The 65,667-nt window shown below is 39.8% G+C and overlaps 1 protein-coding gene across 1 annotated transcript; it reads right to left on the bottom strand.

Moving 5' to 3' along the window:
• Positions 1-8,840: 8,840 nt before the first annotated feature.
• On the bottom strand, positions 8,841-59,542 carry LOC131577067 (uncharacterized). Its single transcript, XM_058834415.1, has 11 exons — positions 59,504-59,542; positions 47,421-47,602; positions 46,812-47,071; positions 19,255-19,425; positions 16,270-16,331; positions 14,906-15,025; positions 14,345-14,432; positions 13,065-13,210; positions 12,214-12,308; positions 10,497-10,585; positions 8,841-9,815 (listed from the first exon to the last, which is right to left on the bottom strand). Exons 1-11 carry the CDS (start codon positions 59,540-59,542, stop codon positions 9,805-9,807), a joined length of 1,263 nt encoding a protein of 420 aa, XP_058690398.1. The 3' UTR covers positions 8,841-9,804.
• Between the last annotated feature and the right edge of the window lie 6,125 nt (positions 59,543-65,667).

Raw genomic sequence — 65,667 nt, 5'->3', positions numbered from 1 at the left:
GGGCTTAGAGAAACCTGGGGGGGTGGAAGGTGTCCCTGTTCATGGAAAGGGGTTGGAATGATCTTTCAGGCCCCTTCCAACCCAAACCATTCCTCTGATATTTTCACCAAACCACTGCCCCTGCTTAGAACATCTGGAGCTTCAGGGCTCTGAAAACTTCCTTGCAGAACGACAAAGCACAAAATGACCAATCTGGCCTTGAAATAATCACTGATGTAACCAAGACCTTTTGGTTTACCAGCAAGAAATTGGTATTTACATTTGATGAAAGCCCCTTATTTTTAGTGACTCTGTAGCTGGAACTGCTCAGTTTTCCACCAGAGGGCACTCCTATATTTTCAATGAAGACAAGTTTTGGAACAAGACTGGGCAGTTTGGTGTGTGCAGTGCAATTCCAGCTGTGACAGGGCAACGGGAGCAGAAGGACCTTGTTGCACATCTTCCAGTGCTGTCCATCATCTGGAACCCTCCACTGCCACCTGATGGGGCACAGTCAGGCTTCAGAACCCCGTGTGTGCCTGGCTGATGAACACAAAATAAATAACCAGCTCATACACACTGTATCTGATATGGCCCAGATTGATTAAGGGATTTGTGTCTTCCTCCTGAGGAGCAGCAAGGCCACCTGTGTCACCAGAGTTGGTACCAGATTTCAGTATTTTCCATGGAATTATCCCATCCCACACAAAGTCCTGTGGTTTATCTTTGTTCATAAAAATACACATTGTTATAAAAATTAATAACTTCCACTGTTGATGCAGCTTGGGTTGATTGTGTAGTTTTGGTACTCGGCAGTTTACATCAAAATAAAATGCAAAAACACTATCTGCAGCCAAGTCTGTAAAAACTGAAGAATCTGTTGGTTTAGCTGGACTGTGTCCCTGTCAGAGATATATATTATATGTATATCCCTATGTGTGTGTGCATATATATCCCTATCATATATTACAAGGCTTCTTTTACCCTTTTTTTAGCTTTTTTTACGTAGAATGATTTTCAGTAATTAAGGTAATATGAATGAAGAAAATCCAGGCACTTTGTTTATTGATGGCAGAAGAGAAAGCTTGATTTTGTGGAGATAAAAATTTAAAAAAGCGAAGGCTCTGAATAAAATGTTTCAGAAAATTAGAGGTTTGTTTTATTTATGCACACAAGGGTAAACCAAATTCCTGAATACGGTCTCTCAAGTCTGAATTGTTTCCTAAAGATGTATTAAATCAGGTTCATCCTTTAGTTACTGCAATAATTAGAAAGGACAGTTTAAGGAGGAAATAAAATATTTCTGGTGTTCTGACCAAAATATAAATGAACAGAGTAAGCAGAGATTGGAATTATGATGCACTGAGCAGTTTAGATGTTCTGGCACGATGTCAAAAGTGACAGATTCTCACAGCTACTCATAAATTGATCAGGTAAATACTTTGCCCTTTCTCTTAAGTCAGAGAGGAGGAACAGCCTGAAATCAGATTGTCACACTGAGCTCTGCTCCAAGGAAACATCTCTGTTAAACTGCACCCAGATGAGAAAACTCAGGGCAGAGCCAGGCTGAGCTAACACAGGTGTAAGCACTTGTCATTTTTTAATCCTTTCTTCTCGCTTGTATTTTTTCCTGTGGACACCTTTGGCACGGTTTCTGTCTGCCACAGTTTTATTTTCCCCCCAGCTGGTTTTAGCTCTGCATTCTATAGATGTATAAAGGTGACTTTGGCTGCCTGGCTATGTGGTGACTCCTCTCCCCGTGCTTCAGTGAATTCATCAGCCACTTTCTCTGCCCAAATCCATCATTCCTACTGTAATCAAAGGGACATCAAGAATATGGATCTCCTGTGAATGTGTGGTATAGCAGATGATCTCTGTGCCTTCAGGATTTGAATGTGGAGAAAGTGGTTCATCTAATGGGACCAGTCACTTCAGTTCTTGCAGTGTTTCATGACCACTTATATTGAAGTACTTCTAAAACTTCTTTTGACCCACTGCAGAAAATGTCTCAGTGTTTGACTGACAGCATCTCCACCATTCACTCCCTGGCTTTTGATCCAGAAACTTTATTCTCTGCAGACCTCTCACCTTCCAGCTCCACCCCAGCCAGGCCTGCTGTCATCAAAACCAACCTCACTACAGCTACAGTTCTCTTGAACCTGCAGATGGTGAGGAAAACCTGTCCCTGCCAGAGCATGATCCAGACTGCAAGAGTGGCATTCATCTCACCAGGGCTCTACTTCAAAGCCATGCTCCTTATGCTGCCTTTAGAGGTAAGGGAGGTACTTCAGGTCTGTATTTCACCTTTTCTTCTTACAGCAGATGCCTGAGGCAGGCTGGATGAGCAGGTAAAGTAAATGACTGCCTTGACATCACCAAGATTTTTTTTTAAAAAGGAATTATATGAGTCAAGTCAGTCACTATTCTATATCTCTTTCTGGGTAAGCTTGAGGAAAACAATTGTTTGGGGAAGAGATGTAAGAATATGGATGCTACAATTTGTCTATGATAACTTTTTGGGTCTTAAGGCCACTGGATTGGCTCTGGCCAGTAGAGCTGAGCTCTGCTTCTTGAACCAAGATACTGAAGGGCCCTTGGCATTATTAATCTGTCAAACATGCCAAGGCTTTTCTGGAAGGTAATGCTGTTTGGTCTAAGCCAAAATTGTGTCAAGGACTATGATTATAAAGGCACAGAAAATCTTTTCAGTGCTCAGACCTGTGTTCTGACTGTGTGTAACCTGTCACTACAGACAGATATGAAAAAAAAATAAAAATTGATGGAATGTTTTCAAAGGAAAATCTATAAAAAAAGGCCTGAAATTGAGAATAGATTCAGCTCATGCCATTGAGAAAGCATTTACTTGTCCTACTGTAGAATGCCATCAGTGGTGTAGCAACAGAGTGTAAGTATCCTCTGACGTACAGAGGGAAATTGTTAGACTACAATGGACACGTGATTCATCTTCTCATCAGTGAGTTACTTTAGGAGCCTGTTTGGTGGTGTCTCCACAGACTCTGTAGGAATGATTAAAATGGGCTGTGTTTCCTCTGTGAGAAGCAATGAAAAATCACATCTCTCCACTTCTTCAGCTGCTTAGCTACTCACAACTACCTCATGCACACGTGTGTACACACATCTCCCGTTCCTGCCTGGCTCTTGGGGCTGTTTTGGGCGTGCACTGCAGTTGTTGATGTGTTTCCTGGTCATGAGGAGGGACAGCAGTGCACACACCCTATGTATTCCATGTATGGGGAATATTCAGCCATGCTGCACCATTGCTATTTTGTCATTGAAACATGCCTGCTGCTTCCCAAGAACTGAGCTGATACACTCATTCATATTGATATTCCTGAGGTTTTCATGGGAAAACTCATTTGATTTGGTTGAACCCAGAAGCTGTGTGGTCCATCTTGGCTAAGCAGAGCCTTCAGTCCTAAACCTGTACAATTTTGTTTCATGTTAACTGGAAATGGGTGAGCCAGCTGGCAATTATATTTTAGTCTAAATGGCCTTGTTATTTGCTGTTATTTCCTAAAATTGAGCAGAAAGGCATCCTATGCATTGTGTATCACCTCCTGGCAGGTGATGAGCCTCTTGCTCCCATCCACTGCCGGCAAAGCAGGTCTGATGCTGCAGTTATGAAGTGAACAAAGACAGCAGGGGCTCAGGGAAGATGCTTTATGCAGAGGATAAGATCAGGCTCAGACACAGAGCTGCTTGGGGCGATGCATTATTAAATGCTATCTGCTGATGCACTCCTTCTGTAGAAGCCGATTAATGACATCCCACTTTATTATCCCTTATCTTTTATCTCCACCTTGTTTCACAGATGTAGCCAGCAGTACATGGCACCAACTCAGACCCGTGGCACTCATTAGATGGTGGCTGCTCCTCACAAGTGCCATCAGACCTGCAATTCCTGTCCCTGATTTTCCTAACGATGCTGGTTAACGTTGCTGTGTTGCTGTTCAGGCTACCATGGTGTTGTCAGTCTCAAACCAGCTTATCTTTTACTTATAATTTCCTTTGACACCTTCCTCTGATAAGCTGGGAGATAAACACATGACTCTGCAATGTAATCCCTTGGCACTAAAATCTTAGCAGTAGCTCTGTAGAGGGGTTTCATCTAACGAGTGCTTCTTTTGACCTGCTTTCTATTTCGTTTGAGCATTGCAGCTGCAGATCTTAAGGCATGTTTAAACCAGAATCACAATCTTGTTTAGCTGCTCCCCATACCTCAGGAAGTGTTGTGTCTTTGTGTGAATGTGGGTGTTTGATTCCAGCAGCTACACAGTACAGGAAAGTCAAGCACATCCAGTTGTTTACGGTCCTGCTTTTAGCTTTGATGCTGGGATTAGAGGAGAGCAGTTACCCCCTTTAAGAGAAAACTAATCAGAGGAATATTTTTCTGCCAGCTGAAAGAGAGCTTGAAAATATTTTCTTGAAGATATCTATCTTCTTGGTTATTTCTTATCACAACCAGATATGGATTTGCTGAGGAGGGAGAAAAGGCAGGATTAGGGAAAGGTGGCATCTTAGCACTGGTGGTAGTGGTGTGAGCTTTGTGTGACCAAAGACTCAAGGTCTGTCCCTAATCCCAAGGCTGCACCTAATTCTGGGAGCTCTATATTCACCACCAAGCCATGGTCCTAAGCACCACATCTTCACATTTTCTGTGATTCCATCATTTCCCTGGGCAGTCTGTTCCAATGCCTGACCACTCTTTCAGTCCAGAAATTTTTCCCAATATCTAATCTAAACCTACACTGGCAAAACTTGACAACATTTCCTTTTGTCCTGCCTTGTCCTGAATTATTTCTGTGGCTGGCTGTCTCAGTGCCAGCCAGGCTGTGCATCATTTTCTGCCAGGTTAGGAAGTGAGATCAATTCAGTAAGGAGGAAATGTAGTGGTGGCACTGGGGATGATCTTCCAACCTGTGTAACCCACCTCAGGTAACTTCACTTCCACAATGAGGTCAGAACAGCATTAACAGCAAAATTTATGGCAAAATTGACAGCAATTTTTTGATACTAAATTATAATCCCAGCAAACAATGGCCAAATGTATTATAGACAGATTAATAAACACTTTAAGCTGAGAAAGTAAGAGAGTTTTTATTAACATACTACAGCAAGTGCTGGTTTGTGGACAGGCTGAGACTGAGATTAAAGGCTCCCTACTGACAGCTCAGGGAGAAATACAGCTGCTTAAATACAAATGTGTGGTCCTAACTGCCTCTAATAGCACTCTGCCATGCCTAGGGAAATCTTTAACCCTTGTGTATACCCCAGCATGGAAGGAGGAAGAGGATTAAAACTTTGATTCTTATTAAATTGAAATAGGTCACTTTTTTACTCAGTCATTTGTTGCAATTAGCATCTAATTTGGAGACACTTCCCTCTCCTGTGAGTCACTCTGTGGGCAGCCTGGGTGCCAAACAGAGGATTGTGGGTGGCACACCTGGATTTCAGGGTGCAAAACATCAGGTTCTGGAGCATTTCTTGTATCAGCTAGGACACAGATGTTCTCAGGCCCCTCTATGATCTCAACATGCATCTCCTGAGTATAGACATGAAGTTTTCTTTTCCAGCTACAAAATGATAAAATGATAAACTACAAACACATCAAACTATCTATAGATTATTTCTGTTTTCTTTAATTTTTGTCTTTCTTACCTGTTCAGCAATCTGATACAGCAGAACAGATGGACAGTGACACAAAGACAGGAAATCCACCTGAAAATGGCCCAATTAGAATTAGTACAGTGTTCATTTCTTCACTGTATAACACTTGTCTAAAAAGCTTATCTATGGCTAAATGTTGTAGAGAAAATCAATAAGGATTATCTCCATACAAGTAGAAAAGGCAGCACCTTTCTGCCTATCTGACAATATTTCAAGTGCAACAGTCTTATTTTTTTAAGGTCATTGTAAAGGACATCAAATCTGGAGAAGGAACAAACTCGGCTCTGCCTGCCACAAGATTTTTCCAACTGCCATTAAGGGACATTCTCTTTGTAATGGCAAGGGACAGGACACTGCCTTGGCTGAACTGTCCACATCACCATGTTCCTGTTAAACCACTCCACAAGTGAGATGATTCTTGCACTTAGAGACGAACTTATTCCAAACAAATCTTTGGTCAGAATGTTGCACTAGATAGGTCCCCTCTCTAACTGAATTTATCCTATCCTATCCTATCCTATCCTATCCTATCCTATCCTATCCTATCCTATCCTATCCTATCCTATCCTATCCTATCCTATCTTGTGTATTTTCCCACAATGAACCAGGAGGTTCATGTGGGACATTGTTCAGGCCCTGTCCCAAAGCAGCCAGCTCTCTGCAAGGAGCTCCCTCAGGAGCAGGTGAGAAGGAGGAATGGGAACTAATCCCTTTGCACAGGCCTTCCCATGGCATCTCCTTGTTTGTTCTGGATCCTTGTTAAAGGCAGGCAGAGTATCAAGGGTTTCTCTTTGAAAGGTGGAAGGAAACAGGAGCAGGATGTGCTAGGAGGAAAGCCTGATTTCCAGTGATGACTGGAGCCATCAGGGACAAGGCAAACTGCCGTGCAACATGTTAGGAAGTGTATATTATAATGGCTTTTAAGTCTTTTACCAGCACTGCCTGATTGCAACATGGCCCTTTGGTATCATAGTCAGTCACTAAATATTTATCGTGCCCTAGAAACAATAGCTGGGCATGTGGTTTTAAAGCACATGGCACAAGATTGTGTTTCCAGACATTTCTGGAATACCCCCAGTGAGGAGACTCCATACCCACTCTGGACAATCTGCTCAGGGCTCGGTCACTGCACTGGGAAGTTCTTCCTCCTCTTCAGGTGGAACTTGCTGGGATCAATCCCTGCCCGTTCCTCTGGTGCCATTGCTGGATCCCCATGGAGCAGAGCCTGGGCCCTGCTCTGAGCCCTCCCTGCTCACAGGGACAGCCAGGGATGAGGTTCCCTCTCAGGATCTCTCTCCTCTCGAGGCTGAACAGCCCCAGCTCCCTCAGCCTTTCCTGGGCAGGGAGATGCTCCAGTCCCTCCATCATCTTTGTCACTGGGCACTGGACCCATTCCAGGAGCTCCAGGTCTCTCTTGTCCTGAGGAGCCCAGAACTGGACCCAGCACTCCAGATGTGCCTCACAGGTCTTCTTGCTCACAGGGCACACTCCTGGGTCAAGGACATCTTATCATCCACCAGGACCCCGAGGTGCCAGAGGTCTCTGTCTCCTCCTCCAGCTCAGGATCATCCGTGGATGTGTGTGCTCAGCTGTGTGGATGTGCCGTGTTTTAGTACTTTCATCTGAACCACATCTCCCGACTTTGTTACTGAAGGCATCACCACATCTTCATCATCACATCATCATCTGAGTGACTCACTGAAGAGAGCTTGTTTTGACAAGATCAGTTCATGAAGGATCCATGCTGATTTTTAATACTCTACTGGTTACAAAATGACAAGTAACATTTTTTTTCCGTTATCTTCCTGGAGATCTAAATTAAGCTTATTGACCTTTATGCCCTGAGTAAGATGTGTGATGATTGATTTTTACCTTATTACACTTTTTTCCTCTTATGAGTGACTGAGAAATGAGTTCTTTTGGTTCAGGTTGCAGTGGAAGGTAACAGAAATCACTACAGGAAGGACACTGAGGGGCTGGAGCACATCCAGAGAAGGGAAGAGACCTGGGAAAGGGTCTGGAGCACAGCTCTGATGAGGAGCAGATGAGGGAGCTGGGGGGGCTCAGATTGGAGAAAAGAAGGCTCAGGGGGGACCTTCTCACTCTTTACAACTCCCTATAAAGAGACTGTAGTCACATGGGGCCGGTCTCTGCTCCCAGGTAACAAACAAGAGGACAAGAGGAAATGGCTTCAAGCTGTGCCAAGGGAGGTTTAGATTGGATATTGGCAAAAAATTTCTTCATAGAAGGGTTGTCAAGCATTGGAACAGGCTGCCCAGGGAGGTGTTGGAATCAGCATCCCTGTAAGTGTTCAAGAAATATCCACCTCTGGTTCTTAGGGGCATGGTTTAGTGGTGGACCTGGTAATGATATGTAAATTTTTGGGCTCAATGATCTTAGAGGTCTTCTCCAGCCTTAATGATTCTATGATTTCTCAAACCACTTCTTGAGATAAAGGAGTTTTTCATGAGTGAGGGTAATGGTTCTGCCCACTTCCTTATTGATAACACTGATTAACAATTCCAATATAATAATTCTTACTTAGACCTGTGTTAATTATTTCAGGGCGTAGTAAGTCAAGTTCCAGCACTCACACCTATGCCCTGGCATTGTTTAATCTTCTTTTAGAGTTGTCTCCAGCTGAGAGGGCAGTGTGCCATGGAAAAGTGGTGGAGATGAGCAAGAAGAAAAAAACAACCTAAATAACTCACTTTGAGTTGTGAAATTGAACATTTAACTTAATACGTGTCTTTCACACTAGAAGAAATGCCACTGGAATGAAGGAGGCAGAAGTGTATGATGAAATTATTCTGTGCAAAGGACTCTGGGACTTGAAATCTTAATTATGACAGCAACTTCCTTACTGAAAGGGGACTGGAATGTGCAAACCTTTTAAGGTGAGTCTGAAAGAAAATTTAGCCCCATTGTTGACTGCACAGAAGAACACCTGTTTCCCAAAGGCCACAGAGTTGGGATTGCAGATTATTTATGCTATTTGTTATTTCTCTCTTAAATGGAGTCTGGAAGGGATGGAGGGCTGCTCATCTGACTTCTGTTTTTGCCTAGGAAATCTTCTCACAAGACCTGTTTCTGCTCATGCTGATAAATATTTAGGCTCCCTTCAACACTTAATGCTAATAAAGTCACAATGATGGTGAAGTTTAGAGAATTTTATTTCTTGGTAATAAGAAAGAATGAAAGTTATGATGAACTGGTCAGTGAAGAATGATTAATTTAGAGACTGATACAGCAAAAGAAGATACTAAAAAATTTTGGAACACGTGTCTACTTGTTATGAAAAACAAAGTTTCCAAATGCAGGGACCTTCCCCCTTTTGATTATCTGTTGTTGTGAATTAAGCCTTTTTCTCAGACACTCCTTTTTCTTTACAAGGCAGGTTTAGTTACCTGTATTTAAATGCAATCTTGCACTACAAACAGGAGTCTTAATTTAAATTAACTACATTTGGTTTGTTTCTTTGGGGTATTTTTTGTGTTTTTTCACAACTGAGCATTTTACAGTAGAACATATGTCAGCAACAGATTCTAAACCAGAATAGATCTAGAGGAAACTGTTCTGCCCTCCTAATTTCTTTTAAGAATTATATATTTCAAGCAGTCCTGTTTATCTTGTGGTCCTGTTAACAGTACAATAGTTTAAATTTTCAATCAAGTTAAAAGTAGTTACATGACCAAGCACTATCCACTATGCCAAGAACATAATAAACATATGGAACCACAGACCTTTAAAAAATGTTTATTAAATAACATTTTGGGAAAAGAAAGATGAGAAAAGCTAATAATTAAATATATCTGGCAATCAAACAACAAGTTTAAATTAAGATTTCTACCATATTCTGGACCACTATATAAATAGAATATATACATCATCCTACAGATTTTTCTTGTGTGAGTCACTGTACTCAAGTCAGTCCTTCTGCACATGTTAGAGAGGCAGGATGAAATCAATGTTTGTGGAAGAATTCATTAAGGAGATGGATGTCCAGGAAGGTAAAAATTGAGCCTGTTATTTTATTCCAGTTTTGAATTGACAAGAGCAGAGAAGTGGCCTTGACAAAGCTCTGGGTACATCCTGGACACTTTGCCAGGAGTCTTGGAAAAAAGCATCTTCAAGCTTTCAAGGGTTGGCTGAAAATGATTTGAAACACAAAATCAATCATGAGTGGGAAGTGAAAACCCACAACATCTTCTTTCAGAATAATTATTCATCAACATTATTTTCTCTCTAATGTTTTCCTCTCTGTTGCCATTTACTCCCCAGCAGCATCCGAACCACTAATTTAGACACACCTAGAAAATACATGGCTCTCTCAAGGAAACTTCTCACTTAACCATAAAGGAGTTCTAAATCTCTCTTTCTTTATGCTAAAGCTTGTGGTGAGAATTTGGTTAATTCCATAACAGAAGACAGGAAGTAATTCTTGCATTGTTGATGTCAGCCCATATGTTTCTATTTCCTATTGGAATTCTAAAAGCTCAGGTTTGCCACTTGCTCTTATCAAGTGTGTTTCTACTTCCATTTGATCTGCCACTATTGTTAAGAGGATGAAGAAGGAAAAAAAAGGTAAAGAAGTCCCCTCCTTCCCTAGAATTTCTTTGGTTCAAGGATGAGATTGATCTCTCCCGATCATGGAAAAGTGTTATCTCACACAGGTAAAGAAGAAATGAGATTTCGTGATAGTGATTCTGGCCTAGTATTTCAGCAAATATTTTTTAAAAAAAATCCATTTGCATAAATTAATTGTTGTTTAGGGTTTTTTTTTTAAATATCACTTTACCCAGGTCACAATTAAAATGCCTGGAACTTACTGCATAATCCATCCTCACAAGCATTGGGGCAATCCCCGCAGGGCTCTCCTTCCTTGTAGGGTGTCTTCATTGAACTTATTAGATTTCCCCTGAAACATCAATTTTGCCAACATCAGCTATGAAGTCACTACACCATATCTGAGAGGAAAACTAAGTTATAAAGATGTTTAGATTTACACTCAGTTACTTATGCAACTTACTGTTACATTTACACTCTGGTTATATGCCAATCAATTTTCACCTGTGTGCTGGGTTTATTTGGAAATGCTTTGGCAGTGGGCAGGGAGGGGGAGGAATTTGGAGGGGGAGGAATTTGGAGGGCTGGCTTTTCTCAGAAGACACCAGAGGCTGTCTCTATTCCACACAGGGCCAATGTTGGCCAGCTCCAGGTTGGACCCATGTGATGGTGAGAGTGGTTCTGTAATAACACATTCAAGGGAGGGTAAATTCTGCATGCAACAACAGCCAGAAGAAAGGAGTGAGAACATATGAGAGAAACCACTCTGCAGACACCCAGATCAGTGCAGAAGGAGAGGCAGGAGGTCCCCCAGGCACTGGAGCTGAGATTCCCTGGTGCAGCCCATGGAGAGGCAGCTGTGCCCCTGCAGCCCATGGATGTCCATGGGGATGGAAAGATCCACCTGCAACCTGTGGCGGAGCCACACTGGAGCAGGAGGATGCCTGAAGGAGGCTGTGATCCCATGGGAAGCCCTCACTGGATCAGGCTCCTGACTGCACTTGTGACCCTGTGGAGGACACGTGTTGCAGCTGTCCGATCCTGAAGGAATGGAAGCACGGAGGGAATCCATGCTGGAGGAGTTTAGGAAGAACTGCACCCTGTGGGAAGGACCAAACTGAACTTCATGGAGAACTGTCCTCTGTGAGCAGGACCCCACAAGGGAGCGGGGGAAGAGCATGGGGAGGAAGGACTGGCAGAAATGGCATGAGATGAACTGACCAGAGCCCCAGTTCCATCCCATTGTGCTGCTGAGTGGGAGGAGGTAGAGAAAATTGGGAGTCAAGCTGAGCTTGGAAAGAAGGCAGGGGCTACTAGAAGGTGCTTTAGATTTGGTTTTACTTCTTATTATCCTAGTCTGATTTGGTTAGTGATAAATAAAGTTAATCTTCCCAGTCTGAACCTTTTTTTTCCATGACAGTAACTGGTGACTGAACTCCCCTGACCTCATCCTGACTCATGAACTTTTTGCTATATTTTTTAATTACTCTGTGCTGTTGAGGAGGACTCAGAGAGTCTGGGTGAGCTACTGATGGTCAGCCAAGGTCAACTCACAACAAGATACTGTGAATGTGGAAATTAATTTTAAGCACTATTTGAAATCATCACTTTACCTTAACATTCCTGTTAAAGTTTTTTGGTATTAATTATAGTCTTCACTGTACTGTACATATTGGTATGCCTTTCTGAACTGAGATTTCAAGTAGAAAGTGCAAAATATTTATTTCTAATTAACTGTTATGAAAATTAGGATTTTTAGGCAAGTGACATTTAATCTAAAAATCAGTGTCCCTTTTGTGTGTTTTATGCATTTTTTTGTGTGACAACTCTTTTCATGAGTAAGTTTCTGTCTTTTCATATTCCTAATACAGGCTTCAAACCTCTTTCTCAGATATTGGTGATGTGCCCTGTTACAAATATCACCAAGTCCTGACTAATTTTGATAATGTAAGAAGAACCAAAATCAGAATCAATACGTACGCAGGGCAGTACTGGCAGACGTAAAAGTAACTGTACGTAGTGTTGCTGCAGAAAGAAAAACCACATCCAATTTTATAGGAATTGTGCCAAACCATCTGTAGGCATAAGAATAAAAATCATGTGAGTATGAAAAACATATATTTGAAAATAATTTAAGTACAATATGCATCACAGAAATGTTTGCAATGACGTTAAGTCACTTTATTTACCTTTTATAGTAAAAATATGAGCGCCATTTTACCGAAAATCTGTTTTCACCCCTATTCAACCAAAGAATATTGGGGCTATAACAATATTAATTCAAGACATATGTTTATAAAACCTTTGATTTTATATTTATCTCTTCATTCAATTGAAACTGTTAATGTAGGAATGATGATGTAAAATTTTGTATCCTGTGCTTTGTGCAGGTACCGTAGAAGTTTAGGACAAGTCATTGTCCAACTCCTCTGAGTCAAAAGAACTCTGTTGACTGCAACAAAACTACTTTTATTTCCTTGCTGATACTTTAATAACCCTGTTTTTTCAGCGTCTGGGCAATTTTCAGATGTTAAACAAATTAGTTTAACAAATAAAAAATAGGTTGTTACTTCCTGAAGTCTTGAAATATCAGTATCTTTACTCATTACTCCTACATACACTTAGACTATTATTTTCATTTTAATATTGTTACTTTACCTATTATTTTCATTCTAATTCTGTTCCTTTGAAAGTTTTCATAAATGTTTTATTGGAATAACTCTCATGTCTCCATTTTATTTATTTCTATTAAAGTTGAGAGGGTAAAACTTGCTTAGCTAACATTTATTCCTTCAGCCTGAAATATATATATATATCTAAAATACATCTACCTGAGTGTAATGGCCAATCATAGCACCTTTTGTTTTTGCCCCAATTCCATATTCAAAATTTTTCTTCTCATTGTACCAGGCCTGAAGAACATCTTCCCATGAGAACGGGGCAGAGGACATGAAGAGATTTTCACCACAAAGTACATCTGAAAAAAGAATGGTGCTGAGAAGTGCATGGAGAAATACACACAGAGAGAAAAACTCCAACAAAACAAACCAGCAGAAGGTGGGATGATTTCCACAGAAATTCTCATCCTAAATGGGGAATCAAGATGTTTGTTTTTTTATTCCAGCTGGGTGACATCACCCTTTATAAATACTGAAGGTGTCACTTGACCAGGTTGCAGCATGGCTGGTTTGGCTGGTGGCTGGTTCTTGGCAGACATTCTGTATGACTGAAGGAACACCTGCACTGCTGCATCCCAGATTCATGACTGTAATTTTGCTATTTGGAAGTTGTCAACTTCCAAATAATCATATGTCCAAATAATAAGTAATAATCATTACCCAGGTCATGGCCCAGTAATCTTGGGAAAAGCCCAATAATCCAAATTTTACTCCTGGAACACAAGAAGTTTATACTGCCCTTATCTACTGCCTTTATTCAGGTCTAACCCCACTGCTTTGGTCCTCAAATGGGATTCACCCTGGAAAAAAACATAGAATTTGGATTTTAGGAGAAAACATTGACAGGTCTGTCCACATCTTAGGCATGGTGTGGGCAAAAGTCAGTCAACAGCACATTGGGCTGTTAACATGGTACAGATGTAAATTCAATATCCAGTGACTGACTGAAGTTAATCTGAACCTCAAAGACAGTTTTAGATTGCAATTTTCCAGATGATTTGAAAACTCTAAGTCTGGTCTGAGATGCTGTGCTTAGCACCACCAGCCAGTTTTACACTTTTGCCCCTTTCTTCCCAGACATTTCAAACCAGCACATGTAAACTGGTTTCTGCACTAAACTGGCTCTAGATCTCTGGATTTGCTTTCTTCTGGTGGGTGTTTTAGGAGAATATTTATCATTGTGATATAGTATTTTTATCTGCTATGGATAATGGGATATAGCTATGTAAAACTGGGATGAAAATAGGATTGAACTTTTCTCACTCACTGGGCAAATTTCTGCCTAGAAATTTCCCTTTGTAATATGACAAAAAAAAAAAAAAAAATCAATATGGAATTAAAATTGCATCTTATTTCCCCCCAGAAAGCAAAACCTCAAACTGGTCACATCAATAATGTGTGATACTGCTCAGTTCCACTCATGCTTCACTTACTGGTTCTCCTCAGATTAGGGGGACTGTGCCTTAAAGTACATTGATTGGCCCAATTTTGGGCATTCTCTGCAGCTGGAGGACACCATTCCTTAATGGAAGAAGAAAATATCTGTCACATACCTATGAATAACCCCTCATGAAGGAATAACATTTAGAAATTACATTTAAATAGGAAAAAAGTGAAATGCAAAATCCTTTTCATCTTATTTTTTTCAGGGGAGAGGTAGGTAGGAGCAAAATTACTGTGCACCAAGGGAATAGAAACTGTGAAGCCTGATGAAGAATGCATCAGAAAGAAATTAATTATGCTATGGATCTTTCTTCTCCTTCTAATTTTACTTCCAAAGAGACATTGCTGTTGATATACCACCAAATTTTCAGAATTTGTTTCTTCCACCTGCCCAGCCTTATGTTTCTCTTGGTGCTGATTGTGCTCAGTCCTTAGGAAAGGTCTGGAGAAGGAATCTGTGGCTAAATAAAATAATCTGACCCTGCATACAGTCTTGTCTCTCTCACAGAGCCCACTACTCATTAAAAATAGATTTACAGCACACAACTTACCATCTTCATCATGTTGCTGGCAGTTGGTTTTACTCCTCTCCTGAGGGCATTATGTCTGTCAACAATCAGCTTTTGCTGCTCTGCTCTGCTGCTTGACAGAGCACTGAGAGCTTCAGCTTCCTAAATTGAAAAAAAAAACACAAAAGAAGATGTATTTCTGTTTTATTTGAATGTAACTAAATCCTGCATCCTGTGTAGGAAATATTAAAATACCAAAATTTTATTATCAGCTAAGGAGATAATACATGGGGGGGAAGGAGGACTGTGGTCTGCTTTGTCTCCTGTCTCCAGGGGTGTGTCCATGTGGAGCAGCATTTCAGTGGTTCCAGGGTGTAGAGTTTAGCAGTTAGGCAACACAACCAGACTTATTTACCAATATTATAATTTCCTAATGAGGTTTTGTGGAAAGAGGATCTAAAAATCATCTGCAGGTATGACTTGTGTTTATGATGTGTTTCTTTTCTAGTTTTGAACATCCCTATCCATGTTTTTCTACTGAAGAAATCTGTTTAATAACAGGATCACCTCAGGCCTCTTGTGGTACTTCATCAGGATATCTCATTGAGCAGAAATGTTTATATCTTTCATGCCATATATTTTTTCCAATTCTGTCATAACTGATAAAATTTCTCATGCTTTTCATATATTCTCTAATTAAAAAATAGCCATGTGAGGAACTCAGCCTGCTCTTTATATCCATTCCCAACTAGTCTAGACTGTAGCACTGAGAGAATAAATTGAAGAATTGGGGGGAAATGCAGGCAAGGCATTGGTCACATCCAGTGTTTCTGATGCAGAAGTAGCAAACTACAGATTTCAGGCTAAGTTTGGGTTGGGAGGAACCACTCTGTGTGTGCATTTGGGGTGTTAATTTAGCTGTTTGAGGGAAATCAGGGATATGGGCGGAGCAGATGGGACTCTGAGCAAAGGGATAGGCAATACCTCAGGACCTGTAAGGAGAGAAAGGGAGAGAGGTAAGAAAATTATATCTGTAAACCTGTATGGAATTAAAGGGAAAAGTGTTGGATGTTTAGGAGGTTCTGATTACTGGATTTGTGTATGGAAACTTCTGGAAAATACATTTATCTCTGACCCAACTTATGAGTAATGCTGAAACTTTTAGATGTTTATTTTGTGCAAATGTGGAACTAGACAACTGCTTTGAAATTAAGCAGACTTCAAGGATAAATGCTTTCCAGATCCTAAATATCTAATACTTCAAGGGTAAACGCTTTCCAGATCCGAAATACCTCATCAGACTCTTCCTGCATGTGTTTGGTGTGCAGAGGAAAAACCATATTCTGTGGGTCTACAGGTGCCTCAGGACCCACCCAAATTTTACAAACAAGAGAAATGTATTCTACCTGTCCAGTGGAGGGAGGCAGCACAGCTGTGAAACACAGGAACACCACTGCCAGAATCATCTCTGAAAAGGTGAGAATGAGGAATTAATTTATTTTTACAGAGTTTTCTTTTCTCTGAATACAAAATACATTTTTCTTCTATGTGTTTGCTGGCTTTTGCTCAACTTCCTTCCTTCCTTCCTTCCTTCCCATCCACTTTTAGCACTAGAATAATGAAATTAATTTCTCCTCTTAATTTCCAAATTTCTATGAACCAACTGCTTTTAACATCTCATACTTCCTGATGTAGCTGATGGAATATCTCCACAGGTATTCACAGGTATTTTTGCTGCCCTTCCCACAGGAAGACTATTGCTCATTTTCAAACTGCAGGGTGGGATGGGATGCTGCTCTTAGCTTGTTCCTGTGTCTGGGTAAGTCTGAAAATTCCCCTGCTCCCCTTTGTCTGCTCTGACTGGAGTGCTTTGGTTGAAAGGGGCATCAGACACTGAGTCCATGTGATCTCTACAGTTGGGTGTAGGAATCAGGATTCAGAACCCACTGAAAGATTAATGACCAGCACTGTGAAATCTTGCATGTGAGCTGGGGCAGAACTGGGAAAGACCTGTTTCAGGAAGCTTTTTTTGGTATTATCTGTTTCAAGACAAGTCTTGGTTATATTACAAGTAATAAGAAATGACAACAGAAATTAGTTTTCTCTAACACTGTGATTCTTGGTATTTCCTCTGCAGGGCCAGGAGTGGGACTTTGATGCTCCTGGTGGGTCCCATCCAACTCAGGTGATTCTACAAATATCTGATTCCAATTGAAGGAGCATCCACCAGGCCCTGGACTCCAAGACTCCACTTGCCTGGGAGGCTCAAAGCACCACTCCAGTGACCCAGGAGGTCACTGCAAAGTTCAGGTATCTTCAATCTACCACACGAGTTGCATTCAGCTTGTTTCTGCTCACCTACCCCTGGCAGGCAAGCAGGTGACTAGAGTGGAATTTACTTGCTCTGGCAATTTTCCCAGCCTCCCACTCCAAGGGAATTTATGAGCATGTTACCACAGAGGTGTATTATTAGCTTAACTTGTTTGGTTTTGAGGGGCTGCTGATTTTAGTTTTAAATTATTCTTGGGGAGAGGCCAGTAGGGTTTGCTGATCCTTTCATATCCTCTTTGCCTCGAGGCAACCAGTTTATATAAAACACAGTGTGCTCTGGAGAACACTGGTACTTGTGGAGAACACGTGATTAAGGAAAACTATTCTTTACCAGGTGTTACAGCAAGGCCCCAGTTCTTCATCAGCCTCTTACCTTGCTCTGGGGGTGACCCACAGTGCCCAGCCTTAGGCAGGCACGCTGCTCCAGCTCTGCTAAACAACAGAGCCCGTGGACTGTGACTATGGACAGCTGGAGGTCAGAGGCCAAAAAACTGGAAAGACTGGTCACATCTGTCCAATTAAACTCTCACAGCATTCAAAATAGGATGGCTTACTCCAGGCACTTGTGTTTGAGGGAAGATCTAGTTGATCCAGGGGAAAATAACCAGAATAAGTCACTCATCTCCTGTTCTGAGTATTGCTTTATGTCCCTTACTTTTAATTTTGACATCACCTGTGCATCCTTGAAGTGCTTTAGAATCACAGAATATTTTTTTCTTATTAACTTCTCTGACATGTATTTCTCAGAGCCATTACAGAACTTTGCACTTTATCTGACTTAGGTGTTTAACAACAAAAGGTTATACTCCCAATATCATGAAAAAATATGTTTTTTCCCTAAATTTCTAACTAGATAGTAAATAGAATTTGGGTTATTTTTAGCTGTACTCAAGTTACAAGCAAAAATATGTCTTTTGAGTACAAAATATGATGAGATGCAAATAGAAAACAACCCTTTTTGCACGTAAAGCACATTTTGAAGGAAAAATAACTCTTCACTTAAATTGTGAAGCTTTCTATTTTGCAAACCAAGCTGAAGAAGATAACTTAGAGGCATGGGAAAAGTATCCATTCACTATAATATTTTCTATGAATTAACTTACAATTAAATATAATTGGTAATTTAATACATGATACAAGTTTCAAAATGCCATTGGAATGCTTTTTAAGACCCAGTGGGTTTCCCACTCCAAGATATTAACATACTTTTGGCAATCCCACTGATTTCAACCAAATGCTTACAGTTTATGAGATGTAAATTTAATTGCTCTGCATTAATTTCTAGGCACCGGTCCTAAAATCAGTCTCTCTCTCCCCCTCCTCTGTTCCCCCTCAATCAAACATAAATCAGGACATGTGCCAAGTCTTACTGACTTTCCTGCAAATCCATCTGTATACCGGGATCTGCCACTGAAAGATGGTGCTTTAGCATCCCTAGTTCATATGAGTTTGGCAAACTCATGTGTTTTTCCCATCTCTCCTTCTAAAATAAAAAATTAAAAGGTGTATCCTAAATTATTAATTTAATTGAATAACCACTACAAACAAAAAAAAATCCCAATTAATTTTTTTTTTATCCTTGAAAAAGACCTGAAATAGAATAAAGTTTCTGTCATTGCACTTGTACAGCATTATTGCACAAAGGCTACTTAGCAGCCACTTTGCAGAAAAGAGTCAATTAAACAAGGTGGTAATTTCCTCACTCTGAAAATAGGTGGTGATAGAAACATGAACCAATAGAACTTACTGAGCTGAATATATACCCCACTCAATGTGTTTTGCTCTCTCTCTGTCCCTTTCTCTGTGTACATATAATTTCCTGAGACACTGCTTTCTTGATACAGGTGGCTTTTCCTGTATTTTTGATTGTTCATCTGTTTTCTCTACCTTTTTGTTTTAGCTTGTGTTATACTATTGCCTACACAATCCTTATTTTTCACTGAATAAGATCCTCTTCTGTGGCTGTCCTAAATTTTTCAGTAAGTCTTCTAATGATAGGCTGTATTTCAATACAAGAAAAAAAATCACAATAATTTAAGCTGAATCAAGATGAATCCTACCTGTTGTTTCCCCCAAGATCAGAAGTTTTTTCTGTTCTTCACCAGGTAGTTGTGGAATTGGCTGGAATTCTTCACTGGAGGGTGATTTATAGCTCTCCTGTTTCCTGATAGGACAAGGTGATTCAACGTCACAGGTATTACCAAATTCACGTAATAACCAGATAGAAATGTGTATTTTTCAAGAGTATATTCATCCAAAAAGGATATTGTTTGCTTGTGCTCCATTTTAATTTCCTCTTACTTCTGGTACTGGAAGAGATGGAATACTCTGAAATAATTTTTGGATGTATTACATCTTAAATGTGAAATTTGCAGTCAATGGGGATGCCAGGTACAACGATCTGCTTAATGATTGGCACATCCAGCTGTAGTAACATTTGATCCTAATCTCCAGCAATGCAAATAAATTCAGCTGTCTACTGACTTGTTTTTTAAAATTATTATTATTATTATTATTATTATTATTATTATTAAGTAATAGTAATAGTAATAGTAATAGTAATAGTAATAGTAATAGTAATAGTAATAGTAATAGTAATAGTAATAATTAACAATGCCTTGAGACTGATATTTTTGTAACTGAGATGGAATCTTGCCCATTGATTTTTCCATGGGAGTTTAAAAAGTCTTGGGCCAAGTTCCTGTCCATGCTGTGGCTTCTTCACACGGGTCCTATAGTGTAAAAGCCAAAGAAAGCTACAAAGGTGTTTCTGTAATGTATATTTTTAGTCAATATTGGATAAAGATTAAAATATTATCATGTTCTCTAACATTAAAACACATATTTATTTTGGTATTGGTATGTGGGGTGAGATGGGATGGGAACACTGCCAGATCAGAAGGGTTTTTGCCTGTGCACTGACTGCTTCTGTCCACGTTCAGTCTCCAGCAACTGCTGACCAGAGAAGCTGTCACTGTCTGCTTTTATATCAAATGTTGCTGCCTTTCTGTTTGAATTCAGATCTCCCCTCCTCCTGGTCCCTCAGCTGCTCCCTGAGTGCCCATGTTGTGCCTTCAGAACAAACCTTTTCCTTTCCACACCTGGGAAAGCAACACCCTGCTGCTGGCTCTGCCAGATGAAAGGGCAGTGGGGTGGTTTGATGGTTTGTAATTACATGGAGAGGAACACACCGCCAGCAAGTTTGGGGTTGACACCAAACTGCAGGGAGCAGTCCAGATGCTGGATAAAAAGGCTATCATTCACATGAATCTCAAAAAGCTGGAGCCATGATTTGACAGAAAAGATCTGAAGGCAAACGACTGAGAGACACCAATTGTCGAGGGAACAGCTCTAAAAAAATTCATTAGGGGTTGGACTTGATCATTGAATGGTTTGGGTTGGAAGCCTTAGAGATCACTTATTTCCAACCCTGCCCCCAGGGGCAGGGATGATCTGAGAGGTCTTTTCCAATGTAAATGATTCTATGAGAAGTTGCACAAGAGTCATCACGAAGGACAAACTGCACTGGATTAGCCACTGCATTGTGCACAAGCTGAAAATAATGATTAAGCCCACTTTTCAGCAATTCTGAAGTGGTTTTGGGACTGCTATGCCCAGTTTTAGAGCTCCCAGTAGAATGCCTCAAGAAAGGCATTAACAGAGTAAGCCCAGCAAGGGGCTACTGTGTTGGAAAGGGAAAAGACAGGGATTGACTCTTTTACAACACAGACTTGAGGCTGAACATGGTGTTGGACCGGGTGAGCTTCAGAGATGCTGTGCAACCAAACCTGTTCTAAGGTTGTGTGATTTTCATGTTGTTTACACTGGAGAGGAACAAAGTGACACTTGTCTTATTTTATTTGTTGACAGATATGACAGTCCAGCACATTACAGTGGGAACCTCTAATTGCTGTACAAGAAAACAAGTGTTATTAGCATAATCATTATAACCATTCCAAATGAAAAGGTTCAATGTAGGTGATCATAAGGTAAAGACTGCACCTTGTTGTGTGTGTCAGTCATCTCTCTGCCTCATATACACCGAGACCTTGTGAATCACCTCCCCACTCAAGCGTAAGAGCTGCCTATAAACCCGGGAGAATGACTCAGAACAGCAGCCTATCCCCGTTAACATTTCTGTCAATATTCTGTCATGACACCTCATAAACTGCTCCTATGGTTTATGTTCACAGAATCACAGAACATCTCAGATTGGAAGGGACCTCAAGAGATCATTTCCTCAGCCTGTTGAGGTCCCTCTGAACAGCAGCTCGACCACCTGGTGTAGGATCCCCCCCTTTCAGGTTTGCATCACCTGCAAAATGGCTGATTACGTAAACCTCGCTTCTCCAGCAAATCCCATTAAGTCTCAGGCATTTATAGTGACTCTTTATGCCTGGCATTGCTACTAAGAATAAAATTCCTTGTCTAAATTCTCATGCCAGCTCCATCTGATCAGTCAGAAGCTACTGATTTTTTCCATTTTTCAGGTATGTAGAGCCCCTCTTTGTGTCCTGACATTCATCTTTCACCCACTCTTCAGATCTTGACCATGACTCTTTCAGCACCTGGTGATGAGTTTGACCTGTTAATTGGTATATTTTCAACATTTTGGTTTTGTTATGGGAAAGTGATCAATAAACATTTGCAGTTTCTTCTGGATTTTCTCAATTTTGATGACTAAAACATTTTGCAGCGCAGTAAGCTAGATTTTAGATATTTAGCTAAATATCTAAATATAAGATATTGTCTTATATAGATATAAAACCTGTTTTGTTTTATTTTCTTCATTTTTTATCCATATTTATCTGTACCCCTCTTTTATTTTGTATCCAGCCATCCAATACCTAGGAAGAAAAGCATCTGCTCATTCTTATTTCTACAGCATCTTCCAGAGTTCCCAAAACAGGGTCTCAGAGCCTATCACAGCAAGAACAAAAAGCACTAATAACTGATATAAAGAATTTAGATTCCTCTCAGCTATCTTTACATATTCAAATGATACATATCTAACACAATGTGGGTGTCCAGATTCTCTCAATATTCAATAGACAGAGACACCTTTCCATTTTCCTATCTTAGATTCTCATCTTAGTAAATTAGTAAATTAACTTCTGAAAGTATTCTTCTGCTCTTGTTGGCCACACAGTGACCCTGACTTAGAATAAATGCCACAAAAGCCTCTGAAACTCCACTCTGCCAAGTTATTTTTGTATGTGGGAGGCAATCCCCAGATATCTAAATACTCCTGGTATTTTTCTACTTTGTGGTTGAAGAGAGAGAATTAGAGGTAGAAAAAAGCTTTTCTCCAGTGGAGGAAAAAAATAATTGTTATCACAGGTTAGGATTAAGCTAAACTAAATTTATCATTCTAAAAATTAATTTTAAGTTTTTGAAGTGGTGGATAACCTCCAGGTTCATCTTAGAGACCAACCTTAGGTGACATCCTGTCCACTGGATAAAGCAGAGACCTGAATTAAAATGTCCAAATATTTTCCCTTCACAAAATTGTGACCTTCACAACCCTATAGTTCCTTTCTGTTCCTCAGCCCTGCATTATAAATGGGTGGAGTTTTCTCATTTTCTGTCCAGCACAAACTGAAAACCCAGATGCTCAGCTGGAGTTCCATTCCTGTTACACAAATGGAATGGTCAATAAATGTATTGCTCTTAAAGACTTTCTTGGCAGTTTTCCCGCTGGAATTTGAGATATAATCAGCCACATTCTTTTCTCATATTCCATATGATAAAAATTTCTCAATTATTAGAGCATATCCTTTTTTATTAGCCTGAACAGAAGTGTGGGTTTTTTCTGTGTATCATCTGCATTTATCTCAGGGAGGTAATTCAGTGCAGCCTCAGATTACATGGCTTGATAAATATTTTGAGTCCGTTATGAAGATTCCAAACTATATTAATAAATCTTAAAGAAACTTAATGCCTTGGCTTTTACTTCTACCTCAGTTTTGTGTTTCCCAGGGCTTTAATTCTCAAAGTAAATGGATGAAAACACTTTGGAAAACAGCAGGTGGAGGCTCCAATGTGTATCTTTAGGAACAGACAGATTGCAAAGTCAGTCACTGAGGTTTGGTACTTCCATCCTAAAAATGATACTGACTCTTTTAAGAGTTAAGGCTCTTTGAACCCTAACTTCGATTGAGGGCACAAAAAACCCCAACTCTTCTCTAGTTCTTCCCAGAACCAGTAACTCTGAGCCAGCAGGACTCTGAAGAGGATTAATTTTTTAATATTTTCAAATTTCTGCCATAGCAAATGCATTTAGCAACAGTGCATTTATTTAGAAGGATTCTGCTTAAAGGATCTACTCGACCAGGCAATCACAAGAGAAAAGCAGCTAAAAATGAAATTAAATTTGCATAATTTATCTGAAAGAAGTGTCTCTGTGTTTAGGGTGAGATGTTGTTTGCCACTATCTTAGCGGTATAGCAAGGCTGTGTAACATCTTTATAACATACCACACTTTTCTATAATGTCTCCTTTAGATCTTTGGTACAGTAAATTCCCAGCATGCCTGCTATTACCAATTCTGATTTTAAAATGTCAAGAAGAAAATGTTAGATGTCATGGAAGGCAAGGTTTATGATAAGCATTTTGTGCCTGAAAAAAAAAAAAAAAATATGATAGAGCAGAAGCATTCTGTGGATTTTTATAAATATCTGATATATATTTCATACCCTTTTTTGAGCATGGATCATTGAAGTACATCCATGGAAAAGTTCAGAAATTCAGTTTCATCGATTACTGCACTGGATTAATGGAGTCCTTGTTTCTCTTCTTTCCAATGTGATTTTTCAGGTCTTTAGCCTGACCAAACCCCAAGATAACCTAAAACAAGAGTCCTTACAGGAGCAACATTGTCTTGTGTTTAAGAGTAGCAATGTACTTTATAAAGAAAATAGACTTAGATTTAAAAAAATTTACTCTGTTAAGGTCTCTAAGTAGAATAAAATTTTGTTGCCAAACTGTATTTCTGTTTTTCTTTATCCCTCTGTGTGTTTAATTAATTCTCCTTGACTTAGACAAGAAAATGCACGGGACTAGGAGAATTTTGTTCACAGTGCAAATCTGGTTTTCCCCTAGCACTTGTAGTTCTTCAAGCACTGAATACATTTAGGTCCTCCTTAATGGCAGTGCAGAATTATACCTTGTGGCCTGTCACAGGAAGGGAAACCCCCAAAATCTTTTTGATCTGCCTCCCACAAAAAGACCTTAACACCATGCACAGGAAATGTTCAAACACAAATTTTCCACTCTTGGGGAGCTTAATAATTATTCCTATGAATAATGTGCCTCCAGTTTTATTGAGAAATCCCACAATATTTGGGACTAATTCCCTTTTCTTCTACAGTTTGAAGTAATATTGTGCTATCAAGTACCTGGACATAATTCCAAATGACTTTGAAGTAATATTGTCTCCATCATCATGCGAAATATAAAGATAATAAAAGATGAACCCTTTTTGTCAGGTGTTCTATGTTAACAGATAGACAAAGTGCAATAAACTTTATCTATCAACCTATAGCTCTAAAGAACTTCTGTGTCAAAATTCAGTTGTGATAACAGTGTAAGGAAGAATTAGAGATAATTCTACCAAATTGTGCATTTTGGGATTTTTAAGAAGTAAGTATACAGTCTATACATTATATCTATGACCATATCCTGCATTGATAGTTTATATAGTCACATCCCCGTTGAATCCACCTAAAAACAAATTTTACCAAGAAAGATGGCAAGACATTCTGATGAAAAGAATATTGCAAAGAACATCAAGATCACTTTCTACAGGTCATTTATGCACTTAAAATGGATGTAACTTAAATAACCATGGGCATCCACATTTGAGGAAGACTCCTTTCACAGACTGGAAATTAACAGGTATTTTTGGGATGTTTCCTTTGATCCCAAAGTAAACATCTAGAAAAAAACCATATATTGTCCTAGAAGTACCTGTAATCATACTGTTATGAGTATTGAATGGCCTTATTAAAGTTACATATATTTTTAATTTTCTTTTTATTTTAATTATTTTTATTTAAGTTATTAATGAAAAGGATACTAAAATCTCACCTTGCTGGGATAAATGTGCAGCAAAAGGTGAGGAAATTTTGGTGGAGGAAGGGAATAACTCATGAACATCCCTGAAGAATTCATCTTCTCTGTTCCTCTCTTCACATAGAAATTCTGTAGCTCCTCTCTGGTTTGTGTGCTTTCTCATGCTGGGGAAAGACACACTTTTGAAGACAGACTGAGAAAAATTAGAATTCGGTCAGAGTCAGAGAAAGGAGAAGAGAATACTAAATGCTAAATTGTGGAAGAGAAAGTAAACTCTGTCATTACATGAAGGCTGAATTTGTCAAGATGAACTGGGTCTTCTTGGTGTTTATCCTGAAGAAAAATAAGGAGCAGAGAGGTGGAAAGAAGTGAAAAACTTCAGCATTGTCAGGAGGAAACTGTGATTGTTATCTCTCTGTCAAGAACCCTGAAGGATTCTAAAAATTTCAGTGGGAAAGATATTTCTGGACATATTTGATAAGCATCAACGGATGTACCCACCCAAGTAATCTCAGAAAAGGGGAAGTAATGTTGATTACAGGATGAGGTAGAAGGAAACAAGAGGAAAAAAGTTGCTTGTCACATCGTGGAAGGTTGTGGCTCAGTCACAGATGGAACTCAACTTCTTCACACAAAGCCAGGTTGTCCTTTCACCTTCTCTTGAAAAAAATGTCGTTATGGGGAACTGCATGATGCAGATCTCAACCCGTATGCTGAACATGCAACAGAAGGGTCTGAGCATCCCATCTGGATATGTCCTCAGCATTAAGTGTAGAGAACACTGAACAAGATTGGATTATTTGTAAGAATCATAGGATCACAGAATTGATGTGATGTAAGTCGGAAAAGACCTCTCCAATCGACAGCCAGCACTGTCATGGCTATCACCAAACTGTGCCTGCACATCTTTAAAATACCTCAGGCCTGGTGACCCCACAACTTCTCTGGACAGCCTGTTCCAATGCCTGACCACCCTTCCAATGAAGAATTTTTTTCCTAACACCCAATCTTAACCTCTCCTGGTACAGTTTGAAGCCGTGTGCTGTTGTCCTGCTGCTGGTTACTTGGGAGAAGGAACCGACCCCCTCATGGCTGGAAAGGAAGGAGCAAACTTCTCCATTCATGGAGCCATGTGCTCCCACTGCCTGGGAATGAGGGTATCTTGGATTGCACACCAGACTGCACTGCTCTGTGCCATCACTGGCTGACACTGCTCCGTGCTATTTGGGTGACAACTTGCAAGGTGGGATCTCCAAATGCTCAAGGAAGTTGGAAGTGCAGGCGTGTAAGAGAGGATTTTGTTGTTGAAACATGGACGTCTGTTGCCAATTTTGCTGTAGCATATTTGAGACATATGCACGGTACTAACAGGTATTACACAGCACTTATGGGAGACTCCCCTTCTGGAGTGTCAGATGGAGGCAAGGTAGGACATTCTGCAGCACTTAAAATAACCTTAAATGTCTACATGGAGGCAAATGAATCACACTCCCATTATTTCATGTGTGATAAGTCAAATTGCCTGGCCTCAGCTATGCTTCCAGCTCTGGGGATTTACCAGGCAGTGTCTGTCAATTGCTTCCTTTTTCTGTTTGAGCATATCCAGGAGCTAGTTGTTCTGGCGTTTTTGAATGCCTTCCTCTTTTTGGGGGGTAGATGATACTAAACACCAAAGTTTGGGTAGCTGAGTATAGCCCACTGTCTAATTCAGTCACTTTCCTTCAAATTTGATTTCATTTGTCTCCACTTCAGTGTCTGGTACTGTCTTGAGATGCTGTAAAATATTCTGCCTCAACATTAGCTACTGGTTTAGAAAGTTTGAGCTTCCCATTGATGTTTTGTAATATCTGACAGCCCTGGGTGGCTGTCTCAGATTTGAGAGGGCATCTCAGACAGCAAAGAGTAACTCTCAGGGAGAGGAATGGACACTCAGCTGTCTAAATGGTAGCCATTTAGTCCACTTTAGGGCTCAATGAAGATAAATTTTAGACATTTCTATTGAATTTATATTTGACACGTTTTTTTCGCAACCTTAAGAAAGGGTGAACCACCCAATACAGGTGCCTGTATCTCTGCAGTGACAGGGAGTGAGCCCATGGCAGGATTCAAATTCACATACCTAATTGAAGATGTCGACACTTGAGGAACACGTCCTGACTCCAGTGATCCCTGGCAGTAAAATTCAGTTTTTTACAGACATCCAGAGACTTTAGGAATACCATTGAAAATGAGACATACTCATGGGGGCCATGTTTTTTGTTTAGTATTATAAATTACACTGAAAGAGTTCTACAGCCTAGGGGATCTAAAATCTCTCTCACAATTAAAAAGAAATTGAAGAGTTTGTGTCATTTGTGTACTCCATCCCAGATGTTTGGTGAGATTTTGAACAAAGAAGGCTTTTCAGGATCTGATCTCAGAGTGGATCCACCTGGGATGTTTTCTTTGGTTTCCCTGAGTACTGTATTGTGTTTGCAGGGTGCTGTAGGAGAAGACAACATTCTTTTGTTATGGTACAGGGCCCAGAGAGGATATTTCACTTGGAGCACAAACTAAAAAGTGATCTTGAATGACCCTGCTTGATCAGGGAGATTGCAGCAGGTGACCCATTGTGCTCCTTTTCAACCTGACCCATTTTGTCTGTGATTCTGTGAAAACCATAAAATATGCCTTCTTTGTTTGCAAGATCTCAGACTTATATAGAAGCACTCTCTCCTTTGGGTTTCTGTGGGGGGGTTGGTGTGTTTTGTTGTTTTTTCCATGCTTGGACATGAGCAGTAGCCAGTGATGGCTGTTTCTCTCTCTCCCTATGTGTGTGTGTGTGTATTTGTGAGCCCAATGCCATATTTGAAGTCTTTCACCTCATGCTTGTCTGACAGCTGACCAAGTACTGAAAGTGTCTGTCACAGACAGATTTTCAGTGCAGTTCACAGCTCACATAACAGAGGGAGAGGGGAGGGGAAAGACAGTTCACAAAATGTATGAGGAAACGTGTCGGGAAGATGCAGGATCTCTGCGCAGACAGAGTGTCTTTTGTCTCTCGGGCAGAATGACTCCCTGGCTCAAAGCCCACCGTGAAGCAAATAACAGAGCACATTCACTATGCCCTAATGTTGCTACATAACGGTATATTTGGGAATTAAATTACAAAGAAAGGTGTACTCTTTTACTATTAATTTTTTTGCAATCTCACTTGCCGTTGTCTCACCATTCAAAGGGTTCTTTATGCTCACCAGATCTGCACATGCAGCCCAAAATTAACTTACTCGAAGTAAGTTACAGTTGCACTGGAAATGTTTCTTCATATTAGTGTTCACTCCATTTAGAAAAGAACAAGGGTTTATTACTGATCAGAGTAATGCAAAACAGATGGTATTTTTCTTTTTTATATCAAAGGATAACATAACCATATTTAGGTATGAATGGTGAGATAATTTTTCAACCAAGTTTTCATATTTTAAAGCCTGATGTCTGGTCTAAGATAATGGTATAGATACCCTGTAGTGATTAGACTGAAAAAGACATCATTGGAGCAGGATTTAACCCACTTGGACAGCTAAAGACCAGACCTATTGGTTTTGGAAATGCTTGCACTGCTACACTGATGGCAGAGCTCTTGGACACAGATGTCTGTCTTCAAAATCACTGAAGTAAAAAAACATAATTTCTTCTGAACTCTCAAAATTTTGACTTTTGAATTAATTTTATTCCTTCTACTTAAGTTTGGAGAGGGTTTGTTTGTTTGTTTGTAGTTTTTTTGTTTTTGTTAAAACCAGACTAAACTCCTTTTAATAAAATTTTTTCCTGAGTAATTAATTAAAAATTTGAACAAGGTTATGAAAGACTCTGTAAACAGAGAAACAAGGAAAAATCATGTTCATATTAAATAGTAATGTCAACAATTTTTATAGTTATTTACAGGTGGAATGAAACACTTCCACCATTTATCTAATCACTGTTTGTACCATTTCCATGCCAGCCCTGATAAATGTCCTATTTTCTTCTGAGGTCCTCGACACTTTCTGCACTTAAGTAGTTGCACAACCTTGTGTCATTCAGCTGCAATGTAACAGTGAATTATTTTAGGAAGCAGTGGGTCTGCTCAGAAATAGTTCAGAGTTTCAGTAAGATAAATCTCCATGAGATTTCATATGTCAAGGGGAACTCGGTGTTACAACTCTTCCAGATGACAGATTTCTTAAATACCCAGTAAAATCTCAGAATTGCTATTGCTTCTGCATTGATTACCACAATACCTCAGACTCTTGCACATATGCAGCTATACAGGAAAAAATACACAAGGAAAAAGTGCTGTAAATTGAGGTGGGACAAAGAGATGTGGAAAAAAAAAGGTCCCATGTCATGGTTTATGTATTGTGTGAAGCTTATGAGGAAGGAAAATGAGATCATCAGCATTAATATTATATATTATATATATTAATATAGGAAGAGAATAATTCCCTATATAATCTCCCTGATAACTGAAAGCTTCAGTAAAAACAGAGACACATTGGTCATATATTGGTTTTCCTGAACTAGAGCACCATGACAATCAGAGATCACAGGGAATGATATGAAGGATTTGGGTCATTCTGTCTGTTTTTCCATCCCTCTCTTTCACCCAGATATCTTGAGATAAAGATAAAGGAGAGATTGATTAACTTGCTTCCCTTGCTGTCTAGAGATGTTCACAGAGGATGAGATCTTCAGCTGTTGTTTGTTGTTTTACTTTTTTTAAAACTTTATCTGCTTGAATAACTCCTGCATTTCTTATCAACATTTTCTACTTTTCATTTTTCTGACTTTCTTACTGCCAGTCTGAAACAGCTTTAGTTACCCAGGATAACCTATTTGGCAGTGCCTGTTGGGGGCACACATATGGTCCATGATGGAAACCTCAGGTTTACGTTCTTGAAAATTTCCATACTCTGCTAACTTTTCAAGCTGTCCCCACCTCTATTCTATGTAAATGCATGTCCTAAATCTTGTCATTTCCAGATCAATGGAGCAACTGTCTTAGTGAAAATACTCTTCTGCCAGTTGTTAAAGTGTGCAGCTGACTTAAAACAGAGAAGCTGATTTTCTGGGGACTGCTCAAATCATAATGTTAAATATTCCTTGCTGAGTAGGTTCACTTTGACTATGACTGTAGGCAATTAATATGAGTTTCCCAAATGACAGCCATTTTCTCCTGGTAGTTTCTTTTGTTGTTGTTGTTGCTGCTGTTTGTTTTTGTCTCAGAAACAATTTCACATGGGCAAACTAAGACAGGTTGCTATTGTGAATCTGCTGCAATGCTTCCAGGTATTCATAACATTGTTTGCATTGCTAAGTGCTGGGAGGGGAAAGTATCAAAGCTAAGGGATTATGCTCTTCTAAAGCTGATTAAACAGTTCCTCCAGTTTGAAGAGTTATGACAAATGAAAACCTCTTACAAACTCAAGTTATCCAGGTTGTCTGTTAATGAAACATATGTCAGTTTGCTTAAATACCAGGCTCCCTTTTTTTCCTGTTCAAGTCCTTGAATTTCTGCCTGAGCAAAAGTTAAGAGTGTGCTCTTGTGCAACATTTGTCTATATGGCACAAAAATTACTTAATTTGACCCGTTCAGAATTAAAAAGAAGATATTATGTATCTATATCTATATCTATATCTATATCTATATCTATATCTATATCTTCTCACATTAAATGTCCAATTTAACAGGTTCTGTGGGCTCCCCATGTAGTAGATATGAAGAGATATGGACAACTGCAAGAGGGCTCTACATCACCTCTTTGCAGATGTCTGAAAAATAGGATAAAACATTCTCTACAGAAGATTATTTTTATCCAGGGAAAATGAAAAGGCTGCACTGGATCATCTCCTTAAAGTTTAGAAATCTGCAGTTAGGCAAGATAACTTGAAATTTCTTTAGATATTCAAAAACCTGGAAAACAAGACACTACAGATTCTCTGAGAATTCAATGGTGATTAAAAGCTGGAAGCAACTTTGTAGTAGTAGCATCTTTCTTGAGTTGTCTCAAGTGGTGTCAAGGCAAATAACATCGAGGGGAAAAAAAAGATTATGAGGGTATAGCTATTTCAGTAAGGAATTAGATTGGCAAGGAGATTTGAAGGGGACATATTTCTAGTTAAGAGGCAGCAAGACTTAGAAAAGAAAGGCCAGCTGGAAGATTATAATACGGTCATAGTGTAACTATAAAGCAGAAAGTGTTTTTAGGTTTGGAAATGAGTTTTGATACAGATAATTTGCATTGCACCACAATAACCTCCTTTATGTCAATTGCATAGTGCTCTTAATGCAAGTGGTGTTCTAGCAGCGATGCTCTTACAGGAACCAGTGCAGTGTTTTCAGACATGCATGTGGCTTTACTTCACAAAATTCTTTTCTGACAGCACAACTGGCAAAATATCTGCACCTGCTCCAGGGAAATGGTCTCATTTAACAATGCTTTTGTAACAGTTTGACACTACTTTTGTACCAGGGGTGTAAGTCCATAGGAGCCATCACATCTGGGCAGTGGAAAGCCATTGCACTCCCAGACATAGAATTTACCACTTACCACTTTCATTCCTTAAAGAGATATAAACTCACACATCCTCTGGACTTAAAAGGCTGTAAGAGTACATCCCATCTCTGTTGATGTGTCAGATAGTTCTTTATTCACTGAATGTAGAGAAATTTGGTAATACAAAGAAGACAAATCCCCTTCCTTGGACCTGTAATGGATTCTCCAGCTCAACACTGCTAAAGCCACACCAAATATCCACAAAAATTTCTTTCAACTCTTTACTTATTGCTTAGTCCATTGTTGTAAACGTGAGGACAGTTTCTGCAGGGGGTTCTTTTGGGGCAAGGTGTGTAAACCTTGTTCATTAGTTATCCTTTGAAATTTTGAAGTGATGTAAAATGGAACAAAATACTTTCTTCATAGCTGTTCCAAAGAGAACAAGGAATCTTTTCTCTGGTACTGCAGCTGTAACCCAAAGAGAGAAACTAATATCTAGTACTTACCTAACTTTCAGACAGCTGAATTCTAACTTCCATAAAGTGTTGGGACTGGAAGAGAAATGCTGGTCTCACTCATTTCCATGCCTTGGAGAGCTTGACTAGAGCATAATTCACCAAGTTCTGAAGCCAAGTGTAGGTACTGATAGTACTTAGCAGCACACAGCTGTTGCAAAGTCAAAAAACGTTTGGCATTTTTTGTGAAGGGTTTTTCCTCCTAATGCAGGATAATTTTTATAGTTCAAACAATACCTAGGATTGATTTCTCACTGCTGTCCTGGATGTTGTTGGTCCATTAAACATGAAGGTTTGAGTTTCACCAAACCAGTCCTGGATTAAAGATGATTATGGGGTGTGTTCACTTGCAGCTATGGATTTTTAGCCATATAAAAAATACAGATTATATATATTATGTGAGTTTTCTTGCTTTTGAAAAGGAAAATTTCTGAAACCATTGAGATCACCCCAGAATTAAAGAGCATAGCATACAAATGAGAACTTGTGTTTCAAAGTACCATTTTGGACACATCTCAATGATTCTTATCAGCATTAAACTGCTTGTTCTTGTGTGCCTATATGTACCTTATACACTTTGACTCTGCTCCAGCACAGCAATTCAGAATTCTTGTATTTTTGGAAATAATGTTCTACTTCTGCTCTTCATTTCCCTACATGCAAAAGAATGTCAAGAATCTGAGACAAGTTAGAGAGTACTTGAGGAAAACAAACAAACAAACAAACAAAAAACAGACAAACATATTTGTACTGTCTTGCATATTTAAAAACTACAATATAAAGTGTACTTCACTGCCTAAAGTTTAACATTCTTTGCAGCAGCATCATTTCATACATCAAGAAAATAAAGGATAACAAGTACTATTAATTCAAACAATGAAAGAAACCACTGAAGGGATTTTGTCTCATTTGGTGGCTTTACCTAAATTTGAATATAGAAGCTGCTATTTTTGATACCTACTGAGAACTGAATTTAAATCCTTATAACCTGTTGAATTTCTTATCCCAGACAGTTCTTGTCTGCAGCACACGTGCTTACAGTTCCTTATATCCCTCATGGAAACTGGGTTTCTCTGGATCTATAAAACTGGCCACGTAATCCAGTTTCTCTCTAAGGAATTAGATCCCCAAACACAGATATCTAATCTTTGAAAAGAAACATGTTCTCTGTCACTTAGTGTACCAAATGTCACAGGAGATATAATGATAAACTTTTACCTTTAGCTAGCTGATTGAATTTTTAGTTAATATATACTGACCTAAAGCCACATTCCTCGGTTCCTTGTCAAACTGGTTGTTGTTTTCAATTCAGTACTATTTAGGGAACCGCTTATTGAATAAAGAAAACTTCCATAGAAGCACAAATTTCCAGCATTATTGGCTAATTAAGGCTTTGTCTACGCTGGCAGCTGGGGACTTTAGGCAATCTCATGCCCATATGCACTAACCATTTTACATTGTAAATCTCTTGGCTGGGTCTTAAGTGACAGTCTTGCCTGATGCTGCAAAAAATGTTGGCACGAGGCTGATCTGACCCCTTCATACCATGTGCTTTGAAATTATCTGGGCATGCAATCTGTAAGCACTATAAATCGATCTGCTGCAGTCCCACAAGTCCTTGTTTCTGACTTCTTGCAGTTCCTGCATATCCTTTCTTTTCTTTTTGTCACCCATCAGCACAGACAATCTCAGAGAAAAACCAGAAAATTCACAATTGGCTGCTAAAAAAGGTCATTTTCACATGCTATAAAGGAAACTGATTGACCTAAACATTTAGTCAAGTAATATGAAGCAGCAGATCCATGGTTTATAATCCTTGGGAATGCGGGGGAAGCAGTCAGATTCAGTGTGGATAATTCAAAATTGGTCATAAATATCAGATAAGATTTCCCTTGTGCAGCATGAGGACAGTGCTTCAAGGCAGCTCACAGCAGAGGCAAAACATTTAACAGGATAAAATAAAATTTACCTTAGAAACTTTTTTTTATGCACAGAATTTTCCAAGGATTTTTGCAAGGAGCTTTTATTACATGAGCACCTAAGAGCAAACTGAGCCTTGTGTGCATGTGAAATATGCATTGAAGAAAAATATCTTCAATCTAATAGTCTTGAAAACTCAAGCAATGCTGGAATTCCTCAGACCACTGAGAAAGCAGACTGATTTTATTCAGTCTAAAACAAGGCGTTTTGTTTTGGGATTTTTTGCCATTCTTGGCATTTTGTTCAGTGGTTAACAGTAGTTTCAGCCCTTAATTTCTGCAGTTCCTCTCTTTTCTTTTTTTTTTTTCTCCAGATTTTCTGCATTTCTCATTATCATCACTACTATTTATTCCTCTGATGAAAAGGATCAGTAATGATTTATAAGTTCTGCCTCCCTGACCTCTTTCAGCTCTACAGTATTGTGCATACCTAAATAGTACAGCCAGCCTAAATCCTGCTTAAATTGTAGCTATATCTTAGATTTTTTTCAGGAAGTCTTCCTCTTCCTAGGCAGAAATAGAGGTGCTCACATGGGAGGAAGTAGATATTTATAGTAAGAGAACAGCATCCTTTCAGGAGGGACTGAATTTCCAGCTGGAAAAGGGAAGCAGTGGGGTAATCAGACTGGATCTTCTCTGCAGAGGTTTCAATGTGAGCACTGAAGGGGCCTGGTTAGAAAGGGAAAATTACTGAGCAGAAGAAAATGTGTGCTGGAAAATACTGGCAGAGATAATTCCAGCCAGCCCGGCAGCTGTGAGCCTGGGAACTAAACTTTCTTGCTACAAACATCCCTGACAACTGCATCTGGCCTCCTTAAAGTACAGCTGGGGTTCCCAGAAGCCAGAGACATCCTGAGATACCACAGATAAGCACTAGAAATTGTAGCAGTCATTTATCAGCTGAAAAAGTGGACACAGTCATGGGAAATAAACAGGGTCTGAAAGAACAAAACTTATCATCATCTGTTGTCTTGTTCAGGTGAAAAATTGAAATTAAAAACATCCATTGGCTTCTTGGTGATGTCCTGTGCCTTCTTATGTCTCTATGATACAAAAAAACTTAATTTTTATCCAAATGGGAGCCTCTGTTTTTGAGAACTTTTTGTTCTTTGCCTTTCCTTTCCTTTCCTTTCCTTTCCTTTCCTTTCCTTTCCTTTCCTTTCCTTTCCTTTCCTTTCCTTTCCTTTCCTTTCCTTTCCTTTCCTTTCCTTTCCTTTCCTTTCCTTTCCTTTCCTTTCCTTTCCTTTCCTTTCCTTTCCTTCCCTTCCCTTCCCTTCCCTTCCTTCCCTTCCCTTCCCTTCCCTTCCCTTCCCTTCCCTTCCCTTCCCTTCCCTTCCCTTCCCTTCCCTTCCCTTCCCTTCCCTTCCCTTCCCTTCCCTTCCCTTCCCTTCCCTTCCCTCTCCCTCTCCTCTCCCTCTCCCTCTCCCTCTCCCTCTCCCTCTCCCTCTCCCTCTCCCTCTCCCTCTCCCTCTCCCTCTCCCTCTCCCTCTCCCTCTCCCTCTCCCTCTCCCTCTCCCTCTCCCTCTCCCTCTCCCTCTCCCTCTCCCTCTCCCTCTCCCTTCACTTTCTGTCAGAGCCTGGATTCTCAGCAGGGATATCTCAAGAATTCCAGACTCCATGAGACTCAGTCCATTGTCATATTGATCCCTCTTTGGTTCCCCTTTTGAGATCAGTTTTAGGAATTGTTTTATAATTCAACAGGTGTTATAATAGTATAAATATTATACATGAAGACAAGGAAAATGAGCAGCCATGTAGTTTGGTGGTCTGGAAGACACCGAATCTTAGAACTGTTGGAGTTGGAAAGGACCTCTGGAGGTCCCTTTGTCCATCCTCCCTATCCAAAGCCCATTTCCCAGATGGCCAGGTGGCTTTTGAATATCGGCAGGTCAAGGTGGGAGAGAGGTTTGCCAGCAACACTTGACATTTTCCATGTCTGCTACAAGTGTTTCTCGTGGTCACATGCTGGGTCTCCTCAAAAGACTTCTAAGGAAGTCTTAGCTGTCAGAGGGGTACCTCAAATTTGAATTTTATACCTGTGTGAGGTAGGAGAGATCCAGAAACTGGCTAGATGAACACAGGTGGTTGAATCTCCTCTGAAAAGGAAAAAAAAAAAATTAATTCCCTGAAGTGTTGCAAGTTGAATCACCTGAAGAGCTTCCATTAAACCCTCTGTCAAAGGCATATAATTAATGTATCAAAGAGTGTGATTTTATTGAATGACTGATAACAAAACGTATGCAAATGAAGAAGGGGTTACCTAAATCTTGGCAATAATTTTTGACTGTGGATGCTCATCCAGTCAAATGTTACAGTTGGGTTTTTTGGGCAGCCAGCAGAGTGGTGGAAATCTCCTGTTCTTCCTTCAGGATGAACAAGGAGGTGAAGGGAAAATGACAATATTTGACCTCAACCATATCAAATGAGTCTTCAGATATTCCATATTTTCTAATATTTTTTATATAGTCTTGTCTCTGTTTTAAATTAATATAAAATTCAAACCCTAAATTGATATATATGACTTTTCCAACAGAGTGTATGATAACATAATTTACCAGATAACCAGAGCAAATCTTTCCTATTGCTTAATGCTCCATTCTTAGAGATGATACCAGACGTGGCTATTTAAATCATGAAATCTCTGACAATATTCCAGAAAACTACTGACTACTCACAGTATTAAAATATTGCTCCAGTGATATTGGCTACTGAAACCATTAATTTCCTTTAGTTGGCACTGAATGCACGAAATGATGATAATACAATATGTGACCTCTCCAATGCTTATAAATATTATAGATGCTTCTGCAGAAGTTTCAACACTGTGTCAAAATATTTACTTACTTATTGTGGAATTGGGCTTATAATCAGCTAAAGGATCCTGCCTCATTCATCCAAAATAATTGAAGAGATAATTGAGTGAAAGCAATTTCTCCCAGCCACCTGCATGAGGAGCATTTGTTGAAATTGCCTTTTCTCTGTAACCAATTATCATGTTGGTTACTGACAGTATCACATGGAACTTCATTAACCAACAGCTCCTGGATCCTGCAGAACTGAACATGCTTAATTATAATCCCAGTCTACTGTGCTTGTTATTGCAAACACATCCTAACTATAAAAATTAGATTGATCAATTGCAGCTTTAATGCTGAACGAAGCAATAGCACAACTAGATTTCTGCAGCTTGTGTTTGGCATGGAGCTTGTGTGGTTGGGCAGGGCAACACTATATTGACATTTTAGGGTGTTTTTGTCACCTTTGTAATGTCTCTCAAAACTGAGAGTGATATTGCTAGTTGACAACTTTGTCTTGCAGTACTTTCACTACTAAACAACAATTTTGGGAGCAGTGGAAATGAAGCAGTGGGTGGGATTTAGCTGGCAGATGAAGACACCTATACATAAGTGGCTATGTCATTTTAGAATAGAATAATAGAATAGTTTGAGTTGGAAGAAACCTTAAAGGTCATCTAGACCATCCCTTGTGCCATGAGCAGGGGCACCTTCCATGATCCCAGGTTGTTCCAAGCCCCATCCAATCTGGCCTTGAACCCTTCCAGGGATGGGGCAGCCACAGCTTCTCTGGGCACCCTGTGCCAACCTTACCCATTCTGCAATTTTGGGATTTATCAGTGTAAATGCTGTGGACTTCAGCAAAAACATCGACATCATCACAAATAAAAGGAGTGGGGTAAAATCACTTGAAGTGGAGCAGGACACAGCAACAGAACTCACAACTGAAGTATTGTTATGGCATTCCTGTAAATACAGATGCCTGCATCACAGTTGCTTGATTTTCTTAGAAGTGAATGGGAAAAAGGTTTTATTTTAGTATTTCCTGAAGGATAAGATGAACTGAAATCTAGAAATACCAGTTTCCTCTTTTGACCACAATAAGAAGACCAGTAGGCTTCCAAAGGGATTTTCATATTGCTGTTTCCCAAAACTGCAGGAACTGCACCTTCAGTGGGCTGCTGTGCAAGCAAATTACTTAAAGAGCAATATCTAAGTAGAGAATAATTATTCTCTTGTGCTTCCCTCTGAATCACAGAGCAAAAGGACAGAAGTTTAAAGAATGAGCTGTTCTTTTTATCTATGTGAGAAATTTCATTGAATCAGCCTACTAACTATAAATTGAATTTAGTCACTAGTATGTGTGTATATATATATATCTATATATACTCAAGTATTTATACATACATAGAGTTTACAGTTTCCTCTTTACTGACATTTTAAGGGGAGTTTTTGTCCTTTTAATCTCAAATCTTTTAGTCTAATCATTACTTTTCTTATAAAACATAACCACAGAAGTTTAAAGCCCTCCATACCTCCCCCCAAAAAACCCCACAAACCCCTCAAACCACATTTTCAAGATCATTTTTGGTAGGGACCTTCTTTCCTTCCAGATTCACCATCAGTCTTCATTGCCTTAATGTGACAATATGTCTCTTTATTTTTATTTTTGTTTTGTTTTATTTTGTTTTGATTTTGAATTGGGATGCAATCACTGCAATGACACACATAGCAAAAGGCCATTCACCCTTTTACCCTCATGGCAAGAAACTTTCCTGATGTGGTAAATTTCTGGATGAACAAGCACCATGATTTAGACTCTTGATTTTATTTTTTTTTTTTCAAATTCTGCTGCTAAGAAGAAAGAAAAAAAACATTAAAACTGCCACTAAATTGGTATATTATAGAACTACCAGTGCCTCTCCTTATAAAAAAAAATCCAAGGAAACAGAACTTAAAAGGAGATACCATCATCTGTGTCAGCAACGTGGAGCTCCTACGAGATAGGAACAAGCATGAGGTAGGAGCAGTGACTAAATTACTGGGGTGGAAAAGGAACATCAGATATCCTGGCTGACGTCTTGCTTGTTTGAATGAATGTTCTCTGCAGGTATTCACACAAAGAAAGAATTCTGGGGTCATAATCCAACCTCCTGCTCATTGTGGAATTGAGCTGGAAGTTTCTTCAATGAGAAAAATTAGCCTCTGACCCAATTCTTGGAGTTCTTGACTCTAATAAGGCTTTAAAAAAAACTTTGATAATGAGCTATTTTTGTTTAAAAAGTGATTTATTTAGTAAGATATTATTACTCTTTTCCTGTTTCTATGTACACAGAAATATCATCCACATATTTGATATCTGAAGATCCTGAAGATATTATGATGTTATTTTATGTAGGAAACGAAATATGGTTCAAATCAAGGTTTGATAACCAGAACAGTAATGTTGGGGGCTAAACCAAATTACTTTTAAAGGTTCCTTTTCTGCCCAAACCATCCTATTATTCTATGTTGAAAACAAACAGCTTTTACTGTCTGGATAAGTGTGTTCAAATTGTCAAGGAAATAATAAAAATAGCCAAACTCTTGTTATCCTGGTTATTAAATTTAGCTCACCTCAGTGTTGAGCATGCTTTCAACTTTGACCAGTCAATGACTTTGAGACAGCAAAACATAAATTTTATCTATTTTTAAGTATCAATCTGGTTTCTACAAAGTCAATGCAAGGAAAACAGAGTCTCTCCTTGCTTAATCAAATAAAAACGTTTTGGCTGAACCTCTCCAGCTGCAGACTTATGCGATTTTTCATATTAGGATTTTCTTCACTGAAAGAGTGGTTAGGGATGGGAACAGGCTGGCCAGGGAAGTGGTGGAGTCACCATTCCTGGGAATGTTCAGAAAATGAGCAGATGTGATATGGTTCATGGTGATACTCAGTCAAAGGTTGGACTTCATGATCTTGGAGGTTTTTTCCAGCCTTAATGATTCTGTGATTCTCTTCTATAATCAGAACTAGGAGGTGTTTTAAGGGATTGGTCCATTATAACATCTTGGTCCACAGATAAGAAAATCTCATTTGTGTTTTAAACAAAGCCAGTGGGTGCTGGCATACATTTTGTTTAACTGAGAAAATATTTTGTATACATAAATTGGAACTACAAAGAATCAGTGGTCATATTTTAAAAATTCTGTTTTCTGTTTTCCAGTTCATCTGGTTAACCCCAAAGTAATTTCAGAGCTGCAGATGTCTCTGTTTTGTAACAATAAGATTCCCCAGAGGTTGGTACACCATATATTTCTACAAATAAGCAGATAAATAGGATAGAGTAGAATCACAGAAGAGTTAGCATTGGAATTCCTGAATAGGTTGAGGTTTGACTCACAAACATGCCATTCCCTTGCCCTGTCATTTGAGGAAGCAGGCCTTGTCATCATCCTCTGAAACATGCTTTATGTGTAACACAGAGACTGCGCTCCACAGGGAATCCTGGGTGCTATTTTAATGAAATAAAGTGTAATTAATGTAATAAATACCAGCAACAGAAGCTCCTGGATGCAGCTGGCAGTGTTCCATTTCCCCATGGCGCTTCAGTGACTAAAATACATTGAAAAGAAATGTGTAGGGAAAGAGCTGTGTTTCTCTTCCTAAATGGAAGGTCAAACGTTTGGTGTTTTCAACCCCAGCACAAACAACTTCTGCTTTTGACTCCTGATTTTATTTTCATCCTGGTGTCCCTGTAGAAATCCCTGCTTGCTTGGTGCCTAACTCAAGTGAAAGGGTTTCAGTACTGCAGTGAGGATGAACAAATTAACAGCAGTAAGGAGCTCAGCTGAGTGGGTGGATGTTAGGAAAGAGAGGGAAATATGGATCATTGACCAGGGCTTCCCATTTAATTGTAAAGTTTGGTTAATCTGTAACGACCTTCTCCTTTCTGGAAGAGCTGCTCTATTTTAATGTCATTTTACTTCCATTTAGCCATACTGTACTCTGTGCCTATATCTCTCTATGTAGCAACAAACTACTGTGTATACTTAAATATATATATATCTATACACAGGAAGAGGGAGAGCAAAGGAGGGGGAGTTTTTGACAACTACTAGAATTAACTCAAATATTTCTTCAGTACAATGAAGTCTGGATGAATGGTTCTTCTTCTTTTAGAACACCTGAGCCTCTAAAAAAAGTAAGCAATATGTTTTATTGTAATAAAAACAGAATAATAGCTGTTCAATCATTATTAAATTTAAATAAAATAGTCAATGAAAGTTGTCATATCCTATGACTTTTGTGATATTTTTCCTCTCTCCCATTTTTCTCTCATTTTAACTTATTTATGCTGTAGCTAAATTTCAACTCATATTTTTTTAAGCATATATCCCTGGTATAGAGACTGAGTACAGAACATCTGGAGAGTCACTAAAGGCAAGATACATTTCCTCTACTTTAGACATGAACTGTAAGGTTCTTTAAAGTTCTTCATCTAGGCTCTTTTTACAGTTAGGGAGAGTGAGCTCCTGGTTGCAATTAATCTCATTCTAACTGGATGGTTAATAAAGTTTATGTACATCAATTTAAATTTTCTCTCAGTTTTAGTTCAGTCAGTGTTCAGAGAAGAGCTCCTGTAGACTGGCTGCAGTATCACTGTGAAAGAAATATTTCCTGGAGCACATCTGATTTTGTTTCCTGTATTTCTCTGTCCAGCTGCAGAAAATACATCTGGAAAACTGAAAACAAAGAGAATGAAAAAAATTATTTTACCAACCATATTTTCCTCCAAACTAAGACCAGTCCCTTTTTCAGTGAACCCACATGCATTGATCTGGGTTTTGTCATAAAGAGGAAAGTCAAACAGGTGCAGAAACCATAGTAATTTAATTCTTTTACTACTCAATACTTAATTAGCAAGGTAAGACAAGTCTTGGAGCAGTATCAGTCTCTACCACATAGGCTGTACAATGCACCCCACTGTGCGTGCACACATACAAATACAGATGTTCAGGAGCACTTGTACTCACTTGAAATCCTGTGTTTGCAACTGTTAGTGATTTCTCCAAGGCTGTTGTGGCATCTTAAATCTTTTTCCTATGCCTTGTACACAGGTGATTTGACATAGGCAAAAAATCGCATTTTGCGGCGGTGACAGAAGTGTGAAGGTTTTTATGGAGATCGATGTGATGCTGGGTGACAAGAAGGATCAGTGGGGTTCTGAATGAAGATGAGAGTTTGCAGGAAGTTTCAGGGATGTGAAGGGGGGCTTAGGGGTGAGACCAAGAAGTTGCAATGAAGATTTGAAGAGTGGTGAATGACTTCAGGAAGCTATTTCACGGATCAAACTGCCTTTCTCCTTTCCTTTCCTTAACTTCCCCTTGTCAGCTGATCACAATGTGAGGTTGCAGTGGGACCATAGAACACTCAGGAGACTGGCAGTCAGTCCCTTTGTCTCCAAAAAACACCTTCTATCTCTAACATTCCTTTATAGGAATGTAGAACCATAGAATGATTTAGACTGGAAAGGACCTTAAAGATCATCAAGTGACAACCCCTGTGCCATGGGCAGGGACACCTTCCACTACCCCAGATTGCTCCAATCCCTGTCCAACCTGGCCTTGAACACTTTCAGGGATGGGGCAACCACAGCTTCTCTGGGCACCCTGTGCCTCAAGACTCTCATTTTTAAAAATGTCTTTTTCATATTTCACCTAACACTTTCCTCTTTCAGTTTAAAACAATTGCTCCTTTTCCCTGTTTCTTTCCCTTGTGAAAAGACACTCTCTGCCTCATAAGAAAAGGACCTCTGGACCCACTCCAACAGGCCCATGCTTTTCCTGTACTAGGGAACCCAGATCTGGGTGCAGTGCTCCAGGTGTGGCTCTCACAAGAGTGGAATAGAGGGGGAGCATCCCCTCCCTTGACCCTCTGGCCACACTTCTTGTAGCCCAGAAGGCAATTGGCCAGGACTGACTCCCTGGGACTCCTGAGCTTCCATCATTCCAGGGAAGACTGGGAAAGGATCTGCCTGTCCTACCTTAGGACAGTGGAATGGGGAGAAGGGGGAGAAGGGTTGTAGGCAAAGCCTGGAACAGCCCTGGAAAACTGGGCTCAGGGCAGGAAAAGGCATGGCAAAGAAAATGGCACTGTGAGAAGGACATAGAAATGTCTCTACACACTTGTTCTGTTCTAAGGCAGCAAAAAGAGACATTTGTCTTAGAGTTCAAATTCTGTTTTTTTTTCCTCTATAATCTCTACCTCCAAACGGTTCAGGAGACTGAAAACCTGCTTGGACCTGATGAACTCGAAAATGTTCTGCAGTTTGTCTGTTATTCCCTGGAATTTGATAAATTGCATAATAAGAAAATAATCACCCCCAAAAGTTTCATTGCATTCAGGGTCACAGCCTGAAAATGACAACAAACATAGCTCAGGCACCTGGTGCAATAGATGATCTCAGCCCTAACACTGTCCTCTGATGTGAATCTTGACAAAAGTAAAAATTTGTTCAAAGGGGGAAGATGGTTGTGTTAAGCTTTTCCCATTGTGCCTTCCGCTGAAAGACACGGAAAACTTACATTGAATAACAGGAGACAAGGGACGTCTTCTACAGAAGATCAGTCCTGTAACTCAGAGAAAGTTAAAGTTAAAAAAAGCAAAGAACCAAACAAAAAACACAAAAAACAAAACAAAACAAACAAAAAACCCAAACAAAAATCAGCATCTGGAACTATTTAATGTCTGACCCTTAAATGGGGGAAGTCAAGCTCCAAGGCCCAGTAATTCACATACCAAAGCATTCACGTGTCCAGCTTTGCATCATGGCATCAGAACATGGATGTGCAGCCAGATCCCCAGACTATTTGGCAGTGGTAGTTTCAGCAGCTTCACTGGTTCATTTGCTTTCACAAGAGCCAGATTAACCAGCAGTTCTCACCCAGCACAAATCCATGGCAGATTAGGTGATGTCCTCATCCACTACTGCTCAGGAGCCACAGAATGACAGATCAGACAGCTGATGGGTTTATCTTAAAAAGGTCTCAGAAGATTTGTTTCAATATCCATATTTCAAGTTCCATCTATCCACTGATGTCTTCCAGCCTTGGTTCATCTTCTTGCCTGCTTCCATAGCCCCTGGAAATGAGAACACATCTACTTAACACTGAAAACTTGATGTAGAAAGTTATGGAAGCAGAATGGAACAGAACAGCTTAAATAACAGACACAAGCAAACAAAGGGAGAAGATGTGGTGTGAAATCACAAAACCACAGGATGGGTAAGGTTGGAAGAGACCATTGGTGATTTATCTGACCCAACCTCCTTGCTCAAGCTGGGTCATCCCAGGGCACAATGCCCTATTCATTATAGTCCACTTCACAGTAATGGGTGCCATTTTTTATTTGAATCACATTTTGATTCAAATTCTGCCAAAGGCATCAATGAAGATATGTGCCACCAAGGCCAAGACCTCTGATACACAGACACCCTGGATGAAAGTCTCATGTAACCTTACATGAAGCTTTTAAATTCTCTTAAGTCACTTTCAGGACAACAAAATTAATGCCCAAGAAAGCTCTGAGATTAACTCATTCTTAGTTATCCATTACTCAAGGAATGCTGGGCTAAGTGCAGTGGTGTGGAATAAGAAAATCTGTATTCAAAGCCTACACACACGTTGTTTTATGCCACACCATTGTGCTTAATCCTCTGTTCAGTAAATCATGCTGCAAAAAATAAATTGGCATAAAACAAAATATATTCTGAAAAGAAGTAGGAAGTTCCTCCTGACTGACAGCGGCTTGCAATGCCAGGGCTTGTTCTATATTCATACTTACAAAATGCAGATTATATTTCTCTCATGCTGGCAAGCCAATAACTAAGCTTCACTGCTTTTGGCATTCGCTAGATTTTTGTCATACCTCCCTAATATGCCTTAAGGGTACTTGTTGATACCAAGAATTGAAACAAAGCTTATGCTTTTGGTTGCCAAGTCACTTCAGCCAGATGGAAACATAAATCTGGAGCCAGAAAATATTATTACTGTTATTTGAATTTGGAATGTAAATGGTGGCTTTGTCTTTACCATGTAAATGTTTCTTCTGTTGTAGAAAAGTCTAACATGAGAAAATATCTATCTCCTTCAGGCTTCCTTTGTCGCTGTCCTAGCAAGTTGGCTTGAATATGTTGTGAGGACTATAACCCAGTTTTAAAATAAATAAATAATAAATTAATGTTCCATGGTTCTTTATGGAATTTATTTTCTCTTCAGCTGAGGAAGGAATAACAATGAATAGAGGGTGCATGACAAAGCCAGACAAATCTCAGCAGAGCACTGCACATGTGTTTAACACAGAAGGATGAACATCCCTAACAGTTCATCTTGGTACCTTTAAATCAGGTTGTCTTCATGGAATATCTATTCTCATGCAACTTCAGGGGGGTTTAGGATAATACAGTGATATATTGATATTAAGATATTATTACTGTATTGCACAAAAGATGTCAGAAATTGTAGCCATCCCTTTATAAACTTATAAAATTCCAAAGTCAACAGTAAAGGTCCTAATTTGTTTGGATTGTGTCCAGGACATCTGTAAAATAGGAGTACTTTCTGATTGTTTGTGACCTTCTTATGTAAATGTTATTTTTCTCCATAGTTTTTCTGGGAAGGTTTTATGAAAGGAGAAAAGTGATGTGAAATAGAGAGCAAGGTATCACTGCAACAACTGAACTGCTTCGATAAAAGGAGTGGTTTCCTCTGAAATAAAAGACACTGGCATACTGTTCTGAACATCAAGAGGTTTTTTGTATTTACTCCTGAGATAGGAAATGAAAATTATTTTCAAAATATAGTAACTTAATTAGCCAATGTGTACCATCATGGAATCATTGAATCTCAAAATCACAGAAATTGAGAATGGGTTGGAAGGGACATTAAGGATCATTTATTTCCAAACCTCTTGCCATGGGTAGGGATACCTTTCACTAGACCAAGTTACTCCAAGCCTCATCCAGCCTGGCCTTGGACACTTCCAGGCATGGAGCAGACACAACTTCCAGTGCAATGCTGTGTATTATTTATCAGAATCCACCTGGGTTTAACAGAGGTAATCTGATATGAGACGGTGTCAGCTGAAAGGACGAACCCTTTAAGCAGCTATTCTTACATCAGTGTAGTGAGTGCAGCCCATCCTGTTACAGCAGAAGCTCCTTATTCTCTCCAGGAGACATTAATCAGATTGAGATGACAGTTCCAGCCATTCTGACTGCAGTATCTGCTTTCCCTGTTTTACAACAAGCAGCAGTGAAATAACCAGGTTCATTGAACTTTCCCCCATGTGGGATGAGTCCAGCTTCTTCTCTGCAGAGAGATGGCTCTCAAGAAAGGTGCTATGTTTTCTTCAGGTGTGGAACTACCCATGGAAATAAAAACTAGTGGGCCCACACCATAGGAAACACCAGCCTCAGGATCTAAACTTTGCAATTTTGTCTTCTGTCCAGCCCAGTGACGCTGGAGAGAAGCAGCATCAGCCAGGCCACAACGCAACCTAAGAGAAGTGAGAGCTGAGGATAAATCAGTGATGCTTTTATGTATTCCTTGCCCACTAGCAAATAAACAACAGGAGCACTGGAGACTCTTCCTAACACCCGTGCATCCCCAGGGATGGCTGTGCTGCTGGGAGACCTGGGCCCAGTGGTTCTGTGGCCTGCTGGGTCCCCAGAGCTGCAGGACTCAGGGCCCAGCCCTCTCACCAGGCTGCCCAAGCCCCTCATCCCACTGGCTGCTGTCCGAGCCGGAGCCAGATGGTCTGGGAGCCTGGAAAAACACGAGGGCAATCTGCATTCGTGCAGCCTTTCCAGGGCTGATCCAAGCCTTCCAGCCTGAGCAGCCCCGGTGGAGCCCGGCCAGTGCCAGGGGCAAAAGGCGCTGCTGTGACAGACCAGATTGTCCCTCGCCCTCAGGGTCCCCGGGGAGCTCCTTTCGCTTTGGGATCACGCGTGCACCAATATTGCTGAAAGAATCCAGTGCAGAGCCCTTTTCCCCCCTTTTTTCCCCCTTTTTTTTGCCCCTTTTTTCCCCTATAGGTATATCTGCGTTTCTGGCTGTCTGTCCTCACGCGGGATAAGTTTTCTGTTCTGTAAAAATCCCTGTTCCCCAGAGCTCTGGAGCTCCTGTGTGATGATGATAAATCCGTGTCTGCGAGCACTGCGGTTTTAGCAGCGGCTAAAAGCACCATCTAGTGGCGTCGGGGAGCCTAGGGGAAACGGGACAATTCGGGTTTGTTTGGAAATATAAAATCGTCAGAGTTTGAAAAGACCTCTAAGATCATCGAGTGCCACATCTACATGTTTTTTCGATACCTCCGGAAATGGTGACTCCGACACTTCCCTTGGCAGCCAGTTCCACCATGCTTAACCATCCATTCAATGAGGAAATTGTGTCCAATATCCAACCGAAATATTCCTGGCACAATCAGAGGCCGTTTGCTCTTGTCCTGTCTCCTGTTCCTTGGGAGCAGCCCCCGACCCCGACCTGGCTCCTCCTGTCAGGGAGCTGAGAAGAGCAAGAAGATCCCCCCAAGTCTTCTGTGCTCACAGCTGAACAGCCCAAGCTCCCTCAGCTGCTCCTCATCAGAGCTGTGCTCCAGACCCTTCCCCAGCTCCGTTCCCTTCTCTGGACACGCTCCAGCCCCTCAATGTCCTTCCTGGACTGAGGGGTCCAGAACTGAACCCAGGATTTGAGGTGTGGCCTCAGCCATGCCCAGCACAGGGGGACAATCACTGTCCCGGCCCTGCTGCCACACCATGGCTGGTACAGCCCAGGGGCCACTGCTCACCTTGGCCACCTGGGCACACCTGGGTCATATTCAGACACTGCCACCAGCACCCCCAGAACCTTTTCCAGCTTTCCAGGCACTCTGGCCCAGCCTGTAGTACTTCAGGGGTTGTTGTGACCCAAAAGCAGAACCTGGCTCTTCTCCCCACTGGACCTCATGCAATTTGCAGTCAATAAACTGAAGTCAGGCACAGTAGAAGTCTCATCACCTTTCTCTCGTGTTTCTCTCCATAGCTGCTGTTGAAAGATGTTTCCTTCATGAAATACAAGCTTGCAGGATGCACAGAAGAGCAAACCCTACTTCATTGCAGGTTCTACACCTTGCTGTCCCCCATGCCACTCTCTTGCCTCCTCACAAATAGTATAGTGACAGTTCATACTTTTCTCCCAGAAAATGCCAGTAAGTCCTTCAGTCAGGATTTAGATACTGCAGACAGGAAAGGTTTCAAGCCAAAGGAATTTTCCTGCTCTTTCCTGCCTAATCATCACTGCCCTATCCCTCCTCCTCCTATCCCCCAAGACTTCACTCAGTCATGGGATCATAAAACCTAAAATTAAAGTAATTCAGGTCAAAAAAGGCTTCCAAAATCATAAAGTCCAACCTTTATATTGGGCTTCACAACAGGATATGTTATTATTGGTGGCAAGACATCTTCAGACACAGAACTCAGCTTTGGTCTGCAGCTTTCCCCAGCAGGCAGCCTGAAGGACCAAACTCCTTTACTTCTACCCCAACAGATTTATGGATTCACACATCTTACAGGAGAATCACTCTCTAGAAACACATATGGAATGGTTTGGGTTGGAAGGGACCTTAAATAAAGTTGTTCATCCAGTTCCAAATGCCCTGCCATGGGCAGGGACAGTTTCCACTAGACCATGTTGCTCCAAGTCCCATCCAACCTGCCCTTGAGCCCTTCCAGAGATGAGGCAGCCACAGCTTCTCTTAGCAACCTGTGACAGGCCCTCATGACCCTCACTGGGAAGAATTTGTTCCGAATATCTAATATAAATCTCTCCTTCTTCAGTTTAAAGCCATCCCCCCTCGTCCTATTGCTATTATCTGTCCTGTCTCACTTCACATGGTGACTCACTTCTATTGTGTAGGGTTTCCCACCCCATCCCTGCCTCTGAAATGATGCAGGCCTAAGGCACCTAGAGATTAATACTGGAATGATGAAACTAAACAATTGGGTAGAAGATTAATGATAGAAAAGAAGGGCAGGAAACACAGGCCAGGCCTTCAGCACCTGAGTTCAGGCACAGTGCTTTGTCAGACTTGAAGGTGCATTAAAATTTCCATCAAGCAGGCATCCCTATCCACATAACTGAGCCATCTCCCTGCCTTTATCCACTTCCCTATATATTGTATCATGCATTGCCCCTATCACCTTTTATACAGCAGCTGTGCTTCCTGCTGACTGGAAACATCAAGGGTCAGTTTTAAATGTTGAGATCATTTGCAAACCTGCAATTTGTATCATTATTTAACTTGTGAGGTCTCAGAAATAATTTCCGCCTCCCTCCAGTTCTCTGATGCATTTTCAAGTACTGTGTTTTGTGTAGGAGAAGTGCAAAAGGACTTCTGCTTGATGCTGGAATTCTGAGAGTGGTGAAGTCCTTCTTCTAACAAAAGTGTTGGCTATGGGGTAATTCCAGTTTTTCTCCTGGTCATTTTCAGTCTCAGTAAGAGATCCAGCACATTCATCACCTAATCACACAGAGCAGTTTGGAGTCAGCCTCATTTCAATGGCTTGAGCTTTATTTCTTCAGCAAAAGATGCCAAAATCTCTGGTAAATCTTTGGTCTCACCAGTCCAGAAAACTTCTACTGCAAAACCATCTCCTTTTCTGTAATCCATGTCCAGCTACTGGACTAAGAGTTAAGAAGGGTAGTGATGATTTTCAGGCCTGACTATCCATGAAGTTTGATTTTTGCCTGTTGGCTACCTCAGTGGTAGGCCAGTTCCTTTATGGAGATGTGATTTGAAATTGTGATAATGAATTTTAATAAAAGACAAAGGCTAAGAGCGTAAACAGACCTCATTTTTCATATAAAATGCAGGAGGAATATACTTTGCTTGCCTGCTAATTACAGAAAAATATTTAGGGGTTTCTTAAATCTAAAAATATTTAAATAAAATATTTCTGTCCATATGACTGTTATATGATTGCAACAGCACACAGTTAACACTTTGACAGATTAACTTAATTAAGCAACTCCTGGTTATATATTTTTAAAAGGTTGCATTTACCCTAACTTAGAGAAAATTATTTCCTTCTTTTTCTGTGACACTCCATATCTGGTAGGTGGGTTAGGTTTTTGGACAGCTAAATCTACTCAGCAGTGCAAAATTCAGGCAAAAAAGCAGTCAAGGTACCTTTAATATTCTGAGATACACACACTCCTTGGTGATATAAGCTTGGCCAAGTGGCATCTTTTAAGCTTCTTGTAACTCTTTTTGGGGTGAAAAAGCAGGTCTTGGAGCATAAACAACAACATGAGTAACAGTAATTAATGACTGTGGTCTCTAAGCCCAGCTGGAAGTGTGAACCGAGGCGACATTTGTGTGAAACAGCAGCTCCTGCCTTCTGCTGAGCTACAGAATCCACTTGAGCCAGGGAATAAAAGGAGCTTGAAGGGGTAAGGATGGGGTGATGAGAGGGGAGTAAGGGGGAGCAGGAGACGCAGGAAAGCATTTTGGTGAAAGGGTATTCCAGAATCAGTAAGGGCAGTAATGTTCCTGATACAATATATTTCCCTGTCTTTTCACTGGGAAAGACTGAATGTGTCCCAGCTGAACTGCTCTCACTTGTGCAGGAGAGCAGTACCCTGGATCCCCAACATGTTTTATTGGGGAGGTACACACATCCTTAGAAGCACACATAGATCTTAGATTTTGCTTGAATTTTTCCTGAATCCAAGTTTTTGGTTTTATTAGTACTGTTACAATAGCATGTATGAGGTAGCTTTACAAAGCAGAGATGAACCCAACACAGAGAGAATGGAGAGGCAGAAAAATCAGAGAAAAACACGAAGATCATCAGTTCATGCCGAAGAATTCACCTGCAGAATTTTACTTAACACTTAAATTAAATTAATCCTCATTCTGGGGTATCTTAATTCTTGTGATCTTTACCTTAGCAACCCTTTCTTTCCTTTTTCATTCTGCTTTCCCACTATAGTGACACATGCAAAATCTGATTCAGAACAACCTGATTTCTTTGAAACCCTAAACTCTGCTGACAAGGCAGGTTAATGATGATTTTTCAATAGTTCATATCTGAGGCATAGAGAAAATGCAGATAGGAGATAAAATGTGATGGCTTAAGAGAAAGAATGAACTTAATCTATTCTGTCTGGCTGTACAGACATGTGAAGTTTCAAATTTCTCACTGAAAATCATTTCTCCAGACAGCACATAATCTTTAGAGGTGTTAAAATCAAGGTAAATATCGGGAAATTAAAAGGGAAATGGATTTAATATAGCTCAACCAGATGCCACAGAATAGTGTGAAGTGAGGTGGGATCCTTCTACAGGAAACCTCACTTCAGGTGAGTGTGGATCCTCTCTGGAATGTGCTAAAAGCAGGGATATTTAAAGTATGCTCAAAAAATTCTATTACATACAGACTGGCTAACCATGCAGGCTGGAGTAGAAAAGATCCTTTGAATCCTGAAAAAGCAAAATGCAGAATTAGCAGAGAAAAAAAATGCTTCATCTGCTCCTCCCATCATCACTGCCCAGCATCACGTGTATTCCTACATCACATCACACACTGGTCATGAAAACACAGAAGCTTTCCCTATGCCAGCCCTCTCCCATGTTGTCTACCCATGGGCTCTGTGGACAAAGAATTGACTCACTAAAATTTGTTTAATATTACAGTAAAAATTGCAAAATAAATTTTTTCTTTGGAAAGGTGAAGAGTGTGTGGACATAACTGCGCCAGGTTTTACAACCAAAGGCCACGGACCAGGGAGTTCTTTCTCAAAAAGATGTCCTGAAAACCTGTGGTCTGACAGATAAATTGACTGATTGCTCAATTATTCATTTTTATGTGCAGCTTTGTTAAGAAAAGAACAGCAAATGCTTTGTCCTGTCAGCACTCAAAGCAGGATTTTGACTCTTAGAGGGTTTAGGCACTTGACTCCTCTACAGCTGTTGGAAAACAGGAGCTGGAAACAAACCTGAGTGCTAAATACCTGCAATTTGGTACTTGCATAGTTCAGGGGAGGAATCTGGGCAGAAAAGCCCAGTTTCAAAAAGGAGCCACCACAGAAGTTGAATACTATTTTATGGGGAAGGAGATATCTGACTTGGCTTCATTACAGATTCACACATTCAATCACACCAACATCACTTTTCAAATACCATCTCTTACAAATGGATGTTGTTAACTTTCCCCGACAGTAAAGGCACAGCATGTGATTTTCATCCATCAGAGGAAGCTTAATAAATCAACCAGTACATTACAGCTTCACGCCAAGTTAGCACCTTCATCATGGAATGAAATTAGCAAAGCAAATACACTGGCTAATTGTGAAATATGCTAATTACCAGCTCAACCCGTGAAATAAGGCATGAGTGATGTGTGACGAGCTTTGTACAGAGTCGTGAACGCTTGGAAATGCGACACTTAAATAAAGTCTAAAACTGCTTATGCAGAGAGAAAGGAGAACAGACAGGGCTAGGGAACAGACATGGTGGAAAAATATTTTCATAAGAAGTTTGAAACCTTTTCGCTTCTGCTACTCTCATGGGATTAAAGGCTGGGAGTAGGGAAATGCACTGATAACAGGCTACAGACCATTTTCCATCTATTTCACACCAATCTGAATCTATTCAAGGTCATTACCAAAGAGAGCTGAGCTACCAGTTTGGGATAAATTCACAAGTTGGCACAGTTTGACTTGAAGTCAACAGCATGGTGGTTTTCCATTGGTAGAGAATTTGTCCTTTTATTTGATGAATTCAGACTCTTTTGCTCACCAACCAGGCACTGACAGTTGGGCTTTGCAAATGTCTTCATTTTTGAGAACAGGAAGATGATTCACCAGCCTAGGGCTTTCTCTGCCATTCACCTTGGCTCTTATGGAGACTCTTATTTTAATTTCTACACAAATCTCCTTCTTTTTGTACATGTCTTCTAAATTATGTAGTGTTTTCTCTATTTAAACTCCTCCTCCCCAGATTTTCATCCTGCTAGAGGAGGGGAAAAAAGGCTCTGAGAGAAGGATAAAATCTTACTGTGGTTCATCAACAAGGGAAGATTTCACATATGTGGAGAATGGGTTCTGTTTTATAAGGTTTTCCATTTAGTGCCCAACACTTCTTCCCCTCTGCTCTGCTCTTGTGAAACCCCACCTGGAATACTGCACAGGAAGGAGGCTCACTTGTTGGAACGGGGCCAGAGGAGGCCAAAGGGCCAAAGAGATCAAAGGGCTGTTTCTGCTGTGGAGACAGGCTGAGAGAGTTGGGATTGTTCAGCCTGGAGAAGAGAAGGCTCTGGAGGGAACTTAAAACCCATTTCAGTGCCTAAAAGGGCTCCATGAGAACTGGATAGTGACTTTTTGCAAGAGCAAGGAGTGACAGGACAAGAGCAAATATCTTTAAGGTGAAAGAGAGCAGGTTTGGATTAGATACTAGGATGAAATTCTTCCCTGTGAGGGTGGTGAGGGCCTGGCACAGACTGACAACAGCAGCTGTGGCTGCTCCATGCCTGGAAATGTCCAAGGCCAGGTTGGATAGGGCTTGGAGCAACCTGGGATAGTGGAAGATGTCCCTGCCCACAGCAGGGGGGTGGAACAAAATGATCCTTAAGGTCCCTTCCAACACAAGCCATTCTGTGATTCTGTAATTCCATGATTACTGTAATCCTGTCAACTCTTTCCATGGAGGACAACTCACAAGGTTTACTCACAGGTAGGTCTGAGGTTCAGAGCCAAGCTTTCAGAGGCTTTGAAAATGTCTGAAAATGTCCTTATATTTTGACTACTGAGAATGGGATTAAGCATTATTCTGTAACAAACAGGAAAGTTCTATATTTTTGTATTCAGAAAATTAGTACCCGGAGCATTCCCAGCTACCCATTAGATACTCATAAATTCTCATGCAAGATTTTTAGGAATGTCACCTGAAAAAAAGTAGTAACTCCATGATCACTTTCATTTACAAAATGGAAAACACAGTGATGTTGCCAGATTGTAAACTGGAGTCAAACTGCAGGAGCTCTTTGCCTCCAGAAACCACAGAAGAAAATAATGTGTGACCTTGGGAGGATGGGTGGAAAGTAGCTTGAAAGTTGTGTGAGGGAAAGTTTAAGTTCAATAACTTTAAGTTCAATATTAGGAAGAAGTTCTTCACCCAGGGGGTGGTTGGGCACTGGAATAGGCTCCCCAGGGAAGTGGTCACGACCCAAGGCTGACAGAGATCAAGAAGAGTTTTTACAGTGATCTCAGGGACATGGTGGGATTTGGAGTGTTCTGTACAAGGCCAGGAGTGGGAATTGATCCTTGTGGGTCCCTTCCAACCCAAATCTATGATTCTATGAAATAATAATGACCCTGTAGGGTTTCTAGCTAGGCAGTCTGAGAGGCAGAACTCTGGTAGAAGTCAGTTGCTGTCTTATCCCAGCACAGAATGGGTCAGGCTGGAAGGCACCACAGTGGCTCATCTGGTCCAACCCCCTGCTCAAGCAGGGCCATCCCAGAGTACAGGGCTCAGGATTGTATCCAGACAGTTCTGGAATATCTCCAGTGAGGAGACTCCACACCCTCTCTGCTCTCTGCTCAGGGCTCGGTCACTGCACAGGGAAGAAGTTCTGCCTCCTGTTCAGGTGGAACTTGCTGGGATCTTTAGGGTGCCTTTCAACCCAAACCATTCTGTGATTCTGTGATTCTATGCCTCACTCTGTCATGAAAGGCTGGGTTGCTTCTATCATAGAATCATTAGAATTAAGTTTGGAAAAGAACTTTAAGATCATGAAGTCAAACTGGCCACCTGGACCACCACCTTGTTCACCATGAAACCATGTCCTTAAGTGCTACATGCACATACTGTTTAAGCACTTCCAGGAATGGCAACTGCCCAGCTTCTCTGGGCACTCTTCTCCAGTACTTTACCACACTTTCCATGATTTTTTTTTTTTCCTGATATCCAATCTAAACTTCCCCTGTCACAACTTGAGGCCTTTTACTTTCTTTCTGGTACTTGTTACCTGGAGAAGAGATTGACCCCCACCTGGCTGTCCTTCCCTGTCAGGGAGTTGTAGAGAGTAAGAATATCCCTCCTGAGCCTCCTTTTCTCCAGGCTGAGCTCCTTCCCCAGCTCCCTCATCTGCTCCTCATCAGAGCTGTGCTCCAGACCCTTCCCCAGCTCCGTTCCCTTCTCTGGACACACTCCAGCCCCTCAATGTCTTTCAGACACATCCTAAAGGAAAAGAGATTTCAAACTCTGCTAAATTGTAGAATTAGACTTTATTAACCTCATTTTCTTCCCATTTGCTGGTGGCCTGAATCAGTCACTAAAGTCATGGCTGCATGGAGCTGATCAGTCTGACAGGAGACTCAGGCGTGAGATTTTAGCATTTGGAATTTTAGGTGTATAAGAGACGTGGGGGGAGGAGCAGGATGATGTAAAGGGACCCAGTGTATTTAGAGGAACTTACATGTTCCTCAGTGCATTTCCCTTGACAGTTTGCAGAAATACAGTGAGTCAGCTGTCATCATATAATATATTAGTATAAAACAGTGTAAAAAGGGACAATATGCTTAGGCACTGATTAAAGAGAAAAGGGGAAAGGGAAAAAAAAACCTCCAAACAACCAAGCTCTTTGTTAGTGAAAGGGAATTGTGTGAAAGTTTGGAAATGTGCCTCCACTCAACTTCAGGAATTAGTTTTCAATTAGTTGGAAGTAGTTTCATTCCGGCTGCAAACCAGCCCAAAGACCACCTGCTGTGAAATAAAGGAGCACAGACCAGCGGTTATTATAGCAATAGCCATAAGTTTATTGCTTATTGGTACTAAACTTAAATCTTAGTAATTTTGAATCACTGAGTTAGCTTAGATTTATGGAGATGCAGGATCATTTAGAGCTGCAGTCATTCCAGAAGGGTATATTATCTAAACCAATTTTCTTATAGTGATGCAATTGCAATACCAGAGTTGCGGTTGTGTCAGGCTTTCCATTATAAACTCCTATTTTCAGGGGCTTGTAATTTGACAGTAAAAATTCAGTCCTTGTTGAAACGTGGCATACAAGGTCTGAGATGAAATTAGATCTGTTCAGCCACCTCTAATGCTCCAAATCTACCAACAACAAAAGCGACCAAGCAGAAGTTGGCTGTTTGACATCCTTCAGTGTCCTTTTACCATAATTCAGAGGAGACTCTTCCTGGCAGTCAGAACATGGCAAATTCTAGTGGAAGGGGTCCCTGCCCATGGCAGGGGGGTTGAATTAGGTGAATTTTAGTGTCCTCCAAACCAAATAGTTCTGAGATTCTGTAATTCTATGAAATTGCTCCTGTGGTGTGATGGGCAGGAAAAGCAGTCATATACATTTGTGGACCCACTTGGGGGAAGATTTGCACTCCTGTCTAGTTTCTCTAACATGTGTGGATGAGACTTCAAGATTCATAAAACAGTTGCAAACAACTTTTAAAGACTCTTTAGGTGCAAATAGACAGCTTAAATTTTAGAGAGCTTTAGAAAGTGAAACATTTCACAGGAAATCATGGGCCTAAGAAAACACCTCCTCTGGTTTTTGCTCTTCAAAAAAATTTGATAAGAAGCATTATCAACCTCTTTCTGCTATAAAATTCCCATGACTGTAATTGAGCTAAAATATTAATGTTGACCCAAATTATTTCAACATTGATTCAATTTATTAATTTTAATTCTGATTTATTTATTAGCATTCTTTCATAAATCAGTAATGCTGATATATTAGCTCAACCTGCTCATTTCAGATGTCCCTCTCTATCCACTAGAAGGCACACCTTACATTCTGATTAATATATTTACAAACTGGAGGCTTATTCTGAACCATGTTTAAAAGCACTTTTATTTTTTCCATCTGATCTTACAGTAACACAGATAAGGTCTGACATTTCAACCAACACAAAATATATTAGTTTTGGCTTTAGCATTAAATGAATCTAGCAATGATTATTTTGCCTCTGGCTGCTAATTATTGCCATGCAGTATTTGAGAAATACTTAAAACCATGGACTGTGTAAACCTACAGCAAAGTTTGCCAAGTCACAGTTGGATGAAGCACCTGCACAGCAACTCCTTGGGAAAAGACTTTTCTTAATCTCATGGGGCATTTCACTGCAACAGAGACTCTGGAAAGTCACCCCTGTGTGAGCAGTTCTTTGAACTGTGAGAAGGATTTGTATTTTTGTTTATGTCTCCTGTGGTTAATAGACCATAGAAATGGAAGGTTTGGGTTAACCTCGGAAAGGACATCCCACACTCCCATTCCTTGAGGGGTTGATCTGATGCTCAAGGAATTCAGTGGCAAAATGCCTCTTGATAGCAAAGAATTGAGATTAAATCAACAATAACAAAATCCCCCAGAGAGTGTATTGTATTCCTAAGAATCTGGACCTTGACATGATTTAGAAAGTGGAAATTACATGACTGATCATTAGACACATTTCACACCTATCTAAAATAAATGTCTCTGATGAGGAATAGGAGTAGGTGTGAGCCCTAAGATCTAAGGTACAAAACCATGTCTGATTTATGCAAATAAGTATTTATTAATGTATAAAATACTGAAATTTGTTTTTCTATTATTGAGATTTTAATCTTTTTTGAAGCCTCTAAAATTGACTTTTATTTAATCCTGTAATTATGAACAAAGTTGACAAAAAGTTGAAGTAACATGAAAAGCTAGGGGTAACACTAGGGATTTATTCCTGCTGGCATCTGGATCTTTAACCTCAATAATTTAAACTTTTATACAAGCCAAACAATTTACAATGCTTACAGTTTATTTTATTCAGCCAGAATATCTCAAAAAGAAAATAGGAGTGTTCACTATTCACTGCCCAATACCTTGAATAGTGCTGCTAAACTGTGTGATCATAGAACTATAGAATCAAAGAATGGTTAGGGTTGAAAAAAATATCCTCCAGTTTCAACTCCCTGCCGTGGGCAGGGACAACTTCCACTATCCCAGGTTGTTCCAAGCCCTGCCAAATGTGGCCCTGAACACTTCCAGGGATGGAAGGTATATTTGGAAATAAATGTTTCTGCAGACTTAAATACATAACTTTAATCAAACAGACTTGATAAACTTGGTTTAACACTGAGCTGGTAAAATATTTTACTGTTATCATTTCAAGTTTGCATTATGGGCTTTACAATAGATATAATTAAACATTTATGGAATTTTATTTGTATTGGTGTCCTTGAGACTGGGCAATTATCAAAGGTCAGCTTTGATTAAAATATTTTCCTTAGCAAAGAAAATATCAACTCTAGGTAAGTTCAAGGAACTATCAGCTTTTCTATTTACAGAATCAAGGCTTGGAAGAATCACAAATTGAAGGCATCCTTAAGATTTAGAAAATGAATTTTACATCCAGTACAGTTCTGTAGGGGAAAAAAAAAATGAATTAGATATTCAAAGAAGTTGGTTGGTCTCTCTAAATACCCCAGCATCTTTAAGGAACAATTCAGGATTATTTGTCTCCCTTATTCAAGGGTTATTTTGACTGTGGCATGAGCAGAGCTTCAGCTACAGTGGACTTTGTTTTCAGTTTATGAAGTGACACCTCCATGGAAAACCCAGGAGGAATTGTCCCCCATAGGTGGAATTGGTCTGCACTTTCCTAATTTCATATAAAATTTATTTAATCCATATAATATACATTGAACATTTAAGACTTCATGGGGATTTTTTATGTTCTCTCTGATGACAACAACACAGAGGTGAATAACTCAAAATCAGAACTGGCAGAAAAATGCCTCTAAACCATGATAATTTTATTTTTTCCCACTTTTTTTCCCAATTCTGTTACAAAATGAGAGAGTGAAACAGCAAAGATTTTTTACTAGACAAAATAAAACAAAATAGATACTATTTTGGATCAGGTCAAAAACAATGTTTGTTTTCATCCTTTTACAGCATTTTGTTTCCAAACCAGGTTTTTTTACACATTCTCAAGTGGCAAACTCACAGTTTGGAATGCTCTTGAGATAGAAAAATCCTTGAAAATTATGCTTTCTCACACTGAAAAATTTGTTTCTGTGAAATTGGCATATTCTAATATTTTGCTGAGGGGGGAAAAAATAAAAAGCTTCAATTGGAAAATTTCTGAACAGAATCACTAAAAATATATGGCCATTAGGAAAGATGGCAGGAAAGGTTTGGATGGAAGCTTATCTTTCCTGTTTTGTTTTTTTTTAGCCCAGTTTTGGTTTGGTCACTGTCACTGAGAGGACACTTGGCTTTGTCACTTTAAGTCTTGTTTTCAGGTATTCCTTCTTCATTTCTAAAACTGCCTGCTGCCTTCTTCTCACATGGAAGTTTTATTCACACATTCTTCTTGCTTCCTCAGCAAAAGAGGGAGCTGAATTCTCACGGGATCTCACCTTTTCAGGTCTGATGTCTTTTATTCTTGCTTTCCACATTGGGCGTGAACAATAGTTTATATTTTATTTTTAGTATCCTTATCCTAAAATTCACTGCTCTGGAGTAAAATCTGGGTTTCAAAAAACCCAAAAAATGTGTGACAGCATTGGCAAAGACAACCATGTTTATCAAAGACAAATGGGTGTTGGAAATGGATGATCTTTTGGGTTCCTTCCAACCCAAACCATGCTGTGATTCTTGTACTTATTTCAACTCAAGCAAAAAAAATCATTGATTATGTAGAGAAAATAGGGATCATATAAGGGAAGGTGTGGATTTACATTAAGGGATGAATCAGTACCAGCAAATAAAATGGGCCTTTCATCAGAGGAACATGGCATTATGGAATGGTAGCTGCTTCCAGACAAAGCTGTGCTCAGGAATCTGCTAACAAATGGTGGGAAGACTGTGGGACCCAGCTGAAATCTGTGCCATGGAGGTGGTTTGCTTGTTTGTGTAGATGTAGTCTGGGGAATTGGGTTCTGTTCTTTTCTATATCATTTTTGAATATATACTTTACAAAAAAATAAAACCTCAGTAAACATACTCCACCTGCTTATGTCTGTTTGCCCATTTGCTAATGGGCATAAAAATCCTCACCTCTTTTGCAAGGATCCTTGAGATCTGCTGACAGATAATGCTATATGTCAGCAAAGTTTTTTGTCAGCATTATGAACACAATCATTTCTAAGGACAACAAATTTAGATCACAAAGTCATTGCTAGGGAGTGAGATGACTTTGGCACCACTCATTGAGATGTAGAACTATTGGTGTGATTAGGGCCAATAAAGCTGGGACAACTTTGGTTCTTCCAGCCAAAACTCTGGCTTGCTGGCGTGTAAAAAACTGGCTGAGCCTCTGCCAGATACTGCATGCACAGCTGTATAGATTATGTGCCATTGCTTTTCCATCAGTAAAACAGGGCCACCAATCCAATTCTTCATGACTGGACTAAAGCTGAAAGGGAATTTGTTGGGGTTAAAAAAAGGGCATGCCCTATATCTTGAAACAGGAGCTTAAATGAGAAGAAAGACCTTAAATATTATTTTTGTCAGGTTATCTTCACTCCTTTTATTTCCATACAAATCCAATAAAGTGCAAACTAATAGCATTAGTTTATCTATTACTATAGGGATCAGAAACTTTGTTCTGATCTAGAACTTTAATGAGACATGCAAACAAAAATGCCCCAAAGACAGAGAATGAATGGGAGTGTGTTCAGTATTCTAAGGAACTGAGAAAAGCTCTCTCAGGGAGTGACATATCCAGGGTGCAATATGTGCCTAAGATCACTGTTTTAGAAAAGCACCAAATATTACTACAAAAATATTCTCTTTCTTTCTATTTCTTCTAATTAAGGTGTCTAAATGACCATGGAAACAAAGATAGAATCCTCTGCCATTTCACCCTTCACCTGATGAGACCTAGGGTGTAAAGATAAAAATATTCTAAAAATCTTGGTAAGGGAAAGTTTAGAGGGACTGGAATAAACTGGGACAAGACAACGGCAGAAAATAGAGTATAACCTGAATAAAGAAAAACATTTTTGATTTTCTTGGTGAGCTTTGCAAAAAGACTCGAGAAATATGACTCTGGGAAGCACATTCTGAGATATGATTAAAGAGGATAATAACAAGACCCAAATTCATTTAGTGGAGGGTTTATGACTCAATTCTGAATGGTACAATAAAGAACAGTAGAAAATGAACTTCTTTATTTATGAAATTGAGTGTGATACAACTTTACACTGAGTGGTCAGATGTATCATTAACATGTTCCAGCTTGTTAATTTGTTATTCTTTGAATAAAGATCTAAATTTGTAATGCTAAGTACCACAACAATCTGAATTAGAGAGAGACCAAACGGTCCTCGTAGTTGTAATGTGTTAATCTTTAATCTTCACTTATTTCAGAAAATATTAAAATTTATAGCTGAGACTTTGAATATGGTTTTGAATAAATGCTGGGGTTAGACACCACAGTTAGTGGCTGTAAGGACAGGCCAGCACAGGGTGTCTTGAACTGTCATGACCCTTCCCTTGCCTAAATCATTGCTCACATTAACCAACCAAACAGACCAAAAAGCAAAATGAATGAACACACAACAAATAGAGAATGGAGTCAATATAGATCTCTACTTCAAATAAAATATGTTAATAAATGTCTTCTAGGGCAAATTGAATTTTGTTGTTCAGCTTAGACCATTTCACCAATTTATGTTCTCTTTCAGTGCACTTTCATCGACAACTCAAAATTAAATTTTCTTTCAATGAGCTCTCAGTGTTATGACTTAATTTTTAATTTCTCCAAATTCAGTGATCTTTTGTCCTGTCCACTAATTCTGCCAATCTAAACTGAGGCATTTCTTTACTAGAACCAGTATGCCTCTCCTTGTTCATGTTTTTTTCCCTCTGCTGAAATCGTTATCCAACCAAATGAGCTGCAGTCCTCTGGTTTGAGATTCACTTCACTCTGATTCTCTGGGATTTTTTTCCACCATAAATTTAGATTCAGAATTCCCTGCCCAGTAGGAGAGGGAGGAAAGATGCGTGCTGGTCATTTGCATATTTTAACAGACGGAGCTGCTTTTGCTGTGCAGCTGTCGATGCAGAAGAAATATTCTTTGGGGTAAAGCACTAGGCTGAGCAAAAAAGCCTGTGAAGGCTTCCATCTCTTCCACTCCTGCCTTTCCACCAATTGGAACAGAGGAAATTGTCGTGGTATTAGATTATCTACTCTCCATTGTCACAAGGACAGATATCCCTGGTGGCTCCTGGAAAGCTCAGCTCCTCCAGACACTAAAATCCTTTCTATTTTAATACTCCAAGAACAGGTGACTGTGCTTTTCAGCTGCTTGGATTTTGGTAGTCAAACTGGATTCAGTTTTGCAATAGATCCATAAAGCAAAAAGATTTTAACCCAGTGGTCAGCTGTGGCATCTGCTCCGCATATTCTTTCTGGGAGAAATCCAGGCTTAGGAGTGCATTAAATTCTGTTTCTTTTCCAAACCAGGTATTTGCTACCATAAAGAATTATATAGAGGGATAAAGAAAAAAACAAAAGCTTTAAATCTGTTACTGAAGATGGTAGAAAGGTAGGATTTACCTGTGTTTTTTTAATTGACTACAATTCAGATATTCAGGAATGTTACTAATTCAATGTACATTGATAACATAGAGGTCTGAAATCTAAACTGGACCTGGAGGTTGTCAATGGGGAAAAATAAAAGCCATCCTGAGTGAGTTACTCATCATACCACAATTCATAACATCTAATGTAGAATACCCCCCTGAAGCTGTCCCATTTTATTAAAAGTGAGGAAATATTGATGATTAACTTATACTGAGCACACAAGTATTAGAAAACTAAACATGGATGTGAAAGTTCCAGGGTGTCTGGATTTACTGAGCCCAACCAGCAAGGATTCATCCTGTCTTTTGGTAATAGTGCCTAATATGTCTGATTTTCAGAAATCTTCCTTTCTATTTATGTTTTTCAGAATTCAGGTTCTGAGCATGGGGATTCGATGTGCCTATTCAATTAAACTGTACCCAAAATTGCTATGAGGATGGAGACAGTTCCTGAGTCAAAAGCAGTAGCACCAAAATATTGACAAGAAAAATTAAAAAAATAGGAACAGAAGACAGAGAGGGAAAATAGCAATATTTTATATACAATGGACTGCAGGGAAAATCAATGAGTCAGTATCTCTCTCTGTGTAGCCAGCCTTTTGTTCTGATCACTGCTGTGTGACCCAGAGCATATTTATTAATCTAGGAAGTTTTAATTTAACTCTTATTTCAGTTCCCCTGATACATTTGCAGAGCTACATTTCCCACCATGCTCTTTGTTAGAGCATAACCCAGTTATTTCATATTCTTCACTCCTCAGTGCAAAATGCCATGCCTCTTTTTTTTTTTTTTCTTTTTATTTATTTTGTATTTTATGAGCTCTGTCCAACAATGCTGCCCACATATTTTAAAAGTGGCAACATAAGGAGTTATTTGCAAGAAGTCTTGAAGCACCATCAAGGACACCTGCTTACAGGATTGTATTAAATTGAGATCAGCCAACATTACAGTGTATTTCAGCACTGGAATCAGCCAAAAATATGTCCCTAGCAGTGCTATTTTCATTATTCAGACCTTCACCCAAAATCTGTGTAACTGCCTCTTAAATTAATTTTCACACTTGCCTGTCTCTATAACTAGCTGCAGCAGTGTGCTGTGTATTTTAACTACAAGGAAGTGTTGCAGGTAGAAGATTTCTCCCTGAAGTCACTCGAATCCTCCTTAAATTCAAGCCACGGTCTCTCAGTCCCACGCTTGCAGTGGGGGGCACCTGTCATCTTTTTCATCACTGCGAGCTGTGCCCTAGATTCTGCACCCCCTCCCCTTCCCACCATACAGGTACGTGTGAGTGTGTGCTCTTTTCCCACTGAATTTTTTATTCAATAAATAAATAAAACTTTCCTGAAGTTGCTAAGGTCTCAAAGGTGCAGGAACTTGTAATATATAAAAAAAAAAAAAAGAAAAAAAAAAGAATAAAAAAGAAAAGAAGGAAAAAAAAAAAAAGTTCAAAGACAGCCAAGGTAGAAAGGAAAATATCTGCTCTGTGGGACATGACAGGAAAATGGAGTTGTTCTAGACTAACATCAGTGGAAGGGATGGGAAATATTATTAAAATTCAAATAAATATCATCTTGACCTTATTAATTTGGGAAAAAGTATTGGTGTGTAAAAGTGTGGTTTGCTGTAAAACCTAAAAAAATAATCCAGATTCTGCGGGGTGGGGGGGAGGGTGCTATAAACTTTCACTGGTAGCAACATACAGATTTTCCAGGAAGGCAATAATTAATGGTGCCATAAGGAAATCATCTCTTTCCTTCCAGTAAGATGCAGCTGTATTGGATTCCTCTTCCTCTTAGCTGATGTGTAGACTAAGCTTTACATTAGCCATGTCTTAGAGATCAACATCAGCTTTTCCTAACATCAGACTAAATCTCAGAGTTTTCAGTGTTTTCACAGAATCACAGGATCATTAAATTTGGAAAAGACCTCCAAGATCACCAATTCTAAACATTTCTCCAACATCACTGTGTCCAGCCACACCCACACGCCTTTGAGCGCTTCCACCACTTCCCTGGGCAGCCTGCTCCAATGCCTGAGCAATGCTTTGCCCCTCTTTTGCCAAGTCCCATAAGTTGGAGCCATTCCATAATCTCCTTTATCATATGGAATATCACATCAAAACCCTTTGGACTCAAACTCAGTGATAACATTCTGTACCTACAGGTCTCATGTTTCTATCACAGCAACCGTGAGATGTCTTAGAAGTAGAGAAAAATAATTCTGAGACTATTTTCTGCAAATAATTTTCACCATTAGCTTCAGGTGTCCCTACAGGGGGCTGGAACAAGATGATCTTTATGGTTCCTTCCAACCCAAACCATTCCTCAGTTCTGTGATTCCATCTCAACAAGAGGCAACAAACTGAAGCAATTTATCCCTACCCTGCTTTGAGTGACCTCCACCTTTCTGTGAGGAGGAGAGATTTCAGTCCTTCACAAAATGCTCACTCACTGAAGGCCAAATATTCAACATCCAAACTTTTTGAATTTGGAGTGGGAGCAGCAGAGAATGGACAGATTTCTATTCAGGAAACCTGGGACCGCTGAAGATGATTTTTTGAAAGATGAGGAAGTCCTATACATTAAAATTACCAGTTTTAACTAAGAACAGCAATGGTGCCAAAATAACTTTTTGTTCTGTCTCAGTTTAAAAAAATCAACTTGTTTGTTGATATGGTTTTGACTGTGGGCCAAAAGTAAGCATTTGAAATGTGTCTGTGAAATGTTTCAAAGTGATGTTGGTAGGCAGCCAGTGTCAAGGATCTCCTTGAGGTTTATTTTGAGTCCTTAAATAATTCCATTATTAGGATATTGCCTGGCTTAAATTATAAGTATTTTTAAATAAATAGTTTAAATTAGAAATAATTTTATCTGAATTAAATTATAAATAATTTTCTTGGAGAGGACACATGTCCAAGATGGATAACACTTCCTTCTTGCCAATCTTTAATCACAGTCATCTTAAAGCTGTGCCTGGACAGAATTCTCTCAGT

The sequence above is a fragment of the Poecile atricapillus genome, chromosome 3, assembly GCF_030490865.1.
Source record: "Poecile atricapillus isolate bPoeAtr1 chromosome 3, bPoeAtr1.hap1, whole genome shotgun sequence".
Taxonomy (NCBI): domain Eukaryota; kingdom Metazoa; phylum Chordata; class Aves; order Passeriformes; family Paridae; genus Poecile; species Poecile atricapillus.
This window is presented reverse-complemented; position numbering and strand designations above follow the sequence as displayed.

Excerpts from the sequence above, each read along its gene's own strand:
- LOC131577067 (XM_058834415.1), bottom strand. The coding sequence starts at position 59,542 with ATGTGGAAAGCAAGAATAAAAGACATCAGACCTGAAAAG. Across the intron at positions 47,603-59,503 it reads AAGACATCAGACCTGAAAAG|GAGGAGCCAGGTCGGGGTCG; the intron begins GTGAGATCCCGT and ends GCTCCCTGACAG. Across the intron at positions 10,586-12,213 it reads GTCTGCCAGTACTGCCCTGC|GGGAAATCTAATAAGTTCAA; the intron begins GTACGTATTGAT and ends TTGATGTTTCAG.